This window comes from Eptatretus burgeri, chromosome 18, assembly GCF_056783735.1.
Source record: "Eptatretus burgeri isolate ZD-2024b chromosome 18, Ebu_testis_v1, whole genome shotgun sequence".
Lineage (NCBI taxonomy): Eukaryota > Metazoa > Chordata > Myxini > Myxiniformes > Myxinidae > Eptatretus > Eptatretus burgeri.
Window position 1 is genome coordinate 5,328,816 of NC_140978.1, and position 72,089 is coordinate 5,400,904.

Genomic DNA, 72,089 nt, shown 5'->3' on the forward strand with positions numbered 1-72,089 from the left:
TTCCCCAAAACACACTTTAAATGTCTACATATATGCTTTGAAGTATGAGGAACTCATTAGAATACATCTTAAGAGATGCTGAAGCACGCAAGTACCAATAAGACCTCTTGAGTTCTTCCAAAAGTCCAGGCAGAAGCAGACGCCGACACCCTGATTGTCTCCACAGCACTAGCACTGGCAGAGTCAGAACATGTGCCAGTTGCTGTCGTTGGTACGGACACAGACTTACTGGTAATGCTAGTTGCTCGGGCAACCTCTTCCACAGATGTGTACATGCTATGCCGCAGTAATCCTGTCACGGTCTTCAACATTCATGAGATTCAGCATGCCATAGGGGACACAAGAAATCACTTGATGTTTCTTCATGCTGTGACGGGATGTGACACGGTCTCTGCGATCTATCGTCAGGGCAAGCGTAAAGCTTTCAACATGGTGCACAAGAAGCGGGACTACGACTTGCTGGATACCTTCACAAACAGTGGAAGCACCCATGACGAGGTGGAAAAAGCTGGGAAAGGCTTCATTATTAAGCTTTATGGAGCCAGAAGTTTTGAATCTCTTGATGACTACCGTCACATCGCATACAAACGGGCAATCGGTCGCAGTTCCCTGAGTTCATCCTTTCAGCTATAAAGTCTACCTCCAACTAGTGCTGCAGCAAAGCAACATTCATATCGCGCCTATCTTACCGTCCAGGAATGGATGGGTAACTCCTTATCTCCAACAGAATGGGGCTGGCGATTTCAGGACGGGACTCTTACCCCGGTAGAAACAGACATTGCTGTTGCACCCGACACTTTGCTGAACATGGTGGCATGTGGGTGTAAACCAGATGGTTGCAGAAGCATGACATGTAGCTGCAAGAAACTTGGGCTCTTTTGTACCTCAATGTGCAGTAAATGCAGTGGTCTCAATTGCAACAATACAGCACCAACTCTTATAGATGCCGACGATGATATTACCCCAACTTCAGAGGACATCAACATTGAAGATACAGCATCCGACGATGAAGACAATGACTGATGCAACAAGGTGTGTGTGCATGCGTAAGGTAAAGATTCATCTGAAACTTTTGAGGTTTGAATCTCTAGCATGATCTTGTTTTGAATGTCTTTGCCTCTTGAAACAGGCTAAAACAGCAGTGTGTTGATAAGTGGCGGACATTTTGAGCACCATTTGAATTTCAGAAAGAACTTCAGCGGTTTTATTGTTTCCTTTGTACTTCAAAGTATCTGAATGAGTTCCTTATTTCTCAAGACATAATATATTTAGAGATTTAAAGTGCATATTGAGGTAACTTAGTCACATGGTCATGAGAAAAACAGGAAATTGCAACCATCTTTGGCGCCATTTTGGATTTTGGGACTAGTTCAAGTAGTTTTATTGGTATAGATATGCGTGTTTCAAATCTGCGAATAAGAATTTATCTAGATTCCTTGACTCCCATAACATATATAAAGACATTTTAGTGTGCTTTATTGGGTTACTTAGTTGCAGAGTTATGAGAAAACAACAACAGGAAAAGGGGCATTTCGGGCGCCATTTTGAATTTCAGGATGAGCTCAAGTGTTTTTATTGGTAAATGCATGTTTTTGAAAAATTCCCAATAAGTATATGATTCATTTCATTGAGTCGCAAAACATATATTAAGACATTTAAAGTGCGTGTTGAAGTACCTTGGTGTAAAACCAGAAACGGCAGCAATTTCAGACGCCATTTTGGATTTCTGAAAGAGCTTAAGCGGTTTTATTCATTTTTTTGTGTTTCAAAATCTTCCGATATGTATTGTATTGAGTTCCTTATACTTCAAAACATATGTGTAGACATTTAAAATGTATTATAGGTAAACCTACTTGCAAAGTTATGAGAAAAACAGGAAATGGCGGCCATTTTGGACGCCATTTTGGATTGCGGAAAACGCTCAAGGAGGATTCATGAGGACTTTTAGTATGTTATTTCACACACATTCCTGGACCTTTCCTGAAAAAAATCAGCTTGTTACCAAAAATGTCCAGGTTAAACCCTAATGCTCTTGGACTACAAGGAATCAGACGAAGAGTGACAGGAACCAGTAAGACCCCAAGTTACTAGAGAAGCTTTCTTCGAGATGACAGTAACAAGAATGAGCTGTTTCACTTCCTTGGGGAAAAGATGTGGGAAGCACAGACGACAAGCACAGTCATTGTCACAAAAGGAGAAGATGCCATTAGCAACAGAAGGAAGTCACTGGATGCTGTCTCCATGTTGTCATGAAGAAGCTGACACTCGAATATTTGTACATGCCAGGGATGCAACGACGGATGGTAGCGAGTCCATTATCATTAAGGCTAATGACACGGACATACTAGTCAGCGCAATATCTGTACTGCCATCCTTACAGGAACTAGGTCTTGAGAACATGTGGATTGCCTTTGGCCAAGGAGCCACGGTGCGATGGATTCCAGTCCATGAGGTAGTTTCTGCAATAGGGCCTGAGAAAGCTAGAGGGATCCCATACTTCCATGCGTTCACTGGATGTGACGTCGTGTCTGCCTTCCACGGTAAAGGGAAGAAAACTGCATGGCAGACTTGGAACGTCTTCGATGATGTTTCTGAAACATTCACCAATCTCAGCCAGCATCCAACAATGATTCGTGATCTTGACTTTTTTTGTATTTTTTTTTTTCAAATTTTTCAAAATTTGGATTTTCAAATGGCCAATCAGGCAGATTTGATTAGTATCCCCTGCAGTACAAATGTGCCAAATTTAATGCTTGTATCATCATTTGCACGATTCCTCTCAAAAATTGCTGTTATCTGCCCCACTCAGAGTGATATAGGTGTGGAGCACTATTGGAGCAAAAGCGAAGTGGTGGGGGGAGTTAATCTTGTGTCTGAGGCCACTAGGTTTGAGAATATTTTCTGATTGGGCTATCAATGGAGTTTACAAAAAGTGATTTATTCTGGCCACCCTCCAGGCTGGAGAGCCACAGCATGGGGTCAAAGTTCATGTCTGCCTCACGTTTCAGGTGAAAACCAGAACACACCGAAATGAGCCGAAATCTATCAAAAGCAGCATCTTGCTCATTGTTCACACATCATGGGCATTTTGATGAAAAATAGAGTATAATATGTTATAAGTAATAATTTTTAAAAAAATAAAATGTTTTTATACCCAGTAGTCATGGTAACAGAAGGTACGGTATTTAAAACGCTTATTACATGTACTTATTGTCATTGTCCATATTTCTCATATAACCAATACCAGCTCCGATAGTTCAAGGACATAATATTCGATAATTCAGAGTCCACTCTGAATAATCAGATGAAGAGCTGTATTGGTTAGTTGGTTCCTCTTCTGTTTCATCAACAGCCATAATCATATGAAAGTCATACGATTAACATATGATCAAATATCATGACGTCATTGTCAGATGATCTTCCAATAACGTTAGCATTTGAATATTTTTGTGATTCACAAATATGTCTAATATACCAGATCATTCAATATGTTAGCCTCTTCATGTGGATATGCTAAGCCAGGAATGGCATGCCTCTCCTCAGATCCGCTCTTTTACTTCGAAACGATAGTATTCTTGCTCCAACCCCATGAAATCTGCTTCTTCTGTAGCACTAACACATAACTGTCACTCTGCCATTCGTTAAACAAAAAAAAAAATTCAACAGCACACTCTTGAATTCCCTTGATGTCAGTACTTGTATTAAGGTTTGAGGGCACTTTTGCTCCGGTTCTGTAATGAAAATTCCGAATCAGTAGACCCACCACTTGATCTCTCAACATCCTTTATTGATGGGCTGTTGTATGTATCAACACATGGAGCAAAGCTGCACAATTTTGTGAGGATCACCAGGGCAATGCCACCAAACGTACTCTTGGGAATTTGCGAGTGTCTGCATCAACAACAACAACAACAACAACAATGTCAATCACCTCAAGTAGTGCAAAAACTACTTGACCCTCAAGAATTTTCATTAGTTTGAAATTGTATGTTTTGTTGGGTGATCCGTCGACATGTGCCAGTGAAAATGATGCAGGAGTTATGGGGTCGCTGAACACCTTTGACAAGCCAAAAGCCAACGAGGTTGCAAGAAATATTAGTCTGCCAAACAGATCTCGTGTTTCCTTGAATTATTTGATTTTCATATCTTTTCCTTTTCAGGTGACCTATATTGCTTTGCAGACAAAGTTCCTGATTTTCCACCTAGCTATTGGTTTGTAAATCAATCGGTGTCCTCAAAACATCCATTGGTAAACTCATCCCACCATTTCTGTCCAATTCAATGGAGGTTCAGTACATCATGTGACTTCAAATGATACAGATCGACCAGTGGATATCAATAGAAAATTTCATCCCTGGCAAAAGGACTCAGTGTTGACTCGATGCCAGATATTAGCTTCTATCTGCATTATCTCTCTTGTTTCATCTACTGAGAAACATGTTATTGTTCTTTTATTTCTGCCATATTGAGCAAGCGCCCAACAATTGCCCGACACATTGCCCGAGTCATCATCCATCATCTTTGTGCTGACATGTTCTGAGTGATGCTGCAATTACAGCCAATCGGGATGCAGCATCTGCCTTGATCGTCTTTTCGTGAGTTAAATCAACTGGAGCCCTTGCTAATGTTTGCTCATTTCTTCTTCTGCTGAGACCCCCATTTTCCAGTAATTGACGAACCCCAGGAAGGTTATGATCAATGTTCAGCAAATTTAAGAAGGATCTCACCATCCACCTGGCATAATTTTAACAACTTGCTGTAAAGAACACAGGACACAGTTTTTCTCGATGCAGTACACAGAGGTTAACATAATTTGTGTGACAAGCTCTGCTGAACTATATATATATATATATATATATATATATATATATATATATATATATATATATATATATATATATATATATATATATATATATATATATATATATATATATATATATATATAAAAAACATGTGGAGTGTGACGACCACTCCCCTGATCTCCATGGGACATAGTCCTACACCAAAGCGTCACCTCCAATCCAGAGGTCTCAGTCCAGCGACTCCATCAAAACAGACAAAGATTACATGGTCAATTTCAGTTTAACATCAAACAGAGACACCTATCTGGACCTCTGGCTTGTTTGCCCACAATAGGACAGCATACCAATAAATAGTCAACCAATGATGACCACATTCATCGTTTACACATCAGACGCACCTCCTGACTACAATGGTGAGCATCACTATGGATTATGTCTCGCACAGTAAAACCACATAATCTGCAAAGAACAACCATCTGTCTGCCACCCAGACGATTGTTCCCACTAATGCAAACCATTCAACCAGAAGACATTTAATGCGATCGGCAGGTAAATCAAAAACATGTTAGAGTGTGATTATCACTCTGCCGATCTCCATTGGACATAGTCCTACACGTGTTTCCTTGAATTCTTTGATTTTCCAATGGACATTGGGGAAGTACTCATCACACTCCATATGTTTTTGATTTACCCGCCGATCGCATTACGTATGAGCTATGCCAGGAATATTCTGATCACAAATCCTAACAGTAGAATGGAGATCACAAATCCTAACTTCACCAGAAAGTGTCTCCATATTTCCGTCATCATTGTCACAAGCCATTCCACTAGACAGCCCTTTTCGCTTTCTGTATTAGGCCATCTGGAATTCTGGTAGCTGTTCAAAATTTTTTGTATACGCACAGTCCTCCATATCTCAGAGAGTTCCGTTCCTGGAAATCTTCATGAATACAGAATTCACGATTACGAATACCTTTGTTTAATGGGAGAAGGGGGGGGGGGGTTGTTCCCTGGTCAGACTGAAAGTAGGGGGGAAATGGTAACTGTTTCAGAATAATGATTAAAATAAATAATTGACATGATGGTATACAGAAATGTTTCATTGTCGTTTGATGATGGTGGTGGTGTTGTTGGAAGGGAAGTCAGAACGATGATTCATGGCCACTTTGGACTCACTAACACCCGCAGCCAGCCTGTCTAACACATTCACCTTTTCGCTGAAACTCATCACTTTCTTCTGCCTCTTTAGAGCAGACTCACCCTCCTCACTCGTTTATTAGAGGCCATGATGAACGGTAATTACAAGCTAACAACAATAGCGAGTGGAGAGGTGCAGTGAGGTGTTTGCGGTTTGGGAAACAAATCTCAAAAGTAATGCACAGTCTCAACATCTCAACACTTCCCCTCATGGTCCCTGTGTTGGTTGTTGGGTGGGTTTGACACAACATCGGATAGAGTGGTGGTGGCTCTCAAACTCGCGAATACTGGAGGTCGATTGGTCACTAATTATGAATCGGTATAAATTTACCAATGGGCGAATGCATTAAAATTCACTAATACAGAATTCACGAATACGGAGGGTTTACTGGATTTCGAAAGGCCCTTTGATAGCTTTGTTCTCATTAGCATAATGTTTGCAGCTTCCTGAGTTTGCTGCCACACTTCTTTGTTGAATGTCTTCAAATATTTTTTGTGAGTTTCAACAGATAAAATGCAAATCGTTTTTTTCTTTGTTCACAGCAGGTTAAGGTTGAGCCTCTGTACTTTGGTGTTCTATCATTTTTCTGCGTTAATTTTCACCTGAAACAAATGTAATGCAAAAATTGTTAGCCACCACAAGTACAGAAGTTAAACGTATGGTATCTGATCCCAAATAGCAAACTACAAATCTAAATTTTATTACAAGTATCGATGTTCCTGTTAGGTAAGTTTTGAGAGGTACATTTTCAACCTGCATGCACAATATCATAATGACAAACATTATATACATGTAAAACTAAGTAAAACAATGACTGCCATTACAATAAACACAAGAGTGTCAAATCTCCGATATTTCCTTTCAACCTGCAAACACAATATCATAATGACAAATATTATATACATGTAAAACTAAGTAAAACTAGAGGGGGGAGCTGTTGTTCTCTGTTGAACTGTTGTTGAACAGTTGTTCACCATCTCATCTTCCTCCATCCAAAACCTTGATCATTTCTACCCCCGTTAATCCACCACAAATCCACCCCCTTCAAATTCCCTGCTTTCCTTCCTGAAAGTCCCTGCAATGTCCATCTTGTATACCCCATGCCCCCCACCCCATCCCTCTCCTTTCCACAGATCTCCTGATGTCTCTGTTCCCCACTGTTTTGTCCTTGTTACCCGAAGCATAGGAGATCACTATCGTATAGGTGGGAAGGGCAACTGGTGGTCACTTTTGTTATCCTTCCTTTATTCTCATCCCAAAAAAATTTCATATGTTGCTTTGCTTTCACCTGCTATTCCTGACCAAACCCTGTGTTGTAATTGGATTCATGGCCATGACCATAGCTCAGGTACTTTATTTTATGAATGGCACGTTTTTTCATGGATGCTCTCCTTGTATTCATGCCTTGCATCCTTTCATTGTAAATTATTGAATAGAATTGTGATTATTGATTTCCTGTTAATTGTTGTTATTTTATGAAATTGTTAACCAAGTGTGAGGATGGCAACTTTGTCTTCTATTATGGTGGGAAAAACAGTCAGGTCGTAGTGACCATTAATTTAAGTGTCAACACGGTCATGTGGTTGTTTGCACCAACGATTCAATTTGTCCTATTACCATTCGGTTACCTTGGGTTGAAGCACACCATGCACATGATCACCTGTGCTGGTCCACGAACGTTTCCATAAAGCCCGGAGCAGGAGAAAGGGAAAGACTGGGGGGCGGGGTGGAGGCAGTGGGAGGGAAAGAGATTTTTTTTTTAAACTGCCAGAATTTTTTCCCCATATTAATTCCTTTGTTTCTTTATCCAGCATTAACAGTCCCTTATTGAGACAAAAACAGTACAAGCAAGAAAAAGAGCAATCAGAGATTGCACACCCTTGCAGGACTTGTTTTGTGCAGTGTAGTTTTGTGTGGTGTAATTTGTGTACTGGTGTGTTATGTAATTAGTAAGATACATAATTAGAACTGCCACTTTATAACTGCTAGCAGTGATGACTTGGTACCAAGACAACCCGCTTTGATTGGACACCTGACACTGACCCATGACGTTTTGTTATTATTATTCAATTGAATTTAGAATGGGATTAAAATTAATTCAATTTAAATCAAATAGTAGACCAAATAGGTACAGTCCTGCATTGGAGTAATCATCCATCCATTGGGACCATACTCTGTGCAGAGCGTTGGTGCTGCCTAAGCAGTCTCCTGGGCTATTGGGCACAATCCTGGACGGGTCCCCACTCCGACACAGGATGCCAGCAAGTTGGCACTCATTTTGCCAACTTCAGAAGGATGACAGGCAGAGTCAAACCCCACCTGGCATTAATTCAACAGTTGAGCAGGATTTGAACTCAGGATCCAAGGATCCCAAGCCCACCACCCTAACCATTAAGGCTTAATGGTTTGATTAAGCCAACACCAGGCACGCAGTAATCAGAAGGAACCCAAACAAGAAAAAAGCAAAGACGAAGTCATCAGTTGGAACCTGGATAGCATTCACATTTTAGCTGCTACTCGTCTACTCTCAAGCCCATCCAGGCACAGCCAAGTGAGCCTCATTCAAAAAATAAATTAATTAACCCTGATCAAAAACAATAAATAGTTCTAGCTGCCAGACCATGTGTTGGATCAAGTTGAAATTTAAAACATGTATTCCGCATCACCACTCGATCATAATTGTGAAGTTTCACATCAATTTCTTTTGCAATTCCAGAGAAAACATTATTTAATATTTTCTTCAATCCAATATGGCTGCAAAACCATGCAACCTATCAATTATTCCTTCACAAACTTGTACACCCAAGGCTTAGGGAACATTTGTGTGAAGTTTTCCCTCGATTTGTCCACCCGTTCTGGAGAAGAAGTTTTGATTAATGGGTTTTAGGGTAAATCCAAGTTGGCTGCAAACCATGTGACCTATGATGACATATGTGTGAACCTTTTGTTCCTCATGGACAGACGGTCATTCGTATAAAGTTTCCCCTCGATCTGTTCAGCCACTTCAAAAACTTTTGAAGGTTTAAAATATATACATATATATATATATATATATATATATATATATATATATATATATATATATATATATATATATATATATATATGGCTGCTGAATCATGTGGCCGATGACTTCATCAAATGTTTTTTCTGAAGACCATTTTATCCCAAGATGACTCTCAAAAGTTTTCATGCTGAATGGATGTGGCGTTCTACATACATAATTATGACGTCATAACGAAGGCACCGATGACATCATAAAAATTGCACTCATTCCCCATGAGGAGTACTTGCTATGTGCCAAGTTTCAATTTTTTCCTTTGTGTGGTTTTAGTGATGTGGAGGTCCAAAGTTTTTACATTTTTCCAATATGGCTGCCACACCACAAGACCTATGGTATTGTAATCATTAAAACATTCTACATGAGTAGTCGCACCAATAGTGAAAATTTTTGACTTAATCCACCAAGTGGTTGCGGCAAAAAAGTACTGTGTGGACAAACGGACAAACAGAGAAATAAACCAATGTCACCCGCAGGGTGACCCGTATCTTGCCAAAAGGTGACCACGTGTGACTTCTTTAAGGTCACACTGAGGTGAACAGAGCTGCTATCCACCAGGAGCGACTCCTTGAGGAATATCTGCCTACAAGAGATTCCAATGATAATCGTTCTACAGAGTAACCATGAAAAATATGCGTTTGCCTCATAACGTCACCAAATGACGTCTTAATGTCTCAAGCTGGACATATCTAGAAAGCACTCATTGAGGTTTTCAATTTGAGGTACTACACGATATGGTTCCTAAAACTTGAAAATTTGACCTTGGGGTCAAATATGTTTGACCTCAGGCGCTAACCATGAATGTCAAGGCCAATCGCCACCAAAAATTAATCAGCTGAGCGCCAGACCATGAACTATATTCCCATGAAGTTTGAAGACGATCCGATCAAAATTACTCAAAAAAATAAGGGTTTCGTCGACTCCCCTGATTTGCGACAGTGACCTTGACCTTTGACCTTGACCTTCAAAATTTTGTGCACTGAAAGGGACCTCTATAGGCCTCTGATATGCGAAGTTACAAAAATTTCCAATGATAACTGTGCTCTGCAGAATTTTTTATACGTGATTACAGACAAACAAACAAACAAACAAACAAACATACAAGCTGACTAACATATTTTGCAAAAACTTCGTTTTGGCAAGATAACAAACAAACAAACGGGCCCAAATGCAATATCCTCTCCTTCGGCGAGTTTAACTAAGGAGTTCATAGAATATCTTAACCCATGCAGTATTTAAGTATATAATTAAATTGAAATAAAATTATGATTTTTAAGGTCCTATAAAAAATAAATTCCTCAAGTTTACCACCAGTAATGCAGTCTGATACACCACCTTATATAACATGTCCAAGTATTGCAAAACTGGAGGTTCTTGGAAGCAATAAGAAGGCAATTTGTGTTCTGCAGTGTTCAATTACATGATTACATTGAAATAAACTAAAGATTGTAAATGTCGTATAAAAAATTATTCCGGAAGTTTACAACTGTTGACGCGGTGGCTATTTCATCACCCTATCGAACAAGTTACATGAGTTATCCGTGCCTGTAGTTTGTGTCCTTTATGACGTCCTGAAAAAACAGTAAGTTTCTTGCTTGGAATGATTTTCAATTTTGTTTGACCGTCAGACCAGCAGACAGAGTAATAATATTTATGATCTCCCTCCTCTCCGTGCATGTGCAATAACGACAACTTTAGAGCCAAAGCACTGCTTCGCTAAAGGTTCATTTTCTGATTCATGTTCCATGTTGAAGATCAAAATCGAACCTTCAATTGAAATCAAGTTGTTCCTCGATCATAAACTGATGTTTGTGGATGGACGGACGGACAGACAGGAGTGAACCAATTGCCTAAGCCCGCTTTTTCGCTTTGCATGCGCTGGATAATAATATTGGAGAAGTACCAAGGATACGAAAACAACTAGAAACTCTCAAAATGCAAAGCCCATTTACGTCTGCTCTGTGCTCAAACTTTTCTTGATGAAAACAATATCTAAAAAAAACAAATGTTGAACATATTAATTAGTCTTCTGCATATTCTCAGAAGAGAGAGTTGTTGAAAATTTGATGACGAAAGATCAAATGATGACACACACACACACACACACACACACACACACACACACACACACACACACACACACACACACACACACACACACAGTTGCCAAACATCATCTGCCGCTGCATGGGCGGATGGGCGAATTATAATACTGCAAATGTAACATGTATTTATCACGTGACATCAAAATGGGGTCCACGCCAGGAGGGGTCACGGGGTCCACGCCATGTGCTGTACACATAATTGAATCACAGACGTTGCTCAGACATCATTAAAACAGAAGGTATCACTTTGGTCAACCTTGAGATGCTTTTCTTTCTTTTTACCCCGAAGGGTCTTCCACCCCCACGGGGTCTAAGCGCCGCTCGCGTTCTCTCTTTTCTTGTGTACAGTTCATTTGAACGTCTATTTTTTCCATTATTCGTCAACAGAATTCAATGAAAATTGACAGCATATACTAGAAACACATGTGCAGGCATTAACTGAGCCTAAAGTGCGGTTGCGGCCCTTCGGGCTGAGGAACGGCCCATTTTGGCCCATTTTATTAAAATTGTTATTTCTCCGTTATTAGTGAACGGAACCGAACCAAACTTGACAGGTATATTCTAGAGACCATTCCCCAGGCAATAACTGAGCCCAAAGCGAGATTTCGGCCCTTTAGGCCAAGAAACGGCCCTTTCGGCCTGTTTTCTTAAAATTGTTATTGATAAAAATTATTAAATATGCTGGGCGATGCCCAACGCAAAATTAAGTCGCAAATAATGATATGAAACTAGCCTCACTCATGGGAGGTGTTCTGGTTTCTTTTTCTGATGCAATGAAAATCTTACCAAATTTCAAAACTATCTATCATCCGTGCTATCGCTCACCTGAGAGTTGTACGAATGAACTCCCACGGGGTGTGTTCGCAATTAAAACTTGTTTTAACAACTGAGTGTCTTCTTCTTCTTCTTTCGGCTGCTCCCGTTTGGGGTCGCCACAGCGGATCATCCGTTATGATCCGCATAATGATTTGGCACATGTTTTACGCCGGATGCCCTTCCTGACGCAACCCTGGTCACCTCTTACGACACAGGGGTATGGTACACCTATTTTAAGCGGGGTATACACCGGCCCAGTATACTGGTACTCATTTCGCCGACCTCGGAAGGATGACAGGCTGAGTCAACCCCCTGGTGTATTAATTCAGTGGCCCAACGGGGCTTGAACTCAGGACCTTTAGGATCCCAAACCGCTGCCCTAACCACTGCGCCAACACCAGGCTCTTTTAACAACTGAGTGTATCAAGCACTTAGCTCAACCTTTCACTGTATATATATATAGCTCAATCTGCCTTTCTCTAGTTGGCGTGACATGATCTGAGTTGAGAAAAAAAATGCCATTCTGTTGCACAACTTTACAGTGATCGTTTTATAGTATTGTTACAGATCTGGAAACCATTTGCATTCAACATACAGGTCACAAAAGTCAGTTATCCCATTAAGTACATGTGTAGTCAGATCCCTTTCCTTTTGTCTAGTGAGAGAATCAAAAACGTGTGTTGCGACTTCGTTTAGTAAGGTTATTAAACCTTTACCATCTAAGACCATCCAAAAAACCATCTAAGACCATCCAACAAACAAACCAACAACACCACTGAACAAGCGCTTCACCCGCCCAACCGGCGACTCGCTGTTTCAAGGAAAAATCTTGGTGAAGTACCTTTTTGGGCGAGTCCGCATGTATGGAGTGGGCGGGCTTCCCAGTATTGCCGAAACCCTGCCGAGAAAGGGCAGACCCATGGCAGCCCCATCCAATCAGGGCGAACAGTGACGTCAGTTTTACCAAGGCCCCTCCCCGCTGAGGGAGGTCCATAAAAGTTACGACGGCATCTTCAGCGTACAGTTCTGTTGAGAAGAGTGTCGAGAGTTCTGAGGGGGTTCGGTCGTGAGTTCTGAGGAGTTCAGGGAATTCAGTGGAGAGGAGTTTTCATGGTGGTTGGGTCAGGAGTATTCACGGTGGATCTGAGCAGTCTGGTTCGTTCTTCACGGTGGCTGTTACGGGGAGAGGAGTTCTGTGGACCCTGACTATTCACCACGCGAGCTCTGCCATGAGCCACGAGTCCCACACCTGCAACTGGTACCAAACCGACGACCTTTGGCAGGTGCCACATGACAGAGCACGCTTTCCCTCTGCTGACCAGGTACCCACCGAACTCTGACCCCAAGCTTGTCTCTCTTCACGGCTGCGAGGGTCAAATAAAGACTCTGGGGTTTCTTTTCTTTTTGTGTGTGTGTCTGCGTATGGGCCTGTCTTTAAGTTGAACTGAGTTAGTGTTTTTTTGCTTATTGTAAATATTTCCCTGCTTGCATATTCGCATCAAGTCTTGCCTTTGTCTTTATGTTATTGCTAATAAATTTATTAGAAATCTTCCCAGTCCGTTTCTGTCCCTTTCTTACATTGGTCTCGCATGGTCCGGGTCTGAGTATAAGCGGGGTTTCATCCCCGATAATCCATTCATTCCAGCCGGCATGGCTTTGGCAGTTTCCGCTAGGCTGCACCCGAACCGGAGTTGGTCGTCGGTAGTTGGAACTCTACCGCAGTCGGTAGAGTGACCCAGTTCGAGCAAGACGTGTGAGGGCATGGTTTCCCCGGTAGTCGAAATTGCGTAGTTAATTAGGTAAATTGGTTTTAGACATACAGACCCTATGCTACGCGGATGAGATATTGGCGTCCACGGTCGGTTCAGCGACCCGCCAGCTCACGGAATTATCCGGAGTGACGGCCGAGAATTCCGGGGAGTCTGGTGGGAGACGGCGTAACCTCCCCCACCTAGCGATCATTCTCGCCACCGACCCCCGGCCCACAACAGTATGTTTAGGGAATGTGACCATTGCCCAAAATGTTGAAATCATTCATCGTGCATGGGATTTTTTTGCTGAGGCGTTTCTTTCGACCAAGACCATGGACATTTTCATCCGAGGCTATCATTTATTTTGCACTGATGACTCACCCTTCTCTCATTCTCCTCCTTTCCTTTTTGTTTACTCCCAGATCACTGTGCCTAATTGTTGCTCCACAAACTGACTGTCAATTTAATTTTGCTCATCCATGAGCATCACTCTTGCAGAGAAAAACAAGCATCCTGAATGGTACATATGCCTCTAAAAGTGTATGAATAAGGTTGTTTGTTTTTTCTGTCTATTCTCCCGACATTTGTCCGTCCACACTGTAAGTCCTCCGTCCGTCCCTAGCAACTCCAGGATGCAAGCATTCTTCCAGTAACCCCCTCCTGGTTAAACTTCAAAAATCCAGGTTGTCAATGTGACAACACACCTCAACTCTTCATTTCTCACTTCTCCCATCCCTGGAACCACCTTTCATTGGCTTTCCTCCAGGGATCACTCTCCCCTTCAGGCTGTCAAGCAAATAGTGCACATATATATATATATATATATATATATATATATATATATATATATATATCTCTCTCTCTCTCTCTCTCTCTCTCTCTCTCTCTCTCTCTCTCTCTCTCTCTCTCTCTCTCTCTCTCTCTCTCTCTCTCTCTCTCTCTCTCTCTCTCTCTCTCTCTCTCTCTCTCTCTCTCTCTCTCTCTCTCTCTCTCTCTCTCTCTCTCTCTCTCTCTCTCACACACACACACAACAAAAATTATTGATTCCAAAAAAAAAGAAACTTTTTCCAATGCATAGTCACTCATTATATATTTATTTTTTTAACTAGCAAATATCACTCGTCGCTTTTCTGGTGGGAATACTAAAGGGCCGAAAGGAATACTAAAGGAATACCGACCAGCGCTCCAGATTGCTCCTCACACCATCACTGAAAAACCACCGTGTTTGACAGTTGGCTGCAATCGGTCCAAAGAGAACTCTTGACTGGGAAATCTCCAGACCCATACACGGCCACTTTCAGAAAATTGAGCAGATTGGGACTCATCTGAAAAAAATGACAGTTTGCCAAAACTCCAAGGGTCTGGTGGCCATCTCGTCTGCCCACTTCTTTCTCCTTTCAATGTTGGCTGGTCTAAGAAGAAGTTTTCTCAAAAATGCTCTCCCATAGTAGCTCAGTTGATGAAGGTACCACACGACAGTTACTGAGCAAACTTGGACCTCCTCTGCAACATCTGCTGCCTTGCAACGAGGAATTTTCTCAATAAACCGCTTGACAGCTCGAAGACACATTTCTGAGGGCCCAGGTCGACCAGAACGTGAAGCTGTGGGATCCTTGCCTTCACTGGTGAATTGCACAATGACCCTATTGACCGTAGAAAGTGAAATGCCCAGGTTCTGAGCTATCTGACACTGACTGACTCCACCTTCCGATTTGCCAACAATTTGTCCTTTTTGAAAATTGCAAAGGTCGTGTGTTCCCTGTGTTCGAGGTATAGTTCATTGTCATCCATGACCCAGAAACTGATTTCTGCAAATAGATCGGTGAATATTAGGCCAAATCCCTGAATAAGACTTGCTTTATACAGATGAAATGAATAAATTTAAGGTGTCTATGTACTTCTGTCATGTCTCTGTAGACATTTCAGGATATGTTCACAAACGTTAATCTTTATTATCAGCTGCGTGTGACGGGTGGACAAAATATTTTGGCTCGCGAATTTTGAAAACATGTTAATACGGCAAATGACTCAAAAATTGGTTGCAAAGTTCAATCGCCCATGAAATAAACATTGCAGATAATCCGCCATGTTGCCTGCTCATCTGTGCACGCGTCAAATGGTGCAACATTCGCAGTCTGCGCAAACGTTATAAGAATTTTTAATCATCCGATTTTAACCAGATTTACTTTGATTCCCCATAGAGCACCTCACGAAACCTCCAAAAATATAGACACAGTTCTGGCAGACACCATGGATGGGCAGTCCTTCTTGGGACAGACGCATGGTCTTGTAGTGAATCGTACAGCTCAATGAAGCTGGTTGATTTTGGCACGTTCCTAAATTTTTTGTTCAATCAATATAATTCTCGAAACAGTAGAAAAAGATAAATTTAAAGCTTTGGATATTTCACATTTCTTGTGTATGTATGGAGATGTAGGGAACGTAGCCTTGCTTGCTGAAAGTAAATAGGTATATCGGCTTAGTTATAACACTCATTATTACTTTAAATTATCAGATTTCACTCCAGATTTCGACAATTATTTAGTCTGGACAATATCTGATCCTCAAAACCGAAATAATATTTTGATGATATACTTTAATTTTTCCATGAGAGGAGATCATGTAAAATCGGATCATATAATGCATGAAATCGCTCCAAGCACCTAATTTGAAAAGTATAGCACTTACAAAATGATGTATACAGCAATTCATAGCTAGGATGAACAGGCTTTCGAAGATATGAGTGAGGAAAATGAAAAAAAAATTATGCTTAAGAAATCGTTGCAGCCTGTTTCAAGTGAAGGCATGGTTGAGCAGGCCAAAAAACATGGCAGCTTCAGACCCCAGCAAAGTTACCGAGGATACGCCTTAAGACCCCAAAGAGCAAGGTGGCCGAGCATTGCCTGATAAATAATATAATTAAATCAGGCCGTTAATTATAATCTTCAAAAGGGGTGTCTTAATTAACCCAAACACCAAATTTTCACTCCTGCACTTCCTTGGAGCTTTCTTCGTATGCCTGCAAAGTGTCAGGCTGCTAAGTTTCATGGTTTTGGAGTTATGGAGGACACACACACACACACACACACACACACACACACACACACACACACACACACACACACACACACACTGCCATTTATTTGTATAGATACTCAGAAATATTTGAGTAAAGAAATAAATAAATAAATTCGCCTGCATGTGATGAAATGGGTGCATCCGTGTGCTTGTACATTTCCACCAACAAAACGGAAAGCCCTGGATAACATTGTAATAAGTTTGAGCAACAGTTAATTGAACAATGTTATATAATCTTGTGTATAATACACAGTATACAAACTATTAACATCCCCCCAAAATAGAACTCCATGAAAATAACAGTAGTAATTAAATAATATGACAATGATCAATAATTAATGTTTGAATTTAATCAAGGTAATTGTTAAGTGTGGATTTTTACAGAGCTGTTGAATCCAAAAACCTTCAGTGCGTCTTTTGTTCTTATATCCATTGCATCTATTATTTGAAATGCATGTTCATTATTACACACAATGATAATAATAATTCATAACACTAATAATACATTGCACATTGTCATCCGTTATGTTGTAATAATATCAGAATCAATCAAATAATCGCTTTACCATCAAAAATCATTGTTTCTCGTTAATGCCTTTGATTTACAAATATAACATATAAAGTACACTTTTATAAATTATAGTCATAGTGTTACAAATGATAAAAAGATTAATAACACGTGTACTTATTAATTTAGCACAAATACTGTATTGGCGTATTCGATCGACGGATTACTCATTTAAAATGGTTTAATTGTGCAGTTACAACATAAACGTTTTGAATTTTGTGATGTCATATAAATGCCATTTTAATTATTTATATATATATATATATATATATATATATATATATATATATATATATATATATATATATATATATATATATATAATAGGAGCACCCATGTTCGAATTTGAGCTGATTGGACACGGGAAGCAATTAAAGGAGAGTTGGTGGGTGGGGGAGTGAGAGAGGAATGGGAGGTGTTGCATTGGGGGGGGGGGCGTGGGGGTAGCTTGAGAAGACTGAGGAGCAGAAAGACAGAACAACAGACAGATAGTCGGTTACAGGAGATAGAAATGTAGAAAATGTACCGACGGCTTAAACTTCAGACTCACTTTTGTGACATTATTTTCTGTTAGATTTTTGTTCGCGAGGTTTTTCTGCCACTTTATCACGTCCAATCTCCATAAGCGAGACTTGGTGCTATTTTTCAGAAAATTGAGGCTGCGACCGTAGACCGTGCAAGGTTTCTCCGCACCCGAGGTCCGGTAAATGTCCGCACTACGGATGAGCTACATGCGTGGAAAATCGTCTAGAAAAAGAACTTTAAACAAAATGGAGAGACAGACAAACAGACACAGACGTGCAGACAGAGAAAATCAACAGTGGGAAGGAATTGCAGAGACACATATCCATGGGACCATGAGAGATACCTTTTTTAACATGAGTTCTCTCTTGCTGGACGGCGATCGGGAGCTTGAAGCGCAGGACGAAGAACCTGTGTGCGCAGAGCTCGAGACCCGCACCAACTCACCTTGTGTGCAGCAGCTGCAGCAGAACCTGGAGCCTCAAATTCATCCCCAGTCGGAGTGCCGGCCTCAAGCAAGACCTGAACCTCCCATCATCCTGGCCCATCCGAGGGTGAGTGAGTTTGGCAGATTCATGAACCTCTCCATATGTTAAGCATCTTAGTTGGGATTTTAGAAATCGGCCCGGAGTGTGTACAGGTGCACAGCTGGTCTCTTCCTTGTGAAAGATGCTGAAGGATTTTATCACCTCGTGGCTCTTTCAAGTGGGTGAAACGGCTTTGTGCCCCTGAATACCAAACAATGCTGTGTTCCGATATGCAACCCTGTTGCGGAGAAGTCTCGATGGTATATTTTATCTACTTGAAGTAAATCTAGTGCAGCACATCAACTTTGTTTAAACTAATTCCCACGACTTCTCTTAAATAGAAATGTATCGGCTTTTCGGCCAGTCTACCATTTGGTAATTCAAAATTATTTGCCGTGGGTTGATTGTACATAAGAAGCCCCTACTGCACCCCCCCCTCACCCCCTTCCTTCTGTCTCCCCTTCCTCCTTATGAGGACCCTTTCTGATCTCGAATCTTTGACTCTGTGATCCCATAAGGAAGTGAACCACCAACACAAAATAATTGCATCCATAATTGAATTATCATCATCATAATAGGCTGGCGGGATGGCCGAGAGGAATGCACACTCGACTCTAAGCTGTCTAATCTGGGTTAAAATCCCAACCCAGCTATAAACTGTCATCCTGGTGTTTCACAAACAGGGTGATTCATCAATGTGTGTGATCCATCCCTCGGATGGACATTAAACTGGGTGCCCCATCTGCTGGCCTGAGTTGGTGGACGTCAAAAATCCCCTGGTTTCTTTCACAAAGAGTAGTCGAGCTATTACCGGCATCCTGGCCAAATTCCAAATTCTTGTTCTAACCTACGGGGGGAATTACATCAGGGACAAAGCCACACCCTCCGCCAATGATGCCACCCTGCTACCTTATGCTGCATACAAAAGATCATCATACTAAAAAGTGAAAAGCATCTATTTGTGGTTCTCTGCATTCCTGAACAACTGGAAGGAATGAGTTGAAAACTGCTGGTCGTACTTGGGGGATGCACGGGAAAGTTGTAGGTGTTCACAAAAAAATAGCCCTGGAGGTTCATGTTGCGGGGAGAACCCCAATTCTCTCGATGTAATTATATTAATATGTTTGGCATATTACTGCTCCCAGTTGGAAGGGGTGTTACAATTAGTTACATTGAAATACACCAATGCTGTGGTTTCTTCACTGGTTAAAACAACAACATTGATAGATTCACTCTCCTCATAATTTCAATGACATATAGGAATTAACACCCCTTATTGACCTGAAAGTGACAACCTGATCCATAAACGTTTTGTACGATTCCTAAATGAACTTCCAGGAAGACTACAAGATGGACCCAGAGGAAGAGGTTTGATCCACACAGTAACACAAACTAATTAACCTCCGCCATCGAAGATGGACGGAGGTTACCGTTTTCACCACTGTCTGTTTGTTTGTTTGTTTGTTTGTTTGTGAACAGTATTATGGAAAAACTCCTGGACGGATTTCGACGAAACTTGGTGGGGGGGGGGGGGTTAGGTATTGTCCAAGGATCATGCCATTAGGTTTTGGCCTGGGTCCAAAGTCCAGTATGGCCGCGATGGCGGCCATTTTGAAAAAATATGTGAATTTTTGTTTTTTGCATTTCTACATGTTTTAAGTGATTTCCAACCCCCCCCCCCAAAAAAAAAAATTGTTAGACAAAAAAAAACAAAATTTTGCAACTTTTTTTCAAAAAAAATTTCGATTTTATTTGATAAATATTTTAATTTTTTTTTTTGCATTTCTACAGGTTTTAAGTGATTTCCAACCCCCCCCATCCGCCCCAAAAAAATTTGTTAGAGAAAAAAGAAAAAAGAATTTTTGCACCTTTTTTTTTCAAAAAAATTTAGATTTTTTTTTTTTTTGGGCATTTCTACATGCATGTCGATCTAGTTTAGTTCATTCAACCGTGGTTCAGTAGAGTCTGATCCGTTTTGACCTACAATGAATAGGATATCAGGTTCACTTAAGTGACCCAGCAGTATTGGCGGCGGATGTTTTGCACTCTACTGAGTGCTCCCCCTCTAGTTTGTAATGTATTTCATGAAATTATGCGGTTTGAGAACAATGTATTAACCACCACTGAACTTCGTACATACAGGAGATAGGTAACATTTTTATGATAGTAGTTAAAGGGTGAGGTGGACTTTTTATTTGACAATTTAATTTTCTTTAAATACAACAATGTTCATGAAAATCCCCCTAATTCTCAAGGTTCTCCCCAACTAGACCTACCCACTTATCCCATTGATATGATGTGTGCCATAATGCCACCTGAGGAGAAATCTTTGGGACGGGTAATGTGATATTTCAAGACCAGTGCTTTGAAGTTGTCTCATTTGTAAGCTTATAGTGCCACCTAGATATTATTTGAGTGGTCCACAGAGATAAAAAATCAAAATTGACAAGTCTGGACTGTAAAAATCCGAACTTCCCAACGCGTCTCAATGAGAATACCATGGCCTTTGAGGTCTACTAAAGTAGAGCTCCTTTGGTACCAACATTGCACTAATCTTAGTGAATTTACAAGAAATACAAGGAAGTTCAATGCAGGAGTAGTCCATCAGTTCTACCATGCCAGTGCATTTCTGCCAATATCCAAGCACGCCTTCATCCCCAGTGTTTCTGGCTACGTATCTAATCCTATTTTGTACCAACCTAGATATTGGAAGTGAAAATGAATGATTGTTTCAATGCTTCCAACACTAACATCCAATAATTCTCTAATCTTGCTTTCTAATTCTAATTCTGAGCGACGGCCTACAATTCTAGGAGTCTGGTGGGAGACGACGTAACTTCCCCCACCTAGCGGTCGTTCTCGCCACCGGTCCCCGGCCCGCAACAATATATATATATATATATATATATATATATATATATATATATATATATATATATATATATATATATATATTTGTATACATACATACATATAGGCCATGGGCCAGTGGGACCTACCTTGCATCACCCCTGCGACAATTTTTCACTGATACCACAGTGTTCATATATATCCCAAGTATCAGAAAAAAGTTGTTCCCAGAAAAATAACTCACGATGCTTTATTAAGCTGTTTCCGTGGCAACCAATCAAAAATAGACGAATCTCACAAAGATCGGCAAAATGTCAATATCTCTGTAAAATATAAACATAAAATCACAAAATTGGTGTCAAATTAAAGCTTATACATTTACGTATTAAAATAGATTTTTGCTTATGCGAATTAGCTCATTTGCATATTCATTAAATTTGACTTAAAGACAATAATTCCTACAAAATGCAAGAATTTCCATTTTCTTTCCTTGTAATTACCACACATATCAGTTTTTTTGGTCAAAAAGACGTTACTTAAGTGTTGCCAGATACAAGCCAGGTTGGCAAAAAATATATTAAAATTTTTGAATTTTTTAAAGTAGGCTCATTAGCATAAAATACAAAGCACAATGAATCGTTCAAAAATCATGCACAATCAGATTGATCAATATTATTAATTACCTGGGCCTGATATAATACATAACTGCGACTTATGATGTCTGTTGGTGTTTAAGGGAAACATAACTATTTTCTGTTTGAGTAAAAGTAGTGGAAATAATTTTAAATGCATTGATATGCTAATTAGGATCCGCCATTATGGAAATTCTCATTAGCCTGGTGTTGGTGCAGTGGTTAGGGCAGCGGCTTGGAATCCAAAAGGTCCTGAGTTCAAGCCCCATTGGGCCACTGAATAAATACACCAGGGGGTTGACTCAGCCTGTCATCCTTCCGAGGTCGGCGAAATGAGTACCAGTGTACTGGGCCAGTGTATACCCCGGTTAAAATAGGTGTACCATATCCCTGTGTCGGAAGAGGTGACCAGGGTTGCGTCAGGAAGGGCATCCGGCGTAAAACATGTGCCAAATCACTATGCGGATCATACGGATGATCCGCTGTGGCGACCCCTAAAGGGAGCAGCTGAAAGAAGAAGAAGAAGATTAAGGAAATTCTCATTTTCGTAAATATCTCAACTTCAGGTACATGGAAATTTGTAAATGAGGAATCTACACATATGTTTGGAGGGTCAAAGAATAAAGTGAACATATTTCCTTTGTTGTCAGAGATGTAGAATAATGTTTGGATAGCTTAATTACATGCAAAATGGAAACAGCTTAATAAAGCATAGTGCAAATGAGTTATTTTTCTGGGAACATCTTTTTCTGATACTTGGGATATATATGAACACTCTGGTATCAGTGAAAAATTGTCTCATATACATTTATATTTTTTTCATATATATACACATATATCTATTTTTCATATATATATATATATATATATATATATATATATATATATATATATATATATATATATATATATATATATATATATATAAATATATACATACATACATACATCAATATATACATCTATATATATATATATATATATATATATACATCTATATATATATATATATATATATATATATATATATATATATGTAAGCCTGGTGTTGGCGCAGTGGTTAGGGCAGTGGCTTGGGATCCAAGAGGTCCTGAGTTCAAGCCCCGTTGGGCCACTGAATTAATACACCAGGGGGTTGACTCAGCCTGTCATCCTTCCGAGGTCGGCGAAATGAGTACCAGTATACTGGGCCGGTGTATACCCCGGTTAAAATAGGTGTACTTTATCCCTGTGTCGTAAGAGGCGACCAGGGTTGCGTCAGGAAGGGCATCCGGCGTAAAACATGTGCCAAATCACTATGCGGATCATACGGATGATCCGCTGTGGCGACCCCTCACGGGAGCAGCCGAAAGAAGAAGAAGAAGAAGATATATATATATATATATATATATATATATATATATATATATATGTATATATATATATATATATATATATATATATATATATATACATACATATATCAATACATACATATATCAATACATACATATATAAATACATATATACATACATATATATATGTATATACATATATATATATATATATATATACATATATGGATGGAAATATATATATATAACCATGAGCAAAAAGTGGCTTTGAAAAGACCTCCCGGATAAGGTTGTGGAGAGGCACAGATCAGGAGGAGGTTATAAAAATGTTTTAAATGCCTTGAATATCCCTTGGAGCATAGTCAAGACAATCATTAAGAAGTGGAAGGCACATGGTACCACCAAGACCTTGCATAGATCAGGCCGTCCCTCCAATCTGGATGACCAAGCAAGGAGGAGACTGATCAAACGGGCCACCAAGAGGCCAATGGGAACTTTGAAAGAGCTACATGCCTTTATAGCAAAGACTGGTCACTATGTGCATGTGACAACAATATCCACAAGTCTGGCCTTTACAGTAGGGTGGCAAGATGGCAGCTATTACTCAGAAAAGCCCGCCTTGAGTCCCTTTTGTGGTATGCAAAAACCAATCCAGAGATTCTGAAGCCATGTGGAAAAACGTTTTGTGGTCTGACGAAACAAAGATGGAACTTTTTGGCCTAACTGCAAAACGCTACATTTGGCACAAACCCAACACAGAACATCACCCAAAGAACACCATCCCTAATGTGAAGCATGTTTGTGGCAGCATCATGTTATGGGGATGTTTCTCATCAGCAGGGACTGGGACACTTGGCAGGATGGAAGGGAAAATGGATGGAGTAAAATTCAGAAAAATCCGAGTAGAAAACCTGCTGCCCTCTGCAAGAAAGCTGAAATTGTGATGGAAGTTCACCTTTCAGTATGACAATGACCCAAAGCACCCAGCCAAAGCCACACTGGAGTGGCTGAGGAACAAAAAGATAAATGTCCTTGAGTGGCCCAGTCAGAACCCTGACCTAAATGCAATTGAAAATCTGTGGCATGACTTGAAGATTGCTGTCCATCGACACTCCCCACGTAACTTGACTGAGTTTGAACAGTTTTTTTTTTTTTTACAGAACAATGTGAATATTGCCCAATGAAGGTGTGCAAAGTTGGTGGAGACCTATCCAAACAGACTCACAGCTGTAATTGTTGTCAAAGGTGCTTCCACCAAGTATTAACTCAGAGGGGTGGATACTTATCCATCCAAGATATTCTCGTTTTGTATTTTTAATTAAATAAAAAATAAAAAAAAATGTTGGCCTAACGTTTTGTATTTTTAATTAATATTCTGAAATTTGTAGAATTTGTTTTTCACTTGGAAGTTATGGGTTACGATGTATAAATAAAGGTGGAAAAAGTCTGACTTCATGCAATTTCATTCCAGGCTATAAGGCAACAAAATGTGAAAGTTTTGAAAATGGGGTGTCGACTTTCTTGAGGCACTGTATGTACTCGGTGTCATAATGGTTAGAGCATCCCTTTTGATTGTGGGAGGTTGGTAGTTCGAACCCCATCTGAGTTATAATAAAGACTTTAAAATGATATATGCTCCTTTGCTTGATGCCCAGCATTTAAAAGTGTAGAAAACAGATAAACAACACTGAGAAGGCGATGGAAACCTACCCAGTATAACCTATGCCAAGAAACTCCTCCGGAAGCACCAACGCTCTGTGAAGAGTATGGCACATCAAAAAATGATATGCAGTGTATTCTGAATGATCAGGACTAGAAATATAGAACTATAAAACGGATTGCTTAACTTCAAAGGTGGATAGGATGTTCGTGAGATTATTTTGAGATCTGATGGGGAGCCATTCAGGTCAATTGAAATGAACTTAAAAAAACAATAAGGTCCATCCGACAAGGTGTTCGACATGTTTGTTCGAGCTGTGAAGGCATAAAGTATCGATCAACATTTTGTGTTTTGTGGCTTGATACATTTAAAAATTAAATTTCACTAATTACCCACTTTAAATCCTCTTTCAAAGAACACTGCTTCAAGGTAAATCTTTGTGTTTATTGTTTATATTTACTTGATGCTTGTGTACATTTGCACATATGTGTATGTACATAAACTGTATTACCACAATGGCATTTGGCACCAGTGTGTGTGTTATTAGTTATTGGTCGTTGGTTGTTGTCTCCATACAGGGGTTCCAGAAAGTGGAATGGAGCCCTCCCAGGACTCAAAGTATCCGTGTGTGTGTGTGTGTGTGTGTGTGTGTGTGTGTGTGTGTGTGTGTGTGTGTGTGTGTGTGTGTGTGTGTGTGTGTGTGTGTGTGTGTGTGTGTGTGTGTTGTGTGGGTGTGGGTGTTGTTGATTGGTATCTTCACAGCGAGTTTCACAGTGTGGAATGGAGTCTTCCCAGGGTGGGCTCAAGTATCCACCTTCATTTCAGTAAGGAGATTCATGGACCAAGCTGTGAAGTTTTCTGTTCTCAAAGTTTTGTGCTGAGGGCTCTCCTCAGGATCATCGCTGAGCCACGGACAGCTTCCAACTGTAGTTCCTTTGTAATCAAATTCCCAGGGATGGTTTTTAATATCTCTGTGGTTCATTGTCATCATTCCTGGAGCTCGAAGTATCACTGGTACAATTTTGGCATTTTTCAGTTTCCAGGATGTTTTCACTTAATTGTTGAGGTTTTGGTATTTGGATATTTTCTTGATTTCTGCATTGTTTAGTCCAAAATCACTGGTATGAACACCTCACTCAGCAATGCCTTCTTCTCTCTCTTTTTTGAACCTAAGTATGATATCTGGACGCAACACTTTGTTTTCGATGTTCAAGCTCCATTGGGATCACTGGGTCCTATTTGAGTTGTACTTCCATGTTTTCAGTCCATTCTTTTTTTCTTTTTTTTTTGTATACCTTGGTCGAGGCTCGTATGAGAGCTAACACACAACTCACAGCAAGGAGGCATGAGACAGGAGGGGCGGGAGTGGAAGGGACAAAACAGTGAGGAACAGACACATTAGGTGAACTGTGGAAGGGAGAGGGATTGGGATGGGACGGGGAACATGGCGAAGAGAAGATGGACATTACAGGGACTTTCAGGAAGGAAAGCAGGGGAATTGAAGGAAGTGGGCTTGGGTGAATTATCGGGAGTAGAAAAGTTCGAGGATTTGGATGGGGGAAGATAAGAGGTGGTGGTGAACAGCTGTTTTGAAAGCCTGGAGGGAAGAATGGGAAAGAATAGAGTGAGGAAGTTTATTCCAAAGGCGGGAAAAAAAGAGGAATGAAAGAGTGAAGATGAGCAGTGATTCGTGATTTTGGTAGTTTTACCAGAATGGGGTTGTTGGTGGACCTTGAGCGCCCTGTGGAAATGTGGTGGGGACAAATCGCAGAGAGAGCAGGGGGGGCAAGGCTGGAGAGGGGTCGGTAGAAGACAGAAAGACCACCGACCAACCTGCGGTGATTGAGTGAGAGGCCCAAAGACTCAGCTTCATTGCGGGAGATGCCAATTATCATAAATGCCCTGGTTTCGACAGCGTGAAGCCGAGAAAGGTGGGAGGCAGGAGCACCAGCCCAGAGGGGAGAGCAGTACTCCATCAGGCTACGGACAAAAGCTTTGTAAGTGGTCAGGAGCTCAAGAGGGCCGAGGAAGGACTTTGCACGACGGAGGATTCCCAGTCGGCGACTGACTTTTGAGGCGAGGTTGGAAATGTGACTTTTCCAGGAAAGGTCATGGCAGATAGTGAGACCCAGAAGCTTGAAAGAAAAGACTTCTTCCAGAGGATTGTTGAGAAAGTGGATGGGGGGGTTTTGTAAACGGTCCTTTCGAAGAGACATAGTGAGAGTGTGAGATTTGTCTGGATTGAAAGACATGTTCCACGTGTTGGACCAGTTTGTGATTTTATCCAGATCTGCAGTGAGCGAAGAAGCTGCTGCTTGCCGGTCTGAGGGATGACAGATGGTACGGCAGAGGGTGGAGTCGTCGGCAAAGAGAAAGAGGATTTTCCAGAGAGTCTGAGAGATCATTGATGAAAACCAGAAAAAGAACAGGGCCCAGAACGCTACCTTGAGGAACTCCAGCCTGCACAGGAAGAGGGGATGAAAGAACTCCATTTAGGGCCACACGTTGACTGTGACAGGAGAGGAAGTCTGCGAGCCATGAGTGGAGATGGCCTTGAATACCATGGGAAGAGAGTTTGGTGAGTAGGGCAGGGTGCCAGACTGTGTCAAAAGCACGTGATATGTCCAGGGATACGGCTCGGATTTCCTGTCTGGCATTGAGGACCTCCATCCATTGATGGGAGAGCAGAAGCAGCATATCCAGGGTAGAGTGACCTTGTCTGAAACCCAATTGATGATTGGAAATCAAGCCATTGGAGAAGAGGAAGGATTTCATGTCTGAAGCGATGATGGATTCCATCACCTTGCTGATGATTGGGAGAAGGCTGATTGGTCTGTAGTTACAGGGATCTGTTTTTGCACCTTTTTTATACAGGGCAGTGATGTTAGCACATTTCTAAGCAGATGGCAGATGACCTTGGGCAAATGAGAGGGTGAATAGAACAGAGAGAGGGTGAGCAGGAGCAGAAGAGCAGGCTTTGAGGACATGTGGGCTGATGCTGTCTGGACCCGTTGCAGAATCTGAGTCGAGGTTTGACAGCAAGCTCTCCACCTTGTCAGGAGAAAAGGATACAGAGTCCAGGGACAGTTGGGTGCGACTGGGTAAAGTGGGTAGAGATAGTGATGGGTTTAGGACACAAGATTTAGCTGCAAACACCGAGTTTAGACATTCAGCTTTATCACGTGTGGAATCAGCAGTGTGGCCATTTGAGGTAAGGGAGGGGATGGAGGGGGAACATACACCAGAAACAGATTTGATTAAACGCCACCAGGATTTTGAGGAGGGAGACAGGTTTGAGAGTTCAGACTTGAGAAGAGAAAGATGTTGTTTTCTGGCTCTCCTGAGGGTAGATACACACTTGTTCCGAGCTTTGTGGAAAGAACTGAGATTGCCCTCAGTTGGGTTTGCTTTCTATGAGGCAAAGGCAAGTTGTTTCAGGACAACTGCCTCGCCACAAGCTTCAGTAAACCAAGGGCGGGAGGAAGGGTAAGACAACTGAACACGAGAGGGGATAAATCTGTGCATGAGGGAGAGCAAGTTTCTTTGAAAGAATTCCCAGGATGAGTTGATGTTTGAGAAAGTAGTGATAGGAGACCAGTCTGTAAGTTTTATGGCTGCTCGGAGACCCTGCCAGTCGGCTTGAGTGAAATGCCAGACTCGACGGCGGTGAGGTGGTTCTCTGATAACAGCCAGAGATGTTTGTCCACTTTGTCTTTGTCGTTTGTCCACAGATGTCCACTTTAACAAGGACGTGGTCAGAAGAACCAATTGGAGCGAAGGAAGAGCAGCAGGTATTGTCAGGGAAATTTGTCAAAATCAGATCCAGAAGAGATGGAGTACCATTGGTTGAGATCCGGGTCGGGAAGTTGACCGATTGAGTCAGTCGCAATGAGTCGCAGAAAGCTTTTGCTGAGGTGCCATGGCAGGTGAGAGAGGTACCCACACCTAGCCAACTGGCGTGATGACAATTGAAGTCACCACATAAGAGGAAGAGAGAGTTTGGATGAGAAGATAGAAGATGGTCCATGTTTTCGGATAGTGAGGTGTAGATGGAGTCATCACTGTTCGGTGGATGGTACAGTACACATATAAACATGAGGTGGGAGTGGAGGGAAGCCAAAGCCAGAGGTATTCCTGGGGGTGTGGGAGATGAAAGCAGTGCATGGAGAGTGAGGAATAGAGTCTTTGATGAAGAGAGCAACACCTCCACCAGGACGAGGCTCAGGTCTGTCATACCGTAAGAGGGAGTAACCGGGGAGAGATACTTGGGAGTCAGACACGTCTTGGGAGAGGAAAGTTACTGTTAGGCAGATTATGTCTGGTTTGTCAGTGGCAACCTGCATGGAAAGATCTGAAAGGTTTGAGCGAAGGCCCCGGATATTTGAGGTCCACACTTTTAATGAAGAGGTCAGGGAGGAGGCTTTGGGTGCAGGAGGTGGAGGGGGAGGGGGAGGGTAGGACAAGGGGGGAGGTAAGGAGGGTTGTTGAAAGAGTGTGGGGTATTGCAGAATAGGGGGGGGAGGGGGCCGAATGAGGAGGAGAAAAGGCTCTGTGGTGCTGGGGTAGAGGGGGGACAAGAGACAAGGAAGAAGGCAGTTGAGGATTTGAGGAGGTGGAGTGAAGAGTTGGGGGTGAGAGGGAAATGGAGGGAGGAAACTTGGTGGATGAGAGGGGGGGGAACTTAGAGAAGGATGAGTGAGGGGGATGAAAGGTGGGAGAAAGGTGAGAGGGGAATTTTTGAGAGAGGTGAGAGGGAGGCTTGGAGCGAGAAGAGTGGGATGGTTGCTTTGAGAGTGAGAGTGAGGGGTGAGGGGGTGAGTTGGCACTGAAGTTGGAAAAAAAGAATGGTTGATGGAAAGCGAACATCCATGGCAAACTGTGGTTTTTAAAAGTTTTAGGTCAGAGATGCGATTTAACACAATTCTTGATGGATGCAATGAAGGCGAATTCAGAGAATGGAGAGAAGAACCGAGGGGAACCGGTAGGCCTCAGCCTTGGCCTCAAGCCTAGGCCTCAAACACCCGGTAAGACAACGTCGCCGAAAACTCAAAATAGCACGTTTTTTGAAACAAAACTGAACTAGGAACACACAGTATCATGTAGGTGAGAAAAATAAACAGTTAAAACGGGACAAATAACGACCGGAAACTTATCTTTGAGATCGTCAGCAGAGAGCTCCGAAGGAGACCTCTCGACGCTCCAAACTCGGAACCGGAAGTGAAGCCGAGACTGCGAGAAAAGTTGCTCTCTTCATCAAAGACTCTATTCCTCACTCTCCATGCACTGCTCTCACTCCCCCACACCCCCAGGAATACCTATGGCTATGGCTTCCCCTCCACTCCCACCTCATGTTTATATGTGTACTGAGGTGTCGTCCACCAGACGGACGTTAAGGTCTCCTTGGGTTAACCTGAGGCGGTCCCTTCGGGTGGGTGCCTGGAATGTCCTATCCCGAAGAGAGGATGATCACCTGTCTCTGTTATCATCTGAGCTCAAGCGTTTGGACATCGGGATTGCAGCTCTCTCTGAGGTTCGGAGACCGGATTGCGGCGAGATAATGGTGGGTGGTTACACCTACTATTGGTCTGGTCGCTCTGATGGTTACCATACCCAAGGAGTTGCTGTAGCTGTGTCCAATAAGCTGACCCCAATGATAATTGAGGTAACACCGGTCAACGAGCGTATTATGAGATTAAGGATTCGTCACTCCTTAGGTGTCATTTCCCTGGTCTCTGTTTATGCTCCGACTGAGGCGAGTGATCTCACCGTGAAGGATGCATTCTACGCCACACTCGAGTCTGTGGTTGATCAGTGCCCCAGACGAGATACACTTCTAGTCTTGGGGGATTTCAATGCATCGACTGGAACTGATAGGGATGGTTATGAGGTGTGTGTTGGTCCCCATGGGTCAGGAACTATGAACCAGAATGGCACTAAGTTCCTTGACTTTGCAAGAAGTCATGGACTTAGGGTGGCTGGTTCATGGTTTCAGCGCCCACAAGCTCATCGCTGGACTTGGTATTCCAACGCTGGTGGTGTGGCAAAGGAGATTGACCATGTCCTCATTGACGGTCGTTGGAGGATGATCCAGAACTGCAGGGTCTACCGGAGTGCTCAGTTCCTCAATACTGACCACAGGCTGGTTGTAGCAACTCTAAAGCTGCACCTTAAATCCTGGAGAATGGTACCATCCCAGCCGAGGCTGGATGTTGCCAAGCTCAGGGATGAGAGAGTAGCTGAGGAGTTTGCAAACAGGCTGAGTGGACACTTGGGGGGTCTGGGTGCTTTGGGGGTCCTGAAGAGTTGTGGAGCGCCTTCAAGACCACCGTCCTTGATGTTGCCGGTGGATGCCTTGGAGCTCACCGCAGGGCAAAGAAGAATTTTGTCTCTCAAGGGACACTGGATACCATTGACCAGAGTCGCAGGGCCAGGCTGAATGGCAGAGCTGAGCTGTTCAGGGAGCTGAGGCGTAAAACTGTACGTGCACTGAGGGTGGACAAGGAGGCCTATGTGCGAGGAATCTGTGAGGGGGTAGAGCATCACCTGTGGACAGGTGATTCTCGTCCCGCTTACAGGGAATTCGCGCATTACGTTCATCCAAGCCCATCCCTCGGAGCACTACAGTTCGAGCAGAGAGTGGTAGGCTCTTGACAGAGGAGTCTGAAGTGAAGGCCCGCTGGGACGGTTACTTTGAGCGGTTGTACCAGGCTGATCCCCCAACTGTCGAGTTGGACGTCAAGGGTGTTACAATCCCTGTTGCTGACCCTCGAATCAACTGTGGTCCACCTACGCTTGTGGAAACACGGGCTGCGGTGAACCAGTTGAAACGGGGCAAAGCTCCAGGGATCTGTGGCATCCATGCCGAACTTCTCAAGGCTGGTGGAAATGCTGCACTCGTGTCGTTGCATGCAGTTTTGTGCTCTGCCTGGAACACAGGCATCATCCCAACTGACTGGAAGAGGGGCCTTGTTGTCCCTCTCTGGAAAGGGAAGGGTGATCGCCAAGTCTGCAACAACTACCGAGGGGTGACGCTGCTCTCAGTGCCGGGCAAGGTCTTTGCTCGGATAATTCTCGATAGGGTTCGCCACCATCTGCTTGAGCACCAGCGTCCAGAGCAGTCAGACTTTACACCAAAGAGGTCAACAATTGACCGTATCCTTGCACTTCGTGTCCTCACCGAACGCAGACGAGAGTTTCGGCAGGGGCTGCTTGCAGCCTATGTTGATCTCTGTAAAGCGTTCGATTCAGTGAATCGGGATGTCCTCTGGAGGATTCTTGGTCTTCGTGGGGTGCCACCAAAACTGATCGATCTGATGTCTGAACTCTACTCTGGTACTGAGAGTGCTGTGAAGTGTGGTGGTACCATCTCTGACTTATTTCCAGTTGTTACTGGAGTTCGTCAGGGATGTGTACTTGCCCCCACACTTTTCAACACTTGTATGGACTGGATTCTAGGGAGGATGTCGGAGAGATCAAGTTGCGGTGCGTCATTTGGGAATGTCAAGATCTCGGACCTTGACTTTGCAGATGATGCAGTCATCTTTGCGGAGACTTTAGACATCCTCTTGGGGGCCCTCGAGGTGCTGAATGAGGAGTCGGAGCCGTTGGGATTACGGGTTTCTTGGGTCAAAACTAAGATCCAGTCTTTCGGTGACATATTGGATGCTGCTGTCCTGTCTGTGTCTGTTTGTGGTGAGGATGTTGAGGTCGTGGAGAGATTCACTTATCTTGGCAGTGATATTCATGTCTCTGCTGGCTGCGAGTCAGAGGTCAATAGACGTCTGGGTCGGGCCTGGGGAGTCATGGATTCACTGGATCATGGGGTGTGGCGCTGCCGGTACCTGTGCGGGAGGACGAAAGTCCGAGTCTTCAGGTCCTTGGTACTTCCAGTCTTGCTCTATGGGTGCGAGACTTGGACTCTGACCAAGGATCTGAGACGGAGACTTAATTCCTTTGGTACCAGGTCTCTTCGGAGAATCCTTGGCTATCGCTGGTCGGATTTTGTGTCCAACGATCGGTTGCTGATAGAGACTCGGATGAGATTTGTTACCTGCATAGTCCATGAGCGTCAGTTGCAGCTGTATGGACATGTGGCTCGTTTTCCTGACTCTGATCCTGCTCACCAGATTCTCTCAGCGAGGGAGTCTCATGAGTGGAGGAGGCCAGTGGGTCGACCACGTGCCTCATGGTTGCAACAGGTTGACCATCATCTCAAGGAGATGGGGATGGGCCTGGCATCTGCCTGGGGGATGGCCAGACGGAGGCCCCTGGAGTACCGGCGGAAAGTGGACGCAGCGACGTGCTGTTCTGGCACATGCTCCCATACCTGAGCTGACCTGACCGTCCACCTAACAGTGATGACTCCATCTACACCTCACTATCCGAAAACATGGACCATCTTATATCTTCTCATCCAAACTCTCTCTTCCTCTTATGTGGCGACTTCAATTGTCATCATGCCAGTTGGCTCGGTGTGGGTACCTCTCTCACCTGTCATGGCACCTTCCTCGCTCTTCTCCCCTTCCTAGCTTCCCCTTCACCCACTCCTCACTTCCCCTCCCTACTCTCCCTCCCCTCCCTTTCCTCCATCCTCTCTGCCTCCCCTCTCTCCCTCCCCTCCCCCTCTCTTTCTCCACTCCCCTCCCCTTCACACCCCATCAGCGAAGCAATGGATTGTATTTGCTGGTATACAATATTATATTGTTACACATCTGTCCGAGGGGGTAAATGGAACATAGATAAGAAGTTATTTCATCGTGCATGTTGGAGTAAACTTAATGCAATTGCTGTAAGTAAATAAAAGGAGTCAGGCCATATCTTCAGGTAGATCTGGTCAACCCACCCAAATATATGTTTCTAAGCCCTGCCTTTGCCCAGAATGTGATCTTCTGACTGATCACGATCCCCTCCCTACATTCTTGAATCTTCCACGATTCCTCGATCTGTCCTCATATGGTGTTTCCTTGCAAGCTAACATCTGATCGGTGTTCGTCGCTGTTTTGTTAGTGGCTGCTTTGATGTCATTTGCATGGACTCCTCCACAGGAGATAAGGCCTCACCCGCTTTTTCGTTCCCTTTCCCGTCTGTGCTTGAGTCTGGTGTGTGTGGTGCCTTTGGAGTTCATTATTTCTCTTGTAAATAATTATTTATTGTGAATTACATGTTTCCACGTTTTTTTCCCCCACTCAACCTGCTCTCATTCCCCGCCATCATGATCATTCTTCTACTGTTGTCACGGTGGGGAATAGACTGTTATTTCAGAGCTAATGTTCTGGTGTGCCTCTTGCAATTCCCATGCGGGTGAATCCGCCATCAATTGATGCAGTCCAAAGGAGTTACAGCCAGTTCGGTCTATCGATCCATTGGTCAATGTTAACAGACTTCTGGACACAACAATACTTTCGGAATAAACGGTGCTATACAATTAAATAAAAGTGTGTGTGTGTGTGTGTGTGTGTGTGTGTGTGTGTGTGTGTGTGTGTGTGTGTGTGTGTGTGTGTGTGTGTGTGTGTGTGTGTGTGTGTGTGTGTGTGTGTGTGTGTGTGTGTTTGCTGTTGAGTGGAGTATATTGTGAAGCTGGGTTGTTTGTTGGTTGCTCCAGCATATATTTTCGGTGGTGTGTACTCTGGAAGTGGAAACTGTTGTTTCGTTGTTTTAATCTGTGTTTTCGCACATTGAGGGTGGGGGAACTTGTATATCCATGTGTAGTTAGTTGCAGCATGTGCCTCTCCTTTCCCACCTCAGCAAACCAAAATGAAGGTTTAAAAGCTGAAAACGGATGATGTTGAGGACTTTGACTGAGCAGCCTGAAACTTTACATGCATATTAAGAAAATTCCAAAGAAGACTAAAAATTGTGAGTTTGTGTGAAATAAAACACCACTTTTGAAGATAATTAACGGCCATATTTAATTGTATCCTTTATTAGGCGCATCCTCGGTCACCACTCTCTATGGGTTCTTAAGGCGGATCCGAGGTAAGCTTGTTGGGGTCTGAAGCTGCCATATTATTTAGCCTGCTCAACCATGCCTTGATTTGGAACAGGCCGCAATGATTTCTTCACGATAAAGTTTTTTTTTCACTTTCCTCACATATATTATTGATTGCCTGTTCATCATAGCTATTGATTAGGGTGTTTCTGAAGTTACATTTTCTGATTAGGGTTACATTTTCTGAAGAGTGGATTTCGTGTATCCAGAATAATTCTGCCTGTGCCGCTCAACCACTTGAAGCAAAGCTTGCCTTCGCGGTTCATCCCTCGTTTTGTCTATAAAATCCGAAATCAACTTAATTCCACGCTCTGCAAGGTCGTTAACTACGTGAACATTGTGCACATAGTTTGCGAATTTTTGGTAACCATCACTTTCTGGCCAAGTGCTTGCAGGCTCACACATCCATTCTACATCTAGTACATCATATAGTTCAAGAAGATTTAATAACCGCCATGAGTCGTCATCTATGAAACTGCTGAGACACAGGTCACTACTCTCATTCTCATCCACGGCCGGAAATTTTGGCTTTCCTGAGCTGAGTTGATCATGAGGTAGTCTAGGTGTCTGATGCAACAGTTTTGTCATCGTTTCTCGCTCATCTGTGGGCACGTTGGAATCGGCAAGAGCGAAAATTACCAAATGCGGTGTCAAATACCATAGGTGTCGATCATTCCTTCATATATACGTGGAAATGAAGATAATTATATGAAGTGAAGTGTGAACATTGATGTTTTTGAACTATGGAAAATTTTAATTTGAAATGTCGCTATAGCCATGTATGCCATGCCATGGCCAATATTATTGATTAATTATCGAGGCTGATAGGCACGCATACATGAATTCATATGAGAACATTCATTATGGCATTCGTATACTAGTAATTCGTGTATATACTGTACGTGTTAAATAAATACGTTTGACCTTCGAATATTTAATTGTTATTTTCTGATATCAATGAGGGCGAGAATATTCAAAATACTTCTTCGGACTTGCAAGAACTACTTCTTATCGTGAGAGCATGACCCCCACAGACGTCTCTGTGACAGATATACTGCATTTTAGAGCATAAAAACGAATTCAGCACACCCAAAAACCTATAACTAGACATATTAGAACCCACATCAGAGGGAACTTTCCAGTGGCCAAAAGTCGTTGTTGATTGGTATCTACATATGTGGGTTTCAGAATGTGGAATGGAGTCCACCCAGGGTGGTCTCAAAGCATACACCATCATTTTGGTAATGGGTCATGATTCATGGACCAAGCTGTGAAGTTTTCTGTTCTCAAAGGTTTTGCTGAGGGCTCTCTTTAGGATCGTCGCTGAGCCCCGGACACTTTCAAACTCTGGTTCTTTTGTAGTAATATTCCCTGGGATGTTGTTCTTAATATCTCTATGAGGTTCTTCGTCATCATTCCCATTGGTAAAACTATTGCTGGTACAACTTTGGCATTCCTCAGCTTCCAGGATCTTTCACTTCATTCTTGAGGTCTTGGTATTTGGTCATTTTCTTGATTTCTGCATTTTTTTCGTCCAAAATCACTGGTATTAACACCTCACTTAGCAATGCCTTCTCGTTTTTTGCACCGAAATATATCTCATTGCAATACTTTGTTTTCGATATTCACACTCGATGGGATCATTATTCACATGAGCCGTACTTCCATATTCACTTGAGCGGTCAGTACTTCCATGTTTTCAATGATTACTTTTGGTTCATGTTCCCACAAATTTTCTCTAACTGGGACATCAATGCTTTTGCAGATGTGCCAGCAGATTACATTATAAACTCTGTTGTGTCATTGTGTGTACAGCTGTTCTGACATGAGTGTGTGTGTGCGTGTGTGTTTTTGGTCTTTAAGCATAACATATCATTCTCTTTGCTAACCCCACCTCCACCCTTTTCTCTTTCTCTTTCTCTTTCTCTTTCTCTTTCTCTTTCTCTTTCTCTTTCTCTTTCTCTTTCTCTTTCTCTTTCTCTTTCTCTTTCTCTTTCTCTTTCTCTTTCTCTTTCTCTTTCTCTCTCTCTCTCTCTCTCTCTCTCTCTCTCTCTCTCTCTCTCTCTCTCTCTCTCTCTCTCTCTCTCTCTCCCCCTTCCCACATCCCTCCCTTCTGCAGTGCATAGCAACTTTTGGTGAGGCGACCCCCCCATCTCTCTCTCTCTCTCTCCTCCCTCCTCTGCCTCTCTCCCTCTCTCTCTTCCCCTCCCTCCTCTCCCCCAACTCCCCCCACTTCACATCCCCATAAGCGAAGTGATGGGTTGTGTTTGCAAGAATGTGTATATACATATATATTGTTTGTCTGGTTCTGGGCCACAATATAAATGATACTGCGTATATTTTTGCATCATCTATTGCTGTGAAGTTTTGTTGTTCTCAATGTTTTGGTCCGAGGGCTCTTTTCAGGATCGCTATTGAGCCCTGGGCACCTTCCAACTGTAGTTCGTTTGTAGTAATATTCCCAAGGGTGTGTGTGTGTGTACGTGTGTGTGTGTGTGTGTGTGTGTGTGTGTGTGTGTGTGTGTGTGTGTGTGTGTGTGTGTGTGTGTGTGTGTGTGTGTGTGTGTGTGTGTGTGTGTGTGTGTTTATATATCCACTGTGGCCACTCACTTGTATTCGCAGGAAATGATAGGAAATCAACACCTCTCAGTCTCATACATGGATATTTCTTGTATTTCTGATATTTGCTTGTGCAATTTGCATCCTGAAACAGCAATTATGGTTAACCATTTTGAAATTGCCATTCTTAAGTTTAAATGCTGAAAATTATATTTAAAAGACTGTTTCACTTTCAGATTTTGCCCGAGCAACTACAGGTTAAAGATGCCCAGATGAGCAGAACTAAGTCATTGAAAATGCACACACAGCACGTGTGCGAAAGGCCTCGTTAGTATTCATTCGTCATTTCGAAAGTCACTCCGAAAGTCACTCCACTCCAAAATGATGAAGAGGAGGAATAGGTTGTGGTTAATTCAACAAATACAGCACAAGAAGGTATTATATAACATGGAAAATTGGATGGAAAGACAAAACAGCAACACAGGGATGAATATATCACAGATAAACATGACGAATTTGGTTTGAAAAACAGCTTTAATTAGGTGGAAGTGGCAGCTGCAGATTTGATCAATACATGGAAAAAATTCCGAAGCAGAAGTCAGCAGGTCAATGGAAATCAAAACATGATTGTACCATGTAGCACCTCCTGTAAAGGGTGAGACGGATGAGGACCTGTGCCATTCAACACCAATTGTCAATGGAAAGCACACTGTGCTCTAAATAAACCACTATTAAAAACTGTTTGGCCAGCACATTGTAGGCTATGGCAGCGAGGTCTGCTGCGGAGCCCTGGAAAGGGGTGGAACACTTTTGTTCAGGGCAGTACTACAGGGCAGAATGGCCCAAAACATTGACTCCACCCACAAGCAGTGGGCGGCCAATGAAAGGGACCCACCATGTATGAAGGTGGTCTCAGAGTTAACGAGGGTGCCATAGCCACACTTGTGCATGCCAGTTGTAGTTGAACCCGGGAGGGAGAGACATCCTTCCTTTTGCTTGACTGCCATATTTTCCTTACCATTCATCCTTCCTCTTCTGCCTCAAGCCGCACTTCATCAGCAACATCACCCTGCATGACCACAGTGACCTGCATGTCACCAGCTTCATGCATGATCGAACCCTTCCCTGCCCCTTTGTTGTGTGAATCTGGTATTTGGCACCATAGTGGGTAATTCTTTTTCATTGTACATAAGTCTGTTTGCCTCCTTACCCGTTTGTCCTTTGAGTGCTTGGTCTGTTCCGGTTATTTATTATGAGCATCTCGTCTCTCCCCTCTCATATACTTTTCAAAAAACCATTTTAATTATAAGGAAGCATTTTCCCAACTTTTTGCTTTTCGCGTGCATTTTCCCGCCAGGTTTGGCCTCTTTTGGGTGATCCTTGAGGGACATTTGAAATAATTGAATGCAGTATTTTAACAACATTTTGGTTCTTCATGGGGGTCTTACACGCTCGGCATAGACTGTCTGTGTTAACGGAATTGTCTGATGCCACAACTACTGCCCCACCCAGATGGCTGGATGGAAAGCAAAAAAATATGTAAATTTTCATTGCCAAAACATAACAGATGGAAAAAAAAAATCAGAAACATTTACAGCTTACAAGGCTCTTGTTCATATCTCAATGGAGTGCTGCTTATCATCAGCTTATAGGCTGGTGCAGTAGCATCACATCTGTGGAGGCTCCAACCATTATGTATCATTATTGTATCTCCCATGATAAACCATTTCACAAGGGGTATTTCTTTCTCACAAGAGCGAGTGCACACCTGTTAAAAAAAACAAATGTGCACTCGCTCCCCCCCCCCAAAAAAGGCACAGGTTAAAAAAAAACGTGTGCACTCACCCCCCTCCCCAAAAAGCACAGATTTAAAAAAACAGTTGTGCTGACACTCTCCCCCCCCCCTCCAAAAAAAACCAAAGGTCAAAAAAACAGGTGTGCTGACACTCACCCCATCAAAAAAAGCACAGGTCAAAAAAACAAACAACAGGTGACACACACCTCCAGAAAAAAAGGCAAAGTAAAAAAAAAACACAGGTGTGCTGACAATCTGCCCCCCCTCCCCCAAAAAGCACAGGATTAAAAAAAACACAGGTGTGCTGACAATCTGTCCCCCTCCCCCAAAAAGCACAGGTTAAAAATAAACACAGGTGTGCTGACAATCTGTCCCCCTCCCCAAAAAGCACAGGTTAAAAAAAAAAAACAGGTGTGCTGACAATCTGTCCCCCTCCCCAAAAAGCACAGGTTAAAAAAACACAGGTGTGCTGACAATCTGTCCCCTCCCCCAAAAAGCACAGGTTCAAAAAAAAAACAGGTGTGCTGACAATCTGTCCCCCTCCCCCAAAAAGCACAGGTTAAAAAAAAACACAGGTGTGCTGGCAATCTTGCCACCCCCCTCCAAAAAAAGCACAGGTTTAAAAAAAAAAAAAAGCAGGTGTGCCGACAATTTTTCCCTACCCCCACCCCCAAACCTCCAAATGGATCGACGCCCCTTAATCAGGGCTTTAAGCAGGTGGTGTCCCACCATCTGATAAGATCCCTACCCCATCCTTACTCGCAATCTTTCTATCCCTATAACCCTACCTAACTCAATCCTCTTAAATGCAGGTTGCAGTATTTCCTCTCCTCCGTTCTCTCCTATTTTCTCTTCCATTAATTCCCTTGCTTGTTTTGTCCAACTGTTGGCCTAGTGCCCCTTTTACCTTCTGTTGCCTCACTCTTTGATGAGCGTCAATATTGGACACAAAATATAAACTGTGCAGCTTTTCAAATTCTCAGAACTCAAGAGTAACCGTAATGTTACTGTTTCAAAAAAGCGAAGACATTCTCTACTTTTCTTCTATTACATCATCAGCTTCCTCACTGCTATTTACTTTCCTTCCTTTCCCTCCCTTTGTGAAATTCCCTTCATTAATTCCTCATCCCCACCCCGACCTTCACTCCATTCCAACCCCCATGTCCCCAGGGAGCTGCACTACCTCGCTCTGCTGCCTCGTCTTTCCTTATCAGAGACATCCTGGGAGAGGGGAAGCCCTTGGCTACTTGTGCCCCCTACTCCACTGGGGGCTCGGCACTGCCACGCGACACAGTGGATGCTTCTCAGGGTGGGACCGCATGTTCTGCAGAGGAATCTTGTGCAAAGGGTACGAATCGGAAAGCTGGAGTTTGTGAGGTTTGGGGTGGACTGAGATGGGACACTGTAAGTAGAATTTCATGGCAGATCACGTAAGACTGAGTAAAGTGTGTATACACATGCTTACAGATGGTGGTGTGATGAGTGTGCAAGCATGAGTTTGTTGTTGTTGTCGATCGTGGTCTTTCTTTGACAGAGAGTTTGGGTTCAATTTATCAGTACACGTCTCCATCCCTTGGTTATTTATGACTATTTTGACACAAATGTCTTGTCGCGTCTTTTCCATTTATTCATCACCGTATTCATGCCAGCAAAGCTTTCTTGGTGACCACTTTTTTCAGTGTTTTGCAATTGCCGATGCATTGTGATCTGATGATCAATGAAATTTTGTGGAAGTCCAGAAGGATGGTTTTTTATGAGAGAGAGAGGTGTGGGAGGACGGTGCTGCACTGTATTGGTGGGGGGTAGAGCAAGGATGGGAAAAAGAGAGAGGGGTGGGGGAAAGGGGAGTTAGCAGAGAGAATATGTTATGCATTATGAGAGAGACACCAATAGAGAGACAGAGAGAGACAGAATGAATATTGGATGGAGAACATTATTTTCAAATGGAAGAAGTATTTTGGAGGGCCTAAGGCCAGAATGTTTTTGAACTTTTGTAGCTCCACTTGAATATTTGTTATTGGTGCAAGATGTACATCCGTTCTGCCCTCAACCCATCTTCCTTCAACCTGCATTGTCTTTCTATTGTGATTTTTGGTTTCTTCTCCATGACTGCCATTCAATCTTCTCTCAGGTGATGGAGATTGTTCCACTGTACTTTCCTTACACACACGTAAGCCTCGAAAGGCTCGAACTGCTTTCTCAGACCGTCAGCTTGCAGAGCTTGAGCGAAGCTTTGATCGTCACAAGTACCTGAGTGTTCAAGATCGACTGGATCTGGCTTCCAATCTTGATCTTTCTGATACACAGGTCAAAACCTGGTACCAGAACCGCAGGTAACTATGGAGAAGTTACAATGTGATAAACGCTGCAGTTATTGCATAGAGGTAAAATATCTGATCTGATCTCCAGTTGGAGGCACACCTTCATAGAGCCTTTTTTAGACATTCATTCTCTCTCAAACATGTTTGGCCAACTCTTCAGAATAATGAAACCTGGCTTGGCCGACCTTTCGGAATAACAGGGTTCAGTTATACAAAGAAACCAATCTTTGAAGCAAAGCTGAATAATTGTGAGCATAAAGCACATGCTATGAGGCCACCAGAGAGCCAGTAAAACAGCAATCTACATTTTATATATGTGGGAGGGAGAGGTGGGGAACATCCCTCGAAAGATTTTATCTTTGCACGAGTGTGACGTTTTATGACCAAAACTGAAAAATAACTGGAATCTGCAACCGGATCTGAACCAAAATCGAATTAGCTTGTTCTAGTCACTTATCCAAATCATCATGCCTGGTTGTTGGCTTAATGGTTAGGGTGATGAGCTTGGGATCCTAGGATCCTGAGTTCAAATCCCTCTCGATTGTTGAATTAATACCAGGTGGGGTTGACTCTGCCTGTCATCCTTCCAAGGTCGACAAAATGAGTGCCAGCTCGCTGGTATCGTGTGTTGAAGTGGTGACCCGTCCAGGATTGTGCCCAATAGCCAGGGAGACTGCTTCGGCAGCACCAACGCTCTGCACAGAGTATTGTCGCAATGGATGGATGGATCCAACTCATTCAACTAGTTTTGTCATAATCTGTCCAAAACTTTTTGAAATGTCATGTATTATAACGTTTTTGGCCCTATCTCTCAATGGTAAAGAATCACTTGAAAATTTTTAGTAGCCAGATCCGAATCTTCATCAAAATCGAATCAATTCTTCCTTGTCACACACCCAACCTGTCCACCAGATTTCGTTCAAATCCGTTCATACCTTTTTGAGATATCCTGTTCTCAGACAGACAAACAGACAGGAGTGAAAACAACATCCGTCCACCTTCGGTGGTGGAGGTAACGAGTTCACAATATAAGACTGTCATGGTTTCAGATATTGTAAAGTTCTCATGGAACAATCTTCCAGAGAAGCTGATGATCTTTCAGGCTGAAATACACCTTTGGCTTTATTGAGTTGTCGATCTAATCGAAATTTTTTTTTTTGAGATTTGTTCTACCCTTATTATCAGTATTTAAAATGGCGATTTCAGTTAATACAATGGCGATTTCGATGAAACTTGGTTGGTAGGTTCATACCATGACCTAGTTGTGTGAAAATGAGAACTGTTGCTATGGACACCACCGTTGCCAGCAACGGGACTGAAATTTTTGAAAAATCATTAAAAAAAATTTTTCGAAAATCAAAAATTGGGCCATGAGCGACTGTGGGCAGTACATTCAGCCATATTGTCAAAAATTTCCAGCCGAATCCTATGAAAACTGTCGAAGAAGATAGACTTTGAATGAACCCTGGTCGAAAACAATAAAAAAAACGAAGTTCGTTATATCTTAGAGACTATGAGTCAGATATACATGAAACTGGTATGGTAGGTTCATGGTATGTCCTAGTTATGTGTGAGAAAGAACCGTTGCTATGGACCCCTCCGTTGCATAGCAACGGCCGAAAAACCTCTAAATGTGGGGGTATTTAACCGAAAAATTTACTCTGATATCAAAAAGTATTCAATATAAAATGCGTGTGAATTTTCCTTGAAAGACTCACCAGTGATGCACTGGCTCGAGCAAACAGCCAAACAATGACCTCCCTGCAAGGATCACGAAGGTCAAAATGACGGAGTACTTATTTAAGAAGTTTTTTTTCAGGAACAATCAAAGCCCCATCTTACTCCTCCAATTAAACACCACTTCAATAACCCCAGTGGCATGATTATCCTGAAAATCGAACCCAACTGAAGCATAACGTTAGTTTGAAGTCCTTACAATGCCGGGCTGCATCACCATAAGGAGCATCAAACGCAGAACCAATTGGGCAATGGCAACATCTGTCTTTGAAAAGTATTAGTGTTGTTGTTTGGAGGATTCATCAGTATCTTATTCCGATATTAGAGTATTAATTTTTGGGGGGAATATTTATGCTAAATTATAAACATCGTAAAGCCATTATCTGCCAACGACGGTCATTCGCAACGTTCTGTCACCCCACCATCATCACAGGGCATTGGCCTCTACTATGGTATGGTTGACATAATTACCTTCGCAAACTTTGTTGTGAAGGTTATGTTTTGATCGCTGTGTATTTATTTATTTATTTGTGAATATGTGTGTTTGTTTGTTTGTTATTCGCATAACTCCAAAAGTATTGAACTGAATCGCAGCAAATTTGGTGGGATGATTGGTTATTATCCGATGACCATTTAATTAGATTTTGGGAGCGATTGGGTCAAAGGTCAAGGTCAAGGTCATGAAAAGGTCAAAATCGTCTTTTTACCATAGCGCGGTCAATTTGTATCCAATTTGCATGCAACTAATGCCAAAATGTTCAGAATTCAATGCCCCATCTTGTGATATGTGACATGATACAATGACGTAATAACCCTTATTAGTGTTTGGGAGTCAAAGGTCAGGGGGGGTCACGACATTGCAAAATATGCGGTTTTAGTCATATCATCGGTCAATTCTTATCTGATTTGCATGAAACCAACACCAAAATGTTGACTGTTCTGTTCCCCACACTCCAATACCAATTACAAAATTAAGAGTACAAAGGTCAAGGTCGAGGTCATGAAAAGGTCAAAATCATCATTTTGCCATATTGCAGTCGATTTTTATCAAATTTGCATGTAACCAATGCCAAAATGTTGTGAATTCAATGCCCAATCTTGTGATATACAATATGACACAATGACGTCATTACCTTTGTTAGTGGTTTGGGTCAAAGGTCAGGGGGGTCAACGACCTTTATTATCATAACGCGGTCAATTCTTATACAATTTGCATGTAAGTAGATTCAAAATGTTTAGAATTCAATTCCCTATCCTGTGATGTGTAATATTTGACAGTGACTTTATTGGTGAGTTTAAAGCATTGGGGGGGGGGGGGGTGTCACTGAACTTACAAAATGTGCATACCTTAGTGGCACGTATGCACACTAATCAAAAAATGTTCCTTTTTATCAGCTGACGTATTACTTTTCAGCTGACGTATTACTTTTGGATTGTGCAACCACAACCGGCTGTCAACCATTCTAAAAAAAGCACGATCATCTGATGTGTGCTTCAAATGTGTCATTCTTATGTGCCATGATGCTTTCAGCTGCTGGTGCAATTTGAAGATATTAAAAAATAAAAGATATGCACATTTTACAGTTGTAAGGATGCAGGTAATAAAAACGGATTAGCAGGCAAAAACATAGTTCTCTCCATGCAAACCAATGGGACTTTGGCACAAGGAGAGGCGTATTTCACAACTTATAGTTCTATTTATCGATAGTACTTCAACCCCCTATCATGCAACTAGCTAATGTCATACGCTCTACATATAGTACACACAGCTGAATTAGTACTTTCAGATGTCATACTTTCTGAAAATGAATGTTTGTTTGTTCACAATAAATAACTTATTTAGAAAAACGGAAACTCGTGTGTGCTAAATGCCCCTAAAATGCCAGAAAATAATTTCTTATAATATGACCAGTTGTCATCACATTGACTTGACACCGACACCCAAAAAGGTCAAGGAGTTCATACTGAAATTGTACAATGTACATGAATCGGTGTCAAACAGCAGGAAATTTAATGTTTTTAAGCCATCATAACACATATGAGATGGCAGATGTGGTATGGGATTAAATACCCTCACAATCAACGGATTCTGGGGGGGAGGGGCGCAAAATGTAGCGTTGGCGAAGGTATGCGCTCTACTGAGTGCCCGTTCTAGTTTAAAGTGATATTGTTCCACATAGTCTCCATCCTCTTCATTGCACTTCTTCCAGCAGTCACCCAACTTTTGGTTCCCAGAATAGAAGACTTCCTGCTGCAGTGTCCTGAAAACAGTGAAGGTAGTTGTCAACCTCTTCTGTTGCTGCAAAATGTTTATACTCCCTGAAGCTTTATGGATATTTCTTCTTTTTCTTTCTAAAATATATTGACTTGAATTCATGTGCATTTATTTCTGCATCACCATGAACCTAACAAGACTTTGCATTTCAGACATCTTCTTTCCTGAAGATTTCTGCAATGTCCTTGGTACAAGATTCCATTATTTTAATTGCTGGGAAAAAGCAAATAGTGTGACAAACATGGACGAGACCTAATTTTTATTTTTTTATTTCTTTTGTATATATTGTCGAGGCTCGTATGAGAGCTAACACAGAACGCACAGCAAGGGGGGCATGAGACAAGAGGGGCGGGAGAGGGAAGGACAAAACAGTGGGGAACAGAGACATAAGGAGATCTGTGGAAGGGAGAGGGATGGGGCAGGGAATACAGGGGATACAAGATTGTCACCGCAGGGAATTTGAAGGAGGTGGGTTTGGGGTGGATTAACGGGGGTAGAAAGGATCGAGGTTTTGGATGGGGGAAGATAAGAGGTGGTGGTGAACAGCTGTTTTGAAAGCCTGGACGGAAGAAGGGATTGAAGAGAGTGAGGGAGTTTATTCCAAAGGTGGGAAAAAAAGAGGATTGAAAGAGTGAAGGTGAGCAGTGATTCGTGATTTGGTAGTTTTAACAGAAGGGGGTTGTTGGTGGACCTTGAGTGCCCTGCAGAAATATGATGGGGACAAATCGCAGACAGAGAGGGGGTGGGGGGGAGACCAGAGAGGAGAGAGTAGAAGACAGAAAGACCACCGACCAGCCTGTGGTGAGAGAGTGAGAGGCCCAAAGACTCAGCCTCATTGCGGGAGATGCCAATGATCCTAAATCCCTTGTTTTCCACAGAGTGAAGCCGAGAAAGGTGAGAGGCAGAAGCACCAGCCCAGAGGAGAATGCAGTACTCTATCAGGCTGCGGGAAAAAGCTTTGTATGTGGTCAGGAGCTCAGGTGGGCCGAGGAAGGACATCGCACGATGGAGAATTCCCAGTCAGCAACTTCTTCCTCACTCTCAAGTTATTTTCTCAAATTGCCAGAGGGACATGCCATTTTATAGGATCAGCCAGCCTTTGGGTTTTACGGCCCATGTACCTAGCTTCACATCGGCACTTAAACTCATCGATAACATTGCTGAATTGTGAGGCGGGAAGAACATCCTTGTTGACTGACATAAGCAACCAATGTGAGAGAGTTAGGACACAACTAGTGTGAGCATGGAGGAACATTCAAGGGCCGTCAGCCATTTCTTGTTCTTCTGCCATTGCACAGCAGTTAGGTGCCAGCCTCGGCTGTGCAGACCAGTACAATGCAGATATGTTCAAGATATTGAGCCGAGGTCGGAGTGTTTCACATCTACGTATGTTGGAAGCAACCTTCATCTTTTCCACGGACTCTGTGTTATGTCATCAAAAGGAATTTGTACATTCTCTCATTCTCTTTCAACATGGAAACAAAGCTGTTGCTCGGACCGCTGTCCAAGGTATACATGCAAATGGTGAGTCATCGGCTTTGGGGCTTTGCACCCCCCCCCCACCCCCAAGATGTTGATGCAAATGGTGAGTCATCACCCTGTACTCTGCTCCAGCCAATCAGAGCCAGATACACTGATGATTGTGAGCTAATCAATGCAATGAGGGCTCAGATTACGATGACGTCATAACCGAAGAACCAATCAGCGTCGATCTTACATAGGCAAGCTTATTTATGTATGCTCTCTCACTTCCTGTGTTCTATTGCTACTATTCAACCTTGAGAAGTACAGTACAAAAAGCTTTGGTTGATATGTCATGTTTGTTTTCTTGCATATTAATAAAATAAAATAAAAAGTCGTGAAACTGCGTACATGCAACTTTGCAATCGGCTACATCTTTTAAATGAAGAATTGCAGTGAAGTGATTAAAATTTTTAGAATGACCCTTCTATTTAAAGTATTTTCTGCCCATGCAGTAACTTATATTTTTACTTACTGCTCACAAAAAAATACTTTGTACTATTGATACCGTTGTGGATCTGGGGTTCGAGGCTCGCCACGAGGGGAAACATTCGGGTCCCTCCCGAACTCCCAGTCCTGAGGCCACCAGGCACAGATAACTCAATGTGCTGGCAAATTGCGAAGCAACCACAAACACCAATTGGTACCGTTAGTCCTGGCAGGGTTACACTACTTCGCGTGTTACCGTTTCCGGTGGATTGACCGCACCAAGCGAGTGTTGAATCTTTGATGCATACTTATATTAACTTACATTAAATGTAACAACAGCAAATCAGTGGGGCAGAACTTCCCGGCTATGCAGTGTGCAGACTACGCTGGACCAATGGAGGAAAAGACAGAACGAGCTGGGTACATTTTTAATATAAGCAATTTATTTATAACAAGTAGTAAAGGCCGGCGTTGCCCGGGCTTTCTTGCAAATTTCCTGAATAGCTGTTCGGGTTAGGGTTAGAGTTAGGGTTAGCTGTTAGGGTTAGGGTGAGCTACCCGAACACTAACCCTAACCCTAACAGCTTGGCGTAGCGGAGGTAAACGGCGCCTGGGGAAAAGTGGAAATTTGCGTCCCCTGTAGGCCTTAAACTTGAGTGGATTTGAATGAAAAATCCCATAAGGGATATCGATTTATCGATTTTTTTCGAATATCGGAAGTGTTATGGAAAAAATTTATAGCCCATGACCGAAGTTGGACCAAAAGCCATAATCGTACCGAATTTGAATGGAATCGGTTGGAGTTTCTGTAAATGCATAATGACCATACACACACACACACACACACACACACACACACACACACACACACACACACACACACACACACACACACATCCTCAGCTTTATAGATATGGAAGATATATAATATATAAGATTTAACTACCATAATCATCAAAACGAATTTTGAGGGGCCTCTTAAGGAAGACAATAATATAATTACTATATATGTCAAAGCTTGTTTCATTTCCTGCAGTAACAAAAATCTGATGGTGGAACAAAGAAAGGGGCGTGCCGAAATATTAATATAGATAAAGGCGAGGAAAGGGCATGCGACACAATAAAAGGTTTTAATACAAAGCAATATGTGCAGCAGGAGAAAGTAAGGATTTGTGTGGTGCAGCAAAAGAAAAACAGTTACATACAAAAGAGGACGCAGTGCAAAGCCAACCTGATCAAATACTTCTACAATCTTATCTTGTACTAGGACAGGCATCATCAGATTTGTTCCCGAGGAAATTGGAGTATCAAGAAAGATACAGTTCAAGGTGATTGCGACCTCGATGACACCTGGTGCAGCCGATGGGCCCACGCTTCCCAGTCGCTTAGGAGGAGGTGGAGGCAAGAAAACTAGGGGAATATAAGGTGCATGAGTGAGGAGGTGCAAAGAAGGAAAAAAATGAGAAGATGAGCATGTCTGTAGGGTTGCTCTTTTAGCTCTTGTGCATCCACAGCAGACGAGCAGAAGATAAGAGACAGAATGTGTAAGAGGATAGCTTAACAATGACATGTGAGAACGTCTGTAAATGTAAATTCTAACGGTCGGATATATATGTTCGGTCTGGCATTCTGTTCACTCACTCACCCAGCACTCTGCTTTGCCTACTCCATTCTGCCTTCCTTCTCGTGCCGCTGATCAAGCCAGAACTCTTCTCCTCACTCAGCTCCCAGCACTCAGACATTGGCAACTCCCCAGCGCACAGCGATGACTCAGCAACTACTATGCTCTACTACACTCTCTACACTCTCAGCATCTCTTCAGCCTAGGTGTTTTATAGATGTCACACGAGTGAGGACTCCAAAGTTGGATCAGGATGGTCGGTAGGCATTTTCCAGCACCCCCTTTGGTGCATGGACGCTTTGCCAATAAGTAGCCCTGCCCTTGTGAGGCTCCAAAGCTGAAAATGGCCTCGTTTACCCCCAAACTCAGCCACGCGACGGAGCTCCGATATTTACATGGGACGCGGGTTTCTGGGAGCACTTTCCGGCCATGAATGTGTCCTGGATACCAAATGGGGATTGTGATTGAGCGGAGTGCTGGGGTTATTCAGGCGATGTTGAATGAATTCCAGCGCATACTTGCGCTTCAAAGTACATGCCAAAACGTTCCAGACACAAGCATCTGTTATGGTAGGTAACATCCATGGTTCCCCAATATCCTCAAGGGAAAGTGGCGGGCATCCGGGGGTACTGACTGTGGTTGCAGCATTCGTAGCGGTTGTGCTTGAAGCATTGTGGTGAGGTGGGTGAAACGTTTGTAGTGATTGTGGTGAGGTGGGTGAGCAACGGTTATTGTGGGGATTTTTCGGAAGGTGTTGTGGTGGTCGTATGAAGGTTGTAGCATTGTGGTTCGAGTACGAAGAAGGTTGAAATTGATTGTCCGTTGGGGAATGGCGCGTGGTTTGAGCAGTGTTTTGGCGGCATATGCTCACGAAGCCGTCTGTTAACGTACGTGCATGCTTGCATGAAGGACAGGTCATGTGTGCGAAGTGGAGTAAATAAAATACATAAAGGAATAGAGAATGGAATTAAAGACCTGCCAAAAAGCCCTCACAACACATTTTGTCCCATATACCCACTAGACATGAGGTAAGGGCTAAAAAAAAATGAATACTGATGAAATAACTGCCTGGGGACCACGATATGTTGTATGCATTTGCCTCGGGGAGGGACGGTTTCGCAGAACCGCAACAATACCATCGTTTTAACTGAAAAACGTTCAGAAAGGTCTGCAGTTGCCCTTTCTCAACATTCAACCAATTGCAGCGAATCTATGATTTGAGTGTGTTAACATGGCGACAGGCTGGCGACAGTTACAATAGGCTAGCATGATGCTTGAACTATCCATATTATACAAATCAGTGACTGGAACACACTTGTGTATCATTTATTGTTCTCCTGGACAAATCATTTTTCAGATCTACGAGACTCTATATGTACATGACAACATGATGTTTTTAGGTTTTTTTTATCATTATCCAGAGGTCCTTTTCCTGTTCTGCTGTTATTTAATTCGTGAATGTGCAATTACATATCCATGACATAAAATTTATGAAAATGTCAACAATTATTATAATTGATGTGCCACGTAGACTTTACTTTCACGTCACTGCCCTGATAAGCAGATGCAACAATGTCGCCAGGATATAGACAATGGCAGTGACGTGATTAACATAAAGTGTAAAAAGCCAATTCTAATCTTCCTTTCTTCTCAGGACTAAATGGAAGAGACAGACTGCGGTTGGTGTAGAGTTGTTGACAGATGCCAGTACCTACTCAGCCCTACAGCGTCTCTTCCACATGCCATACTTGTGTCCTGGAGCTGGACCACAACCGCCACCGAGTATTCCATTATCTCTCACTCATTTAGACCCTACATCTGCTGCCACCATGTTTATATATAGGTCACCAGGGCAGGGAGATTTAGTTAATGGAGGTACAAGGGAAAACCTGGTGGGGACAACAACACCTCAAGAAGGAATACTACCTCGTATGGTTCTGCACGATAGCACAGTGACAGCCTTCATTGGGCATCATTAAACTTAGGCCAAAGTGAAGAGCCAACCAGGCTTCAACTCACTCAAGAACCAGATTCTAGACTCACAGTTCGACCTCACTCTTCCTGCCACGTTTACTCTTCATCTTCACCTCGCCCTGTGCACCTTCTTAATCAGAATGTATTACCAAATATTAATTATCTGTGCTCTTAGACCTCACTTAAAGGCCAAATTCTCTGAACACAGGCCACACTATTAACTTGAAGGCCTTAATCTGTCAGTTGAGCCTCCTTCTCACTAATGAACCTCACAATTATCTCTCACTGAACTGCGATTATTCTTATATTGTCAACTACTCGTGTTTAAATGGAGGAAGAATAACAAGTGAACCAGCCCTTTGCTTTTGTTAAAGCTGGATTTCCATTATTCACACGAGTCTAAGTTACTATATGGTGTTTACAGGCATGTAGGTTAAAATTGTACATACATAGATTGGTGTACATCTTCAAGCTTCAATTTTCAATTTGCCAACAAAGATGCAGGTAGGGATGGTGGAGGGCCGGTGGCCATGGGGCTTCAGAATAGACTTATTATGGATCGTTTCTATATAAATATGTACAATATTACCGGAAGTATTGGGATTGTGGTCTCACTCTATCACTTTGTACAATATCTGGTGCATCATAGTGCCATTGCACGTTTCAGGTTTTGTATTAAGATCCATCGAAATGTTGTCCTGCTTGTGATAATCTACACTTTGGTATGACCTGTTACTTTCAGTTTCATAAGGTTGACTGGTGAAGGATATGTCTTGAACCAGCTCTGACACCAAATCACCATTCCACATGGAAAGACACAATTAGCTCGTTACATCGATCGTGATTGCAACCAAGTTTCAACACCTGCTGCACATATTTATAAAGTACATGCTGCTTTAGTATTGTGGGGAATATACACATGCAGGTTGGGAAGGCTCATTCCAAGCTTCGATGGACTATCCAAATACTTTTTGAATGTCGATGGTGAAAGTTGGTGGCGGAAAATGGTTCCACATTACAGGTTAAACATGGAGTTGGGCTTCCCTTGTACTTATTACCCCACGCAACCGAAGCGAAAAGTGGGGTTAAGCAATTGGTTCATGTCTGCCTGTCCATCCGTTCGTCTGATAAGTTTGTGATCAAAGAACAGCTTATTTAAATTGAATGTTATATTTTGAACACAAATCAGAACATGAATATGCTCTGTTTTACCGTATTTTTGGCTCTGAATTTGTATCTATCGCCCATACACAGAGAGGATGGAGTGAGATAACACTTTTACTCTGTCTGCCTGATTGACAGTCAAACAAAATAGGAAATCATTCCAAACAGGAAACTTACTGTTTTAAGGACGTTATAAAGGACACAAACAACAGGCAGGGAGAACTGATATAACGTGTTAAATAGGGTGGTGTAATAGATGCTGGTTAAGTGGTGGAAATACCCAGAATGAATTTATTTATATGCCTTTAAACCATTATTTACATTGAATTATACACTTTAAGACAAGAACACAAAGCATCTTCATAATACTTCGAATAATCATGAAATATATCAATACATCGCATTTGATGGCACGGCATGTTTTTTTTTTTGAGGTAAAGAAGAGGCGCCCATTCTTATTCAACTTCATCAACTCATCTTTATTGTAGCAATGATCAACATCGTGATTGCATTATTGGATCAGGTTTATCACCATTTTTATTAAAGTTAAGTTTAATTAATGATCTTAACTCAAAAATCTGGCTTAAGATCTTAGGGTCTTGAGTTGAGCCACGAGCATGCTGTTAAATAATACCAGCTGGGTTGACTCAGACTGTCATCCTTCCAACTCAAATTGACTCAATCCTAACAGCAAAATGAATACCAGCTTGCTGGAAACAGGGGGCACTGCATCAGTGGCACAACCCTGCTCCGAGCAATGATGCAACTAGTAGCCACAGGCTGCATACAAAACTAGAACGACACTCGGTACAGCACATACCTTTGCCAGGCTGACCAGTTTACATTTTGTATCCCACTGATAGGCCGGTTTTGGACCCTGACCTGAACCAGAATCCATTTGGCTTGTTCTTGTCACCTAACTGACTCATCCACCATGTTTCATCTGTATCCGTACATAACTTTATCAAATATTATGCTATATATTGATTTTGGCCCCATCTTTCAATGGTGAAAAATCACCTTGAATATTAAAACAAATTCTCGAATCACTTTCTCCTTGTGACACACCCAACCTGTCCACCAAGTTTCTTCCGAATCCGTCCACAAGTGTTTGAGATATCCTGTTCACAGACAGACAGACAGACAGACGGGGGTACAAACAACCTTCGGTAGCAGAGGTAATAATAATAATAATAATAATAATAATAATAGCGCAAGCAAATAAACTTTATTTTATGTTCCAAAGAACTCTTTTATTCATGAAAATATATATCATAAAAACAATGCACAAACATGTTAATTAAGGGTACAGTTTGGACAAATTTTGAAGTTGAGGTCCCGAACCCTATTTCCCTCATTAACCCCAAAGTTTGCAGATTTACTGTTCATGGGGATTTTCAAGAATGTAACCCCCACGAACGGCAACGTCCTCCTGTATATACTTGAAAAGCATGTGGCGTATCATGTTATATGAACTCTCTAATTAACCCTTGGATAAAGGCAGCATTTTGTAAGATGAATCGAGGGAATCCATGTAGAACTCCAGGACTTGTAAATATTGACATGGCAAATTAATCAAACAGACTGGAATTTCAATGACCACACACATGCAACTTGTTCCTCCACAACCAAGTATTTCAAGGAGGCTCTTCAGAAAGTCCATTCTACATGATAAACTTGGTCAGATGAATCTTCATCACTGTTTCCCGAAATGTCTCTCTCAAATGGAATGACATGAGAAAAATGTGAAATGTACATCCTTGAGCCAGTACTACCGGCTCCTGGTGTTGACGTCTGTCAAAACCCAGAAACTCCAGGATGGGTGGCACATGACTACAACAGCCAACAACATATTCTGGTTTTGCACTGATTGCACAGCAACTCGTGCTGTTTAAAAAAATAATAATAATTCTTATTGTAGCATTTCAAAACTGGGGTGGTCTGATTGGATTTTGAGAATTGAATTTTGCGAGCAATTTGTTCTCATTTAAATGCTTTCTGGAATGCAGCAATCCCAAAGGAATGTTGATTCCTGTCTTCACAAGGATTCTTTCTCCTAAAACTAGAGGCACAATAATTCCCTGTCTCGTTTTCTTGAACATCCTGCACCGAGAATGAGATGCAGCCCTTTACTAGTTTCCTAGTACAGATCCATTGGGACCACCTGAAGACTGCTGGGGTCAGTGAAGCCACACAATCCTGATTTACACAGGGTGCCCATATTGAAATGAAACAACTTTGAAGCCTTATAACTTTTTATGTATAAATTTTACATGTGAAGTGCAAAGTCTACTACACAAAGGTGCAGGACATTGTTCACATGAAAGAGCCAGTGGTCTCCGCAACCCCCGAGATGTTAAAAAATGTGTGGGGGTGGGGGGGGGGAAGAGTACCTTTGTGCTATGAATGGCGTTGAATGTTTACTCGAACGTACCCCAATGTACCCATATACCAAATGAAACTCAGCTGGGTGAATGAATATTCCTGTGTTTGCAATGCTCAATAAAAATGTTTTTTGAGGTTTTAAAGTTGTTTCATTTCAATGTGGACACCCTGTACATTGATGGTCCAGAATATTAATCAGATGGAATAAACCTTCCACTCGTCTCATGATGTTCATTGTTGTATGTTTTCAATGGTTTCCTCCATGTTAAGAGTCAAATCTCCTCTTCTTCTTCTTTCGGCTGCTCCCGTTCGGGTCGCCACAGCGGATCATCCGTATGATCCGCATAGTGATTTGGCACATGTTTTACGCCGGATGCCCTTCCTGCCGCAACCCTGGTCGCCTCTTACGACACAGGGATATGGTACACCTATTTTAACCGGGGTATACACCGGCCCAGTAGACTGGTACTCATTTCGCCGACCTCGGAAGGATGACAGGCTGAGTCAACCCCCTGGTGTATTAATTCAGTGGCCCAACGGGGCTTGAACTCAGGACCTTTTGGATCCCAAGCCACTGCCCTAACCACTGCGCCAACACCAGGCTCCATGTTAAGAGTCAAATATGATATGCTATTCTTTTGCAGGAAAGATTGCAGCTCCTTTTTAGGTTCTTTCTCATCCTACTTTCTTTTTATTTTGGCTTTTGCTTCTCCTTGACGAACAATGGCAGATTATAAACTTGTACATTCTCAAAATATTGAGCTCAAATTCTCTGAACAAAAGGAAAATTTGTTTGTTGAAGTTGCAAGTCAGTAACTGCTTCTTCTTTCCGGGCCTCTCACTGGGCTGGCTGTATCTGGCAGTCAATCCTCCTGGTAGTGCAACAACCTTTTGGCACCAATCATGTCTTCCAAGCACTTCAGGAAGGTAACTTCATTGCTCGACCACAAGCCTGGCTGGCAACCATTACACATACTCTTCCAAAATGCTCTTTTGGCAGTAAACGTTGGCTGGAAGCAAGGTGATGCTATAATTGCTGAAAAGCAACCAGAAAGCACAAATTACAATCAGCTGTTGTTGGGGGGGTGAGGGGTGGGGGACTCCGGCACTACATCAATGTTACAGCTGTGCCACGAGAAATTATGCAACCAAAAGCCAGGTGCTTTGTATGCATGATGAATTGTTCTGAAAATATGAATACAAATCCTATTTGTATGCTTCTTATTAAACTGCTCAGCAAGGTTTTTATCAAAAAAAAAATCTGGGTCATTTTCATGGTTTAAAATACCTATACCCACCTATCTTTTCCAATAACCCTAGCAAAGGTACAAGCAACAAACTTGACATCAGGACAAGAAAGGATACTTTTTAACCACAGCGACCAACAACAAATTGATGTCATATTTTTGGCAAAAGTCATCCTTCTTCAATCCTCATGCTACCATAACCCTTCCCAATCTAGTTTAATACAGATTAAATTTACACCGCTGCTCAACTCAGAGTTCACAAAACTCTCAAACATGAGGTTAAAGTTTCACCCCAAATATATTGTTGTCCACCGCTCCTTCCCAATTCCATATCCAGAAGATGAATGACGTTATCACCGGGTGCCGAAGGAAGGGAGTATTCGGTTTGTACTCCATTTGTTTTCTTATTTGTTTTTCCAGGCGATATCTCAGCTTTGGAAAAAAAGGTATTTTATTATTATTTTGATTAATTACTTAATTATTATCGATTTATTTATTACTTACTAGCAAATACAACCCATCACTTCACTAATGGGGGGTATTAAGGAGGGGGGGTTGAGAGAGAAAGGAAGAGAGGAGTGAGAGAAGGGAGAGGAGGCAGGAGGGAGGGGAAGCGAGGAAGTGGGGGAGGACGGGCAGAATGCGAGAACTATGCCTCACCAAACATTGCAATACCACGGGAGACAAGGATGTGAGGAGCGAGAGAGAGAGAGGAGTATAAAAAAAAAGAAGAGAGAAGGTGAGTGGTTGAGGTGGGGTTAGTAAAGATAATGATATGTTATGCTTAATGACTGAACACACACACACAAAATCAAACTCATGTCAGAACAGCTGTAGACACAAGGACACAACAGAGTTTATAATGTAATCCTGGCACATCTGCAAAAACGTTGATGTCCCAGTTCCAGAAAATTTGTGGGATCATGAACCAAAAGTAATCACTGAAAACATGGAAGTACCTGCCGCTCATGTATGACCGAATGATCCCAACCAGCATGAACATCGAAAACAAAGCGATGTGACCAGATATCATACTTAGATACAAACACAGAGAAGAAGGCATTGCTGATTGATGTGTTAATACCAATGATTTTGCACTAATCCGTGCAGAAATCAAGATATGACCAAACACCAAGACTTCAAGAATGAAATGATAAGATCCTGGAAGCTGAAGAATGCCAAAGTTGTACCAGTGATAGCTGGACCGACAGGAATGATAACAAAGAACCTCACAGAGATATTAAACATGGGGCAGTACCCCTGGGTGCTCACGTGATAGTGGCTGAATAAGACAACCAGGCAACCACTGGTAGGCATGGATGACTCACAAAATATATAATGGAGAAGAAAGTAAATGCCTGTGGATGTGTTTTTTTAATGCCATGAACAAACCTTGGTATATCATGGGTGATAAAGGTTGTGGCCAAGTTTCATCGAAATTGTGTGTATGGTTTCAGAAAAGAAAGCAAATAGATATTTTGGGGGGCAATCCTCTCCCCCCCCCAAAACCCCCGTAGAACCCCTTAGGTCCCAATTTTTTTAATGTCATGAACAAACTTTGATACATCACGGGTGGTGAAGATGGTGGTCAAGTTTCATCAAGATTGCATGTGTAGTTTCTGAGAAGAAAGCAAATGCATATTTTGGGGAGCATCCCCTTCTCTCCCCATAGATCCTCCTAGACCCCAATTTTTATAATGTCGTGAAAAACATTAGTACATCAAGGGGGGTGAAGATGGTGGTCAAGTTTCATCGGAATTGTATGTGTAGTTTCTGAGAAGAAGTTGCAAGTATTTGTGGATGGATGGACAGACAGATGGACGGATGACGCGCCATCCCATAAGCTCCCAGGAACTACTTTACAGGTGAGCTAAAACCATCCCTGCGAATATTATTCCAAACGAACTACAGTTGGAAGCTGTCCGGGGCACAGTGACGATCCTGAGGAGAGCCCTCGGCACAAAACTTTGAGAACAGAAAACTTCACAGCTTGGTCCATGAATCGTGACCCCTTATCAAAATGAAGGTGGATACTTTGAGCCTGCCCTTGGGAGGACTCAATTCCACATTCTGAAACCTGCATACGTAGATACCAATCAACGACACACACACACACACACACACACACACACACACACACACACACACACACACGCACGCACGCACGCACGCACGCACGCACGCACGCACACACACGCACGCTTGGCCGATATCGGCATTTTCGAGAATCGGCAGGTTGGAATCGGTGTGATTACAAACTGCAGTACGTACTGTATATAACCCAGAAACCTTGAGTAGCTTTCACCGAAAAACATCGTTTCATTTAAGGCCCGGTCACACCTTGACGTTTTAGCCAGCGATGGCAACGTATTAAAATGTATCTAAAACGCTGGCTTACGTTGAACTTTTGATGTTTTTTTTTAAAGATTTGGACATATTCATAGCGACTTGGCTTATGTATAATGCATTGGTAACTACACAGAACGTTTCGTTGTGTTATAGATAACTTGTACCAACGAATGCTGAACCTGTTGTCGGCCTACACAACCGATGCCCAACGATAGTCTAACTTAGGCATAGCGCGTTGCACACATCGCCGACGATGTTGTGACATAGCCTATTAAAAGGCTGACGCACAACGATTCAAATCATAACTGCCGTAGAAATGGAAGTGACAACATCGCGGTCACACCTTGGCGATCTTGCCAGCGTATGCCGACCTAAGAAAAATGTGTCTAAAACGTTGGGGGCACGTCAAATACGGTATGAGTAAGTTTGGTATACGTGAGAAGAACGCTAAAGTACGCTATCATACGTCGTAGTAAGTAGAGTACGTCAAGAAATTTTAAACATGTTCAAAATTTTTGGACGTACTCGGCGTATGACACACGTTCTGCATGCGATGGGGATAAGTTTTACACACGATATGTGGACGCTTACACACGTCCACAAACGCTACTTATAAGCTACTCATAAGTCGAAACACGTCGCGGTAATGCCTTTTTTACGCGAAACTTATTTCTAACTTATGTTTGACGTGCTTTGAACCAATTCTTTACGTAGTCCCAACACACATCGACGTATGTAGACGTATTCCAATGACGTCTTCCGGTCGACAAAAAAAAATAAATGAACGTGTTTCTAGCTTACAACTGCCATATAAAGACGTGTTCCCAGCGGTTTTGGGAATTGGTATATAAAAATGCTGCTCATAAAAGGGGAACCCAACAGTGTTTTTGAGTTCCTTTTTGAGTCGATGTCCATGTCAGCAGTAACAGTATCAGTATCAGTATCAGTAGTAGTTTGTTCATGTTGGCAGTAGTAGGTGAGTGTGAGGGGGAGGGTGTGGGTTATGATGGATCATCCTTGCGTCCGCGTGTCCACGGGTAGGAGACATCTTTTCACCATTGTTCGAAGTTCTTCGCGGCTAATTTTTTATGGGGCTTTTTCAACAATGAGCTATAGCTTGTTTTTACGATTTAGGTCTATTCATAACGGGTTGGACAAATGCACAATGAACTAATAATGTGCATATAGCACTTTGATTACTTATAGATACGATATACCAACGAATAATTATCGTGAAGCCGGCGTTCACAAACTATGCCCAACGATAGCCCAACTTATCCATATCGTGCGGCAGTTTATCTTTGCCGGTGACGTAGGGTTTGCTATTCATAGGCTGCCACTCAACGATTTAAATGGCTGCATCTCCACTATTGAAAGAAGACGCTTGCGCTCAACAATTGGATTTTTTTTACACTCAACGACTTTTAAACGGTACCACTCAGCTATTTTCATTGTTTACAATGAACGGTTTAAATTGCTGTCACTCGCCTTTGTTTTTTGGCGCTGGAGTTTGGAAATTTGAAGCGTTTCTTCTGAACGTGTTAAAACGCTCAAACTCGACTATTTTAAATAGACGCTGCTGATGGACAATTGGAATCATAGCCAAGCTAGACATCGAAGTGTGAACATCCTCGTCATGCCAAAGAAAAGTTTGAAGAATGCTGCAAATAAGTGTCCTGGCCGTGGCCGTGGATGCTGACGCAAGGACGATCCATTATACCGACGTCTTTCAGCCTATGAGTAACTTAAAAGTAACGTCTGTCGATGTGTGGCAACGATCGCGTAACGTGCCAACAACACGTTAATCATAGGTTAGAAATAAGTTTCGGGTACACTAAACATTACCTCGGCGTGTCTCAACTTATGATTAACTTACAAGTAGCATGTGTTGACGTCTGTCAACAATCGCAGACCGTGCATACAACTTGTGGCCAGCGTAGCGGAACGTGTGAGTCATACGCCGGCATACGTCGTGAAATTTCAAGCATAAAAAAATTTGAGGACAACCAAAAAGTACAACGTTTAAAGCCAACATACAACGACGTATGGCAGTGTTTTTCAGCGTGCTCTCAATGTTATCAAAACTTACCCATAACGTATTCAACGTGTGCCAGCGTTTTAGAAAAAAAATTCAAAAATCGGCATACGTTGGCTAAAACGTCAAGGTGTGACCGGGCCTTTATATAGACATTTCAGGGAGATGTTCACAAACATTATTCTTTACAAACAGCTCTGTAAGAAGGGTGGAAAAAAAAATTGGCTCGGTAATTTAGAAAACACGTTAATATGGCAAACAGCTCAGAAATCGGGTGATTTCACACATATTTGACTTTGAAACTCAAAAATAGAAACAGAAAAAATCAGATAACCAAACGCTTTAGAAACAGGCACGAGGACAAAGGAAAACCTGAAAGAACCTCTATAAAATATGGGATGAAACTTTGGCACTACGGCACCCATAACAGGTATGGCATGTCCACACACCCACGGAGAGTACGTACAGATCCAAATCTACCCATATGTACCACATCCATGTGTGCTGTATACGGACCTCTACCTTGCAGTTACTGTCGACTGCACATCACGATCAGGACACAAACTGTGCTGTACAGCTCGGTAAGTGGCTTAACCACTCAAGCACTCCAACGGAATGTCTGGTTTGACAAGCAATTACCAATTGCCATCGATAAAACTATGTACCCGGAAATGCCCGTGCAATGTCCAAATTGGACAAATCAACACTTTTTTCGGAGTCGGAACTGCTGAGACTTTCAAATCTGGAGCTTACATTTTGTAATTCTGGTTCATTTAAGAGATTCTCTCGGTTATTCATATTCGCAAATGAAATAAAGCCATGAACGCTGGCATCTCCTGGCGTTTATAAGCATTGCAATATACCCAGCGATTTGTCACTATGATGAACAAGCATTCGATAATCCATCCATCCATTGGGACCACACTCTGTGCAGAGCATTGGTGCTGCCGAAGCAGTCTCCTTGGCTCTTGGACACAATATTGGATGGGTCGATTCAATAATATGAGTGAGGAAAGTGAAAAAAAAACTTTATCGTTAATAAATCATTGTGGCCTGGTCTAAATCAGGGCTTGGTTGAGCAGGCCAAAAAACAATAGCGGCTTCAGACGCCAGCGAGGTAACCCAGGAAACACCTTTAGACCCCAAGCAGCGAAGGGATTGAGGATGCACGTGATAAAGGATATAATTAAATAAGGCCGTTAATTATTTTGAAAAGGGATGTTTTAATTAACCCAAACACCCAATTTTCACTATTGCACTTCCTTGGTGCTTTCTTCATATTTAGGCAAAGTTTCAGGCTGCTCGGTTTCATGGTTTTGGAGTTATGGACACACACACACACACACACACACACACACACACACACACACACACACACACACACACACACACAAGCTTTTATTAGTGGAGATTAATTTTCTTTCTCATCTAGGCAATATGTCAGGCACCTTTTGAGCTCAGAAACTGATATTTGGACACGGCAGTGAACAAGTGATTTGGCTATAAAGGGTTTTTTTAGATCCTCGTGGAGGATCTCTAAGTCTTATTCAAGTTGTTGTTCTTCATCTTCTTCTTGTAGACTTTTTTTTGTTTCACAGCCTACAGTTTTCATCGAAAATTCCTGAAACTTGGCATATATATGTAAAAATACCCTGCGTAGACAGTATCCATCTCCAATTTTGAAAATTTCTCCTAGAAAAAAAGTTATGACGTCAAAATATCTCCGCTAGTGGGAATCGCCTAAAAAATTATCTCCGAAACTAGGCAAGCTTTTTAAATTCTGTTTGTGTGAATCGAACAGGCCATTAGCAGAGATGAATTACCGCACATATGATACATCACTATGACCTCATATCAATTTTTATGACGTCATTCCTATTTTTGGACATTTTTTGTTTCACAACCCAGAGTTTTCATTGGATCTTCGTGAAACTTGCCATGTATATGCAGAAAGCCCACGCGACGGCAGTAACCATCTCCGATTTTGGAAATTCTTCCGAGAAAAAAAGTTGACGTCATAATATCGCCGCTAATGGAAATCGCCGATACCATTATCTCCGAAACTAGGCAAGCTGTTTGAATTTTCTTTGCGGGAATCAAGCCGGGCATTAGCACAGATAATATATCGCAAACCTGATACATCGCAATGACGTCATATTCGTTTTTATTTGTCATATTCGTCATATCTTAGCTCATTTGAACTTGTTGATTTATTGATTGATCAGTTAATCGATTCATTATCATTTTTCGACGACTTGCTTAATTCTCCAAAATTAACAAAACTCATATGTTATTCGGCAATCGATTGATAAATCAATTATTTTAATCACGCAATTAATCAATGAATCAATCAAATATTGTACACCACTCCACCCCAAGCTCATCTCCATATATGATCTCCATAGTATCATTTGTACATATTTACCTCAGAAGGGCACAGCTCCCTCTCAATTCCATCTCTATGTCGCGAGGGACAGCAGCATCACGAGGCGCCAAAGGTGCCCTGGCGGTTTCGCGTGCTGGAGGATTTGTTGCCTCTGCCACCGAAGGTAAAGGAAGTTATGTTTTCACCCTTTATGTCTTTCTGTTACTTGCAAAATCGAAGATTTTTCTAGTATATTGGTCAGTCGAATGTGATATTTTGTCTGTCTGTCTGTTGGGTCGCCAAAATAGGTGACCCTTATTGTCAGTAATTCTGTCTGTTAGTTTGTTTGGATGTTTGTTCGTTTGTCATCAGCATAATTGGTAGTAAACGTGGGCGGATTTTGACCAAACTCGGGTGGTAGGTACATCTTACGACCTAGTGCTTTGGAAATTGTGATGGTTGCTTGGGACACTTTAGTTCCCTAACAACAACCGAAAAACCTTCAAAATCGGTACCGTTCACGCGAAATCGATTCCGAAAGCCACTATCCCACATAGGGTTATGAAATTTGGCATGAATGATATACAGGTGATGCTCTATCAAATAGATTCTGGTTTTTGTGATATATGGAATACCTTACCCGCAGCACCCCCTACAATTAGGGTATGCGCGAAAATTGGCAAAAATTGAAGGCCCCCAAGCGACCAGGTGAGTGCATCGATACGAATGAAACTGCAGGTTCATGGTACTCAATGAGTACTACAACTTTGCCTCAGGACATATTGACCGATTTTGCTTAGGTCAGGGGTCAAAGGTCAATTCGTGCAAAAATCGATATTATGCGAGAGCTGGAGGTGCCTTCGCGACAAATGCTACTCCTCCTAGGGTTATGGTCAGATGGTCATGAAAATTTACACTAATCAGCGCAAATACATTGTGCACAAACCATAGAACCGGATTTTCGATTTAGATCTTTGTTCACCCACATCACCCCCCTCGAACTTTGGGGTTTTCCAATATCAAACCGCATTTTCAGTACTTTTCATTCAAATTGATACCAAGTAGTTATCAGGAGATGGAACTCGATGAGATTTGGTATGCATAATCTTAAGTTGATTCTCTATCCGCTATATGACATCCATTTTTTTCTATATCTTATAGTTTCCAAATGGTAACCCTCTCAACTTGGGTGTCCAAGGGCCATTGAGCATTCCCGCTGAAAATTCAAAGTACACTAGCTCCAAGATGGTTGAACCGAATCAAATTAATCTTTACATGCTTATAGACCATAATGAGTACTACAACTTTGCTCGTTTGCATTATGACCTATCTTGAGTAGGTCAGTGGTCAAAGGTCAATAAGTGCATTTTTCCGGCGAAATTACCATTCAGGGCACCCTTGCTCCTACACGGATTAACCAATATGAATGAAAGTTCATAGGTACATAGTACTGCAACTTCAGGACATATTGACCTATCTCGGCTAGGTCAGGGGTCAAAGGTCAATGAGTGCATTTTTCAGGCAAAATGACCATTTAAATCCCCCTTGCTCTTACATGGGTTAACCGATACGATGAAAGTTCATAGGTACATAGTACTCAATGGGTACTACAACTAGGCTTCAGGACATATTGACCTATCTCGGCTAAGTCAGTGGTCAAAGGTCAATGAGTGCATTGTTCGGGAAAAATGACCATTCAAAGCCCCCTTGCTCATACACGGGTTAACTGATTCGATTGCAATTTTGTAAGTACTTAGGCCTAGGTCACATTTGCCACGGCGGCCGTGGGGTCTCCAAAATCTGCGGCCACTAGCAATTATACAGCGGCCGCAGTATTTCCACGGTCACACAATGTAGCAGTCACATATGTTTGTATTTTTCGGGGAGCCGCACGGCGTATTTATAAATTGTGGAGACCGAAAACGTGGGGGTACCGTACGGTCTTTGATTTGATGTCGCACGGTGACCTAAGGGCGTCGCTGCGGCAGCCATGGAATTTTCAAGGCAGATGCAAGGTACCCGCAAGGCGACCGCAGGGGGGGCTCTAAGGCGAACGTGCGGCCAGACAGACGGTAACGAGTGGGTCTATATACCAGTTCTTTTTTTACTAAAATAAAAAATATACCAGTATATATAACTGAATATACTATAACTATAATATACCGTGGTGCCCCCAGAATCCGAACGCCCCATTGTTTGAACAAATTGGAATCCGAACAATTTTTTCCAGAAAGTTTTGCCCTAAAAACCTAATACATTTTAAACCAGAGTTGGCGTCTAAGCCACCCAATGCTCGCCTGTTTATACATTTATCGTTTTTAAAAGACGAGTCTAATAATTAATATTTTTTATAAAGCATTGCAGTGAAGTATAATTATAAAGCAATATATGTATTTGTATGTTGTAATCAGTAACAAGAGCGCAAGTGAGCACAATATACGCCCTAACAAGAAGGTATATAAAGAATTGTGCGACGACATGGAAAACAGCATCCTGGTTGCCATGGCAACCACTTTAGATGACGAACGTATGTCATGACACACTGTCTCCACAGTCTGTACCTATGTACCAAATATGAAATGTGAAAGTTGAAAACTTTGGGAGTTAGAGTGCGGACAGGAACGGATGGACAGACAGACAGACAGACAGACAGACAGACAGACGGACGGACGGCCGGTATCACATAATACGCCCCGATTTATATATATATATATATATATATATATATATATATATATATATATATATATATATATATATATATATATATATATATATATATATATATATCGGGCGCATAAAAAAAATAGTGTGGTAGATAAAAACATTAGAAAGGAAACTAGAGGGGGAGCACTCGGGAGAGTGCAAAACCTCCGCCGCCAATACTGCTGGGTCACTCAAGTGAACCTTATATCTTATTCATTAAATATGATGTCAACAGTGCTGACAGAGTTATAGTTCTTTTCGCCAACATTTTTTTTTTGGGGGGGGGGGGGTTGGAAATCACTTAAAACATGTAGAAATGCTAAAAAAAAAAAGACATTGAAATTTTGTTGAAAAAAAAAGTTGCAAAAATTTTTTTTTTCTCTACCAATTTTTTAATTTTTACCAACATAATACAAAAAATGTAACATTTTCACACTCACGCTGACGCTGACGCTGGGGGTATCGCTATAGCTCTCTGTTCTTCGAACAGGCGAGCTAAAGAACGAACACAACGTAGCGTTCATGTTTGTTCACGTGTCTCCCCCACCTATTCGAGCCGCATCTTCGCGCTTTGTTCATTCAGTTCGTCGGTGGAAGTCCTCGTGAAAGCATCTCTCGTGTGTCGATCGATACTTTAGGCCTCAGTCACATTTGATCGACGGCGAGGATACGGCGGCCGTACGCCCTCAGAATTGACAGAAATGTGAGGCGGCCGCAGAGAAACTGAGGTGGCCTTAGGGTGGCCCTATGCCGTATGGCTATATTTTACAGGTTGTAAGGTCGCCGTGGAATTATAATGCAGAGTTATAACTTTTTTCATTTCTACGTTCGCCATAGAAATTCGACAAGCCGAAACGTGCATGGCCGTACATACAAAAAAAAATAAAAAAAAAACTTTCAAACCGCGTGCCAGAAACAACAACCACACAGGCCGTTCCTTCGCTCTCGCGTGCCCATATGTGCGTGGCCGTACATGCAAAAAAAAAACTTCCAAACAACCACACAGGCCATTCCTTCGCTCTCATAAACGACGACTGGATTGGGGCATTGTGTTTATCTATAAATGCGGATAAGAAATCGAGAAATTATTAGAATACAGTAAGTCATCACTATCCAAAAGTAGTGCGTGCCCGTACGGAATGTTCACATCATTCCACGAATTATCGCTTGCATTGAAGTAACAACTGCTGTGATACTTACACACAGAGTTAATTAAAATCAAGTTTACCTCCCTGTCTTTGCTTGCCATGACATTTGCTGCCATTTACCATTGGCACTCCTACCCCACGGTAACTAAGGCACCGATCGACCCCCATCGCAACCAGCATGGCACGTGACGTCATCGTCGGCCAGCCGTGCACCGGCCTACGCAGCCACGCCCATGCAGCAATGTGTCCTGTGATTGATAACAAAATGGCGCATTGGCCACGCCTATGCAGCACGTGTCCTGTCATTGGTTGGTAAATAAATGGCCATAACTTGGGAATCACTTGTCCGATTAATATCAAATCTTGAAAAGGCACATTCTCAGGTCCCCAGCAATATAGCTGGCAAGTTTCAATTAGATTGGACCAGTGGTTGTCAGGAAACAGCGGTCACAGACACACAGAAACACAGACACACACACAGATTGCTGGAATTATAGATCGATGAAATGAGGTCAATGAGATGACAAATGAAGGGGTTGAATGCAGACTGCAGAGCAATGAGTAAGGAAACCCGTCGTTGTGAATCGTTTTTACCACCAAATTGAGATGTATTTCGTTGGCAAGCAGGTTGAGTGGAGCTGAATTCCTTAACACTTCCAAAGGCCACAGCGTTTTGACAATTGGAAACAAAAAGAAGTTGTGCACTTTTTTTGATAAATTATTTTCGGAACAATTTTTCTTCAATAAATAAATAATAATAAAAATCGTCTCCATATACATTGTACACACCTTTATCTCGTTAGCACCTCTTCATAAACAACATCGCTGAGGAAACGGCACTTCTTCTTTGTTTCCTCGTCTATCCAGGGCAAGAATACGGAGGCTGCTGGATCTGCCAACGTTTTGATAAATCATTAGTTTTAACCAATTATTCAATTAGCGCCAACGTATTTTGCCTTTTCGCAAGGAAAAACACGAAGAGAAGAGAAGAGAAGAGAAGAGAAGAGAAGAGAAGAGAAGAGAACCCCGTAATGGCGAACGCGGCTGAGTTTCTCTTCCCCATCGACCACGGCTATGCAGCAACGCTTCCTGTCATTGGTTGATAAAAATTGGCCGCAGCAACGGTTCCTGTCATTGGTTGGTAAATAAATGGCCATAACTTGGGAAGCACTCGTCCGATTAATATCAAACCTTGAAAAGGCACATACTCAGGTCTCCAGTAATATACCTGCCAAGTTTCAATTAGATCGGACCAGCAGTTGTCGAGAAACAGCGGTCACAGACACAGACACAGACACAGACAGACAGACAGACAGACAGACACACACACATACACACACACATTGCTGGAATTATAGATAGATAACAAAAAAAGCAATCCGATCACGTGGTGTGGATTGAATTTCACAGCAAAACCAGTTGTAATTTGGAATATCCATGATGACGTCAGCCCGATGCGCTTAATGAAAGTGATTGTGGTTCTGCGGGAATCATGTTGATGAGCTGCCCTGGGGGCAGCGCTCTCACAGAGTGCGCGAGCGATCGGAACCCAGGCCGGAGCTCGAGCCTGTGTGGACCTTTGGATTGGTGATTGTACCAGTTTACATACAATACACTGCCACCGAAGGTCATTTACTCATCTTATTTTACCTGAAACATGGGGAATTTCAGTTTAAAGTGTCTTGAAAGTGGGTTTTCTTTGGGTCCACGAACGGATTAATTCACTCCATTATTTCTTATTGCGAAAATATTTTTGGAATCGGAACTTTTTGCAATCCGAACAGCCTCCTGGAACGAATTAAATTGGGATTCTGGGGGCACCACGGTATAGGCAAACACCTCTACTCCGATCTCTGGTGGTAGCGCACGGTGGACGCACGGTTGACGCAGACTGCCACGGAAGCCGTACGTAGGTGAATGGCGGGTGTAGGGGAACCGTGCGTCGACCCTGCGTTGCCCGCAAGTAGTCACACAGACCACAAGGCCACCGTACAGCGACCATGGAAATAGTGCGGCCGCCGTAATTTTTTGGGGGCTGGGAAAATTCATTTTTCATTGAGAAGTGCTTACAGCAGCCGCACGAATAACGCAAGCCCACCGTACGCCCAAAGTACGGTCGACGTGGAACACATCTATGTCATAGCTTGGCTTGTCGAATTGCTATGGCGAACGTAGAAATGAAAAAAAGTTATAACTCCACGCTATAATTCCACGGCACCCCTATGGCCTGTAAAATATAGCCAAACGGCGTAGGGCCACCCTGAGGCCACCTCAGTTTCTCTGTGCCGCCGCACGTTTCTGTCAATTCAGAGGGCGTACGGCCGCCGTATCCTCGCCGTAGAGCAAATGTGACCTAGGCCTAAGTACTAGATTAACTCAGATCAGGGGTCAAAGGTCATCGGATGCTCGGCGACCCATGGCCACCTACCGGCTTGTATGTTTGTTTGTCGACTACAGGTCGCAATTTTAAACCGATGTTCACGAAACTTAACCACATTGGTAGAGTTTGGCGTAAGGAAGAAGCCGATTGTTTTTGAGGTCAAAATGTCAAAAACTTGGGTGCAATTTATAAAATCCTCAATTTTCATCCGATTGACTTGAAATTTGAAGAGGATTTATATTTCAGGTCACTGTATTCAACCACCAATTATTTTTGAGGTCAAATTTGTTTTATGGATTTTGCAAGTATCATGATCTGCATGACGTCTTTTTGTTGTTTGTTTGTTTGTCTGCAGGATATCTCAAAAGGTTGTGGACGGATTCAGATGAAATTTGGTGGACAGGTTTGGTGTGGGGCAAGGATGAACTGATTAGCTTTTGTTTAAGATCCGGATCCAGCTCCAGCAACAATAATTTTTTTAAGTGATTCTTCACCATTGAGAGATAGGGCCAAAAATGATATTTTGAATTTTTTTTTTTTTGGTATACATTGTCGAGGCTCGTATGAGAGCTGAAACATATTGCACAGCAAGGGGGGGGGCATGAGACAAGAGGGGCAGGAGTGGGAAAGACAAAACGGTGGGGAACAGAGACATTAGGTGAGTGAGAGATGGAAGAGGACAGAAAGACCACCGACCTGCCCGCGGTGAGAGAGTGAGAGGCCCAAAGACTCAGCCTCATCGCGGGAGATGCCAATGATCCGAAATGCCTTGGTTTCCACAGCGTGAAGCCAAGAAAGGTGGGAGGCAGGAGTACCAGCCCATAGGGGAGAGCAGTACCCCAATAGGCTGCGGACAAAAACTTTGTAAGTGGTCAAGAGCTCAGGTGGGCTGAGGAAGGACTTTGCACGATGGAGGATTCCCAGTCGGCAACTGGATTTGGAGGCCATGTTGGAAATGTGGCTTTCCCAGGAAAGATCATGGCGGATAGTGAGACCCAGAAGCTTGAATGAAAGGACTTCTTCCAGAGGATTATGGAGAAAGTGGATGGGGGGGGGTTCCAAACGGTCCTTTCGGAGCACGATATCTCAAAAAGTTGTTGACGGACTCAGATGAAACTTGGTGGAGACGTTGTGTTTGTGACCAGACAAAATGATTTTATTTTGGTAAAGATCCGAATCCGGATACGAGGATTATTTCAGTTTAAAGTGATTCTTCACTATTGAGGGTGAGGGCCAAAAACGATATATGAGGTCCGTCTAAAAAGTAACGGGACTGACTTCACAGAAATTTTATTCCAAAAAATATATTGAAATCACAGCTTATCCCCTTCAAGATAGTTTCCGTCCAGTCTCACACACTTGTCCATCCTCTTCTTCCACGCTTCGATGCACCCCCGGAAGGAATCTTCTTCTGGAATCCTGCGGACGTCTTCCTGCAGTTGGGTTCCTACTTCATTTTTTTAGGAGGTTGGTGGCAGGATTTGCACTCCCCCAAAGGGATCAGGACAAAGCCTTCAGTATCCCCATTCCTTTATGCGAGGAGGAAAACCATGGGGTAAACCTCCAGGGTCAAATTGCGGTGGTGTGTGGAAGGGTGGTGCTGAGGTGTCGTCCAACAGGCGGCGGTCTCCTTGGGTTAAACTGAGGCGGTCCCTTCAGGTGGGTGCCTGGAATGTCCTATCCGTAAGAGAGGATGATCACCTGCCTCTGCTATCACCTGAGCTCCAGTGCTTGAACATCGGTGTTGAAGCACTCTGTGAGGTTCGGAGACCGGATAGTGGCAAGATCATGGCGGGTGGTTACACCTACTATTGGTCTGGTTGTTATGATGGTTACCATGGCCAAAGAGTTGCTGAAGCTGTGTCCAATAAGCTGACTCCAATAATAATTGAGGTAACAGCGGTCAACGAGAGTATTATGAGACGAAGGATTCATTACTCCTTGGGTGTTGTTTCCCTGGTCTCCGAATATGCTCCGACTGAGGCGAGTGATCTCACCATGAAGGATGCATCCTATGCTGCGCTCGAGTTTGTGATTGATCAGTGCCCCAGGCGAGATACTCATCTAGTCTTGGGGGATTTCAATGCATCGACTGGAACCGATAGGGATGATTATGAGACATGTGTTGGTCCCCATGGGTCTTGAACTGTGAACCAACTGTTGATGGTTGCTGGAGGATGATCCAGAACTGCAGGGTTCACGGGAGTGCTCAGTTCCTCAATACCGACCAGGGGCTTGTTGTAGCAACTGAAGTTGCAGCTTAAATCCAGTAGAATGGGACCATCCCAGCCTAGGCTGGATGTTGGCAAGCTCAAGGATGAGAGGGTAGCTGCGGAGTTTGCGAACAGGCTGAGTGGCGATTTTGAGGGGGGGGGCATCTGGGTGCTTTGGGGAATCTTGAAAAGTTATGGAGCGCCTTCAAGACCACCATCATTGATGTTGCCGGTAGATGTCTTGGAACTCACCGAAGGGCAAAGAAGAATTTTGTCTCTCAAGGGACACTGGATACGTTTTATCAGTCACAGGGTCAGGTTTTATGACAAAGCTGAGCTGTTCAGGGAGCTGAGACGTAAAACTGTATGTACGCTAAGAGTGCACAAGGAGACCTATGTATGAGGACTCTATGAGGGTGGAGAGCATCACCTGTGGTCAAGTGATTCTCATCCTGTTTACAGGGGAATTCGCACATTGTGTTCCTCCAAACCCATCCCTCGGTGGACTGCAGTTAGAGCGGAGGGTGGCGGGCTCTTGACAGAGGAGTCTGAAGTGAAGGCCCGCTGGTCCAGTTACTTTGCGCGGCTGTACCAGAGTGATCCACCAGCTGTCGAGTTGGATGTTAGGGCTGTTACTCTCCCTAATGCTGACCCTCCAATCAACTGTGATCCACCTACATTTGTGGAAACACAGGCTGTGATGAACCGGTTGAAATGGGGTAAAGCTCCTGGGATCTGTGGCATCCATGCTGAGCTCCTCAAGGCTGGTGGAAATGCTGCACTTGTGTCGTTGCATGCAGTTTTGTGCTCTGCCTGCAACACAGGCATCATCCCAACTGACTTGAAGAGGGGCCTTGTTGTCGCTCTCTGGAAAGGGAAGGTTGATTGCAAGGACTGCAACAAGTACTGAAGGGTGATGCTGCTCTCAGTGCCAGGCAAGATGTTTTCTCAGATAATTATTGTTGGGGT

At 42.7% G+C, this 72,089-nt stretch overlaps 1 protein-coding gene across 1 annotated transcript; it reads left to right on the plus strand.

The window, feature by feature from the left end:
• The first annotated feature begins 18,239 nt into the window (after nucleotides 1-18,239).
• LOC147008510 (barH-like 1 homeobox protein) lies at nucleotides 18,240-53,466 on the plus strand. The gene is made up of 4 exons (XM_085864490.1): nucleotides 18,240-18,458; nucleotides 40,421-40,598; nucleotides 41,382-41,583; nucleotides 50,809-53,466. Exons 1-4 carry the CDS (start codon nucleotides 18,240-18,242, stop codon nucleotides 51,131-51,133), a joined length of 924 nt encoding a protein of 307 aa, XP_085720616.1. The 3' UTR covers nucleotides 51,134-53,466.
• Nucleotides 53,467-72,089: the final 18,623 nt, after the last annotated feature.

What these genes read in the sequence shown, in the direction of transcription:
- LOC147008510 (XM_085864490.1), top strand. Translation starts at nt 18,240, where the DNA reads ATGAGAGATACCTTTTTTAACATGAGTTCTCTCTTGCTGGACGGCGAT. An exon ending in AGAGGAATCTTGTGCAAAGG is followed by an intron (nt 40,599 to 41,381) that starts GTACGAATCGGA and finishes ATCTTCTCTCAG; the next exon opens with GTGATGGAGATTGTTCCACT. An exon ending in ACCTGGTACCAGAACCGCAG is followed by an intron (nt 41,584 to 50,808) that starts GTAACTATGGAG and finishes CTTTCTTCTCAG; the next exon opens with GACTAAATGGAAGAGACAGA.